Raw genomic sequence first — 72,089 nt, forward strand, 5'->3', positions numbered from 1 at the left:
CATAAGTTGAAGAAGGCAACTTGTGCGATGTGTGTTTGTTATTTAAAGGCTGTTGCAAGGCGATGCCTTTCATAGTACTGTCCAGCAGAGAAGAAGATAGTTTTGGATAGCTGTGTTTCTCCAGAGCTATGTTGTAGACTAAAGCAATTGCTCTTTCTCTTGAAGGGTGTAGGTACTGTAAGATCCACAAGGTCCCCCTATTCTGTCTCCTCTAGCTAAGCCTACAGCAGAGGCAGTCGTGACAGATAACAAGGAACTAAATGTTCTCTCTCGGGCAGCACACACATTATCAGTGATTTATGTCTGCATTCTGTGACTTATATGGATGCTCCAGCAGCCACATGATGATTTTACCGCAGCAACAGACAGCATTGCTCTTTCCATTTGAGACACTTTCAGAGAGAGAACCTGAGTTTGCCACAGCGAGCCAGGGTTTTTGTCCTTTTAAAACAAGGTTGTATTAATATGGTCCTCCAAATATGCCCCAAACGCAAGGTAACCATGAAAATACCAGCCCATTTAGTGGTAGATGTTTCCATATATAATGTAGCATATATATAACATACATAACTTTCTGACTGAATTTCATTCCAATTGACTTTAAATGTGGTGCAGTGGGAGATGATGTCTTCTCTGTGTGATCAACAAAGGTGTGTCATTCAGACACTCCTCAGTTTAAGTGAAGGAGATCTCAGCTGTGAAAGAGAGATCAGGCTTTTTATCAGTGTACTGTCGTCCCCTTGTCACCACAATCCTTGTCGTCAGTCAGTGAGCATCACACCACCGGGCATTTACGTGAATGCAAGGAACGCTGAAAAAGAATCATAGGTTAATGAACCCTACTACTGACAAATACTACAGAGCAAATTTGGCTACAGTGACCCCATGGCATCCCTGACTGTGCCCCAAAGCCCCTGCACAGAAGCCAGAAGATGAAGAAACCTGCACAGCGCATTAGGCTCCTCCTATTCACCTTGTACCGGTGTAAGTGACTATATCGTATGTATAGGGCAAGCGTGTTCCCTCTAAATAAACTGCCAGAGAGACTTGCTTAGTCATCTGTTGGGATGAGAGCTTTCTAAACTGCCATTAAAAAAATATAAACTTTGCCTTTGTAACACAGATTTATTACTAAGAAAAAAAAGATTTAAAATGATTTCATGATTTTTTGCATGTTGTATGTGTTAAAAGAAAGTAAGTATGCACAGAGCAGTAAGAATTATTCAGAGAATGTTTTTCACTTTAAAAGAGAAGAAATGGTTATTCTATAAACAACCTCCCCCCCCCCCAAAAAAAAAACACAACACACCACTCCTAGAGAAAAAAGGCACACAAATACTTTACTCCTTTCATAAATAATGTATTTTATTGCATATGGCTATTAAGGAGAGCATCCATGATCAATACAGACTAAATACAATACACTACTCTAGTTCCATTTATTCTGGTCTCCAGCAGCATCACATTTATCCTTATATACAGCGTGTACATTGGAAGACACAGCAAGATAAGTTAAGTCTCTTGTCATATCACAATAGCAAGAAATATATTTAACATCTTGATATCCAGAAACAATACGTACCCAAAAAGAAAACACTGCTTAATAACTGTTAAGGTTATATAGCAAAAAATATTTTAAATTTAAGGTAAGTCAGGCAAAATGTACAAAGACCCAATATACATTGTGAATTTTTAGCAAACATAACATTTATACATTTTGGTTCCATTCTGTAAACTAAATTAAGAATGTAAGTATTGCATATGCCTTTGCGAAATATACAGGATAGAGAAGAATTGACTATATTGTCAAGTTTTTGTTTTGAAGTTGCTGTATGCATTTTAGCCATTTATTTTAGTGGCATGATTTCCTAATCAGTACAGAGGGCTCCTTCAAAATAGAAGTTCAAAATATTGTATTCAGCAGGTACCACGCTCAGTGCTATGGGGAGGTTCAGACAGAAAATGTCAACAACGGTATTTGCTTTTTCGGTTCCAGAATTGAACAAGCAGCATTTTAGAATGTTTTCGAACCATTTATAGTATTATTATTATTGAAAAAAAACCTCAGATAGATTAGATATTTAAATTGATTTTAGATCTAATATTGTATTAACCTATGCATTGCTGTGATTTAAGACCCCCAAAATTACACTGAAAAATAAAGTGTTTCAAGGGGTAGGGAAGGAATTAGTTTACATTCATCTTTGTCTTGTAATACAATCCTCAGTTCTAAAAATTCAGCATGTAAGCAGGAAGACCACATTGTCATTCATTTGTAAGACATTGACTCTCGTCTTCCTCAGAAAAAAAATCCAAAATGATAATGCGTTGTTAATAGTGATGTACAGGTCCCACCTAGCACAATGATTTTCAAAAAAATAAGTCTCACATAACTCAAATAACTTAGTAATACTTACATGTCTATCAGAGCAGGCACTGGGGAGGTACCATTAAAACGTATATGAACTCTTCAACAAGTTTATCAAAGGAGAAACAAGGTGGCATGACATTCTGCTAGTCTGGAGCATCAGCTGTATATGACGTGTGACCATAGCCGCCACATCACTTGTATTTTCAGACTACTTGAAACGTGATGCACAAGTAGTCTTGAAAATAACTCTGGATAAGCGACTGCAATGTTTCTTCTTTCCCTGTAATAATGCCTGTAGCTGCAATGATGCTTTTCTGGTAGAAGGCAAATATTAGGACTTCCTAGATGGCAAAATAATACTGTGTTAATATTAGCGCTTGAACCTGTCCGATACCCACTATCATCCCTGCATTCCTAGCATGCCTACGTAGATTTTTGGTTACAAGAAACGCAGCTAAGAACAGGGTTAAACTGACAAAAGTGAGCTTGTAGATAGGAGAAAAGGCTTTTGCAATCTGAAGTACCTACATCAACACCTACATAGAGAGGATTAAACAAGTGTGTCGAAGGTAAAGAGAGATACCCCCAACAGTTTGATGTTTTTAACTTATGTCACTTCAGTTACACATTTTTATTTTTCAACTACTCTAAATCCTCCGTCCAAGTCCGATGCACAGAGTTTCATCCCGTCTTAGACTTTCCAGTGCCCTCACCAGGCTCCGTCTGAGAAGCAAGCTCTGCAGCTGGCGATGGAGAAGCAGGCAGCAGCTGTATGCGTTACAAGTTCAGTAAGGCTGGCGACCGCTCTTGAGAGAGACTCAGCATAGAGATAAAGGAGGTCCTGTCGTACACCAAACACCGCAAATCCGGCTTTACTTTGAACTGAGGTAGGTAGTACTGTGATAGGCTTGAAATTATGCCAGTAAATACCAGATCTGACTGCTTCAGCAGGTGCCACAGAATCCCCTAATATGCCAAAGGATAAACACAGTTTGTCTTTGCAGAAAAAGGAAATGAAGGCATTGGCCGTTAGTTAAAGAGGCCGGCAGAAAAGTTCCTACTGTCTAAAGAACATCTCCAACTCCTGCCAAAACAGCAGCAAAATGATAGTGTAGATGCCATTGACAGGACGTGAGTTGGGCGGGTTGCTTTCCCTTCCTCGCTGATTCGCTGTACGGTTTAGTCCACAACAGTTTGAAAGTTAAGTAACCGTCCGGACCAACAATGACAACAACAAAAAGTAAACCTTAAGCAGCTTCAGTTAAAAAACAAACAACAACAACAAAACAAAACAAAACAAAAAACCATGTATGCTGAGCAGCTTCTTTGAATGTTGTACTCTGTTGTTTGAGGTCATGGTGATAAAACTAACTCCTTCACTCTGAAAAGAAAAACAAAGAGAGTCAATAACAGCTGCAACAAAAATCATATTGATGATTAATACAACACAAAAAATACCATATAGAGATTATTCAGAAGAGTGTTTCATGGAAAAAAAGGTACGTAATAACTGCTATTCTATCTGCATACGTCATAAAGCATTATGGAGGCAACAAAAGGAGCTCTTTCCAACCCCACGCCATGTTCCTTGTGTAGGACTTCCCTGCTGCAGCTCCTCAAACCAGCAAAACACAGGAGGCAGAACCAGCTAGAAAACATGTCACGAAATCCCCCCAGCTCAATTTGTGACCCTCGCTGTTTTGTATCAATAGTAAGAAAAGGTATTGCATGAAGTAGGTACAAATTCAAGTGTTGTTTTAATTGTCTGGCTGTTATCAAAAGCTGTCCAGTTCCAGACATTAAAAACAAGAGTTTCTTGAGACTGTTTTAACTCTAGGGAAAGAGACTTCCAAAAACGTAAGCAAAGACAGGCCCTTGTTCTAATTTAGTTATTTGATTTAATATTATTCCACAATTAAAACAATGAGTTATGTTGGCAAATGGATGGAATCCTCTTCAGATTACTGTCTACAGAACTGCTTTAAACATCGAAGGTGAATTACGCAGTAACATAGAAACTGATTATGAAGTGACCCATCCTATTTTAAAGAACCCAGCTGACTCCTCTCTTTTTTTACTGCAAAGAATGAATGGAGAAGATATGCCACCGCCATAAATAGATATATTGATTAACTCACAACATTAAAGGTCATTTGTTAACATGGTCATTAAAAATCAAATTTCCTCAATTTGCTGTTTATTGATAGTTTTCCAATTTGCTATGATTTTTTATAAAACAGCAATGTAAAAACAGTAGTAATCAAAACACCAAGACTGTAAATTTTACATGAAAGAACACTGACACCTTATTTTGAAAGGTGCTAAGTGGTATAGCCCAATACAATTCCAGGCTGCAACACTACATTCCTCTTAAGTACTATTAATATTATCTAGTTTATCTAGTTGTTTAAAGCAATTTTGTTGTTGTATGTTGCTGTACCCAAGTTTACAAGTTAGAAGAAAACTCTAGTTTGAAGACGTATGTCAAAAGTTTTCTTAGAAGCTGAAGCTTCTAGGATTTTCACTCTGGGAACTAACACTGTTACCTAGAAAAGCCACAGCCCTTTAATTTCAACTGTATGTATACAGTCAGTATTTGCTTTGGGACCACTATGAATTATATATGACCCCTGGATGTCAAAGTGCTTATCTGTGCAAGTTTCACTACACACGAGCTTCTAATAAACCAATACAAAGGCTTTTCTTCAAGTCTATACAAAAAACACAGGTTGACATATCTTGGCACATATGTGAGAATTACTAAATTGCTATTGAATCGCTCAGAGCTAAGGTTTACTTAAGGAATAAGTACTGTCGAAGTCAATTGGAACAGCTGTATGATCAGTTACTTAGGATGTTACTTAGGATTTAGTTTACTGACACAGCCTGAGATGAATTAATAGCTTGCCAAGACCAAAAAGAAAGTATCTCATTGCCCGCAACCACTGCCATTTATTTGGTACCACTTTTCTGATCTGACGCTAAGTCAATTCTAGCCATTCAAACTTCAGAAGAAGAGCTTTTTTTTCCCCATCCCCAAGCTAATAACCTGAATTGGCTTACGATACAATTAAGGAAGCCCCAAAACTGCCAGTAAGACAGAATTAGAAGTAGCACTCAGATACATTGGATGAAATAGGAGCTGAGAGAGTAGAAGGGAAGCTGAGATGGAAAGAGGACATGGAAAGCCTGGAAGAACAGCAAGGTTTGTCATTTTTGCTGGTTGTGAGCTGTAAATCCAGCTGCTACGGATACCGAAGATCCCATAAAATGAAACCATACCCTAGAGGGTTTTGTAAACTTTGAATCTGGAGTTGGGAACCAAAAGAAAGCAACTGGCCTGGCAGTCATCATCTATTCCAGCAAGGCTATGAAGGAGAACAAGGGCAGTATGGGTGGCTCTCAGGAGGGAGCAGAGATCCCTTGTTTGAGGAAGAGTTGCCTAGCAATCCTCTTTGTTCTGACTTTTATTCGGGGAAGCAGGATGCATGCACACCACAGAATCATTTAGGCTGGAAAAAACCTCTAAGATTTCTGGTCAAACCTTTAAATGTAGGCATACATGTAAGTGCTTAAAGATATGCACTGATTCTGTGCAATTGCTTTCCTTCAAATGTAAACTAACACAACAGCTAAGTTTAAGTTACCATTGCATCAGAGTGATAGCTAAAGTCCAATTTTTTTTTTAATAGATAAATTTAAAAATAATTTATTCAGATAGGGAAATCAGAGAAGGAAACTTTTGTACGTGCAAAGACAACAGGCAAAAATGTTTCGAGAAGTATGCCTGCCTAGGGTGGCCACCAGGAAGGACTGATCGTTAGCTACTGAGTAAATCTGCGATTGCTCTCGATTGCTCTTGCAATACAACAGGTGCTTTCCAGCCAGAATTCAACTGGAGCAGGTGGGGTGGTCTGTGTTAGAGCACTCCCAAACTTGGTTCACAGAGCTTTACACGGATATTTACATCAATATCACTACTATTATTGCTATTATTTATTTGTTTTACTTCAGCCATTAATATCTTATACTTATTTCAAGTCCCAGGTCAACACTGCTCTTAGATTAATCTATCACTGCAAGTCAAACCAGTGAACATCACCTTTACTCTGGGACTAAACAGAATTCCCAAAGGACATGAATATATTATTTGATAACCTTATTCCCCCTGGGTACACACAAATCACAATACAAAGAGCAGCACTGTATCGATGCTTAAGTTCCCTCTTGGTTTTGAGTCTTGTTACAAAAAACCTCCATGCTAGCTGCTGGGTTTCCACAACTACCTCATGTCAGCTGATTCCACCAGTGCTTCCTGGGGAATAAATCAGATAATAAAATACACAAAAATTGCTCAGAAATGACCAAATGCTCAAAGATTTTCTAAATATACTGTCAAGAGAATACAGTGGTTAATTGATTAAAGAAGATCTCATCTTTTTATTAATTTTCAAAGTCAGTAACTAATTAGCAAAAATTTTCATAATCCCTAAAAATAATTCTCTTCTGCTAACAAGCACAAAAGACAGAAACTGCCACTCGTGTGGCTCATGGCACAACACGGTGCTGGTTATTCATCACCAGTCAATTTGTTCAAGTGGCAGTGCGACCGTCAGAGCGGATAAAGCGCGGGTCAGAGAGCCCCCAGCGCTGCTGCGGGCTTGTGCCCTGACTCCAGGCGAATGGCTCCCTGGTTTTGTCCCTTTGTCTCCCCTCCCCACATTGCCTGCCAAATCAATTAAGGCTCTGATCCCGCTAACTAACTTTTCCTGGAAGAGCAATCCTATTGATATGACCGAATCCCAAGGTTAACAACGGGGACGTTTGCAGGCTGCAGGCCAAGCCATTAGACAGCACGGCCCAAGGACCTGGATCCCACCTGCAAAATACAGGGCAGGAGCCAAATCCTGACCTAGCTCTGACTCTCATTAAGCAATTTAAGGAGCAATATACTTAATAAAAAGCACAGAGGTAACCCTGCTAAAGATAACAGAACAGCTTTTGTGTTTAGCTGTGGGTCTCCACCAGTAATTCCAGGGAATTCAGCGAGAATGCTCCTACCAAATAAAGCAGAGCTTGGCCATTGTCACAAGAAAACGTTTCCATCGGAGCTTAAACATTTGCCTTAACAGCACTTCACAGGAAAACATAAAGTAGTATGCTCTAGCAATTTACAAAGTCCAAGAATAATAGCAATCCAAAGTGAAATGTCTCCAGATTTGATGTGAAAAACAAGTTAAATCATGAAATTAAAAAGCCACATTTTAAGTATTTTTTTTTAAACAAGTCATGGTTGATAACATCTGGAGACATGCTGCCCCAAGTAACTACCCCCTTTTGGTACGTAAGTCCGCTAAGGAACAGTACACGATGTTACTTGGATACATTTTTGTTGTATGAGTTTAGAAAAGTGAGCATTGGGTCAATACAGATTATTCATGACCGATTATGAAAACTACTGAATTTCTTTCAGGTAGTAAAGCAAGGACGGTGTGGCCACAGTCACCTCTATTGACATGAGCTTTGTAGTACTCTTCTCTCTTTAGTCAAATAGTTAAAAATCGTAACACTTTGAGTTGCATTATGATAAACATGGAGAAAGATACTATCTTCTAAAGCAGGAAACAAAGCGCTAGGTTGTCTGGAAAAAGATACTACATGTCAGCAGTTGTGAGTACTGTTTCTTTCCCCTAGCATACACACAGAAGGCTGATGTGTTCATCTGATCTATGGACAAATCCCCACAATTTATTCTGAGTGTCAACTTTTATCCAAAGGTACTAATAAAATCAAAGGCATCTGTATTTGATACCACCTATTTACATGGATAACAAACATTTTACCTGCAATTTTTCACTAGCAGCTGAGTCTACACTTGAAGTGCAGATGACAATGGGGGCTACGCTTAGTTGATTTCAGAATTTGATATAATTTGTGTTTCATATCATTTTGTCAAGGTTTTTATAGATTTTGTAATATGAATAACTAAAACATTAAAATGTAATTATGTGGAAAATAAAGGATTAAACTCACAAATGCCATTATAATGAATTTATAGCTAAAGTGCTGGTCCAGAAACACATTTCCCATATAAATTATAATAAAATAGACACTTCAAATTTAAAATTAAGAAACTAGACATGCTCATTTTTCCAGGATTAATTTAATACATTTGCAATCATATCTCTTAATTTCAGAGCTACAGCCATTGTATACTATTAAACAAGTTTGTATAGATGTGATTTAATCCCATGATTAGGGGTAAAAAAAATTAGACAAAAAACTCAACATAGTACTATCTGAACTTTGTTCAATTATCCTCTCTCTTGCAAGTTGGCTATACAACTGTTTAAAAATGTTAAATAAAATTAAGCAAAAAATCAAGCTTCTTTCTCTGAGCAGGCGAAAAAGAAAAAAAGATGTCTAGTCCTTTTGGCCTTCCACTGGGAGTTTGTAAGAGGGACAAAAACACACACAAAGAAGCAGATGTGGCAGCTATATAGGAAATGTACTACTGAAAAGATTAGTCTGTGGCGGGCAGCCAAAGAGCCACTCTGCAGTTCACAAGTATAGGATTTAGCCATCATGGAAAAAGGATTCATCTTCTTGGTTGATGCCCATTACCATGCAACTGTAATTGCCTCCCACCTTACAAACCATCAAACTATTCCTTTATCAATGTGGATGCAAAACCAGAACACTGGAAATGTAGCCTCAATTAGCCTGTTGGCTTGATTTTTTTTATAGCTCCTTTGGTCATGTCAATGAGAGAGTGCAGCTCTTCCCCGGGAAAGACTGATGGCAATGAGCAAATTCTAGCGACACCTCTTTGCATATATTGCGAGACAGGAAGTTTCTTATTAGAGACAATCTTTGCAAAACAACGCGCTCGCTTTACAAGTGTTGAAGGGCGAGGGAGGAAGGGATTGGTGACTAATACAGCGAACTACCTGCCATCCCCATCTTCAGAGACACAACAAAACCACGTATATTTGCATGTCTACCCCTTAGAGCGTACATTAGGTAATATTCATCTCAGCACAATTCTGGTATCCCTTGCGTGTACCTCTACATCTCTGACCCACTCACCTTATGAGGAGCTAGAATGACTAAACTCTGTATAGTCAAGGGGAAGAAACAGGCACTTCTAAGCAACAACTCATCTGCCCTATTTCACACAAGGCTCAGATGAATAACAGAAACAAAAAATCTCCAAGTCTGTGAGGTGTACAACTTCGTATTCCTCTCAGGAGCACAGACCAAATCATCTTACACACCTTTACAGCTGCTGAAAGTTTGCTCAGCTTGCAATTCGAAGGTATATTTGTCCCCCCTCTAATCCTTAGCAGTAGCCATTAGCAAGGGCAACAATGACAAGAAAGAAGACCTCTTGTAACTAGAGCGTGATATTCTCACACAACGAAGACTGAAATGCCATCAGTATATTGGTAGACTTAGTAGTTGTCTACCAATGTCTATTGGCCATTGGACACCAATGGCCAATACCAAAGACTGATGGCTTCTTCTAAGCCACTGGGTTACCTCCGTACATGTGACTAAACAATACAATAGTAGAGTGCACTCAAAGAGTTGAAAAGCATGCCTTTTCTCTCTCGCTTGGGAGAAAAAGCAATCTTTTCCAGTGATTAAATTGACGAATTATTCATATTAAATATTTAAATATTCATGGGAACAGGAATAAGGACTCATGTAAGTTGTGGGAAGTCATGTTCACTCTCTCTTTCCACTAGAACAGATATCTAATTATTCCATGAAAACAGCTTCAGTAAGAAAGAATGAGAGCACTCTACCAAAGAATATATGGCTAAGATGTGCTAGGGACTAGGGCACTGGGGAAAAGAATTGACTTTTTTTTCAGCTAGAAAGGTACTGGATGCAGGTCAGTACTGGGTGAGTGCTCTAGCCACTTAAGCATTGTGGCTAGGGGAAGAGAAATACCTCTTCCAGGCACTCTTTGAAAGATTGATCCCTTCCTTCATCATTGACAAAAGGGCTTAGGCACCTAGAATGAAGAGATTTCAGATTTACAAAGTCTGTATGGAGACTTGAGCATTCATTCCTCCACCCTAGAGGAAGACATTTATCTTCCAGAGAGTGCCATGTTTTAAAAGACAAAGCTCTATTCATCTTTCACAATCAACTGCCTGCCTTGCAAATAGACAGAACCTCCCCAAAAACAGGAACTGAAATGAGCAATACAACACAACTCCTGCGCCTAGCCTCCCTTCATGGAAACTTTCAGTACCTGTAGTCTGGAGTTTCACACGTCAACTACAGGGTGTGAGAAGAATGATATCCTTTCGTTTGTTCACAACCTGCCACATGTGAATTTAATGGCTCCAATAAAGCTGGAGTTTTAGTTCCCATGTACAATCAAGAGTCCCATATACCATCCCACGGTGTCTTTACTTCATATATTGAGACATGAAACAGGTAGAACTGCAATTCCCCCATATGGGCGTTTCCTGCACTCAACCTGAGAGCACAATGGAGAGGCTCAAAAACAGTGCCCCGGAATTTCTATACAGTCCTGCAAAACTGGGATGAAAAGTTCTACATGGCTGACAAACACTTTCTTCAGGATTTTTAGGAGAAGAAAAGCTGTGCTGCACGTTACCTGAAAAAGTTTCTAACGCTTTGATTGAAAATAAATTACACAGCATACACAGACTGGGGGAGAGGAAGGGAAGGGAGATTCCCTATGAGAAGAGAAAAAAGTATCCACAGATGTCCAGTGCTGAGCTCACTACTTTATTTTGCCCATCTACTATCTGCTCTTTAGGACAAAAAAAAAAAAAAAAAAAAGTGGAGCAGAAGTAGTATTCCCTTTTTACATGATTTCCTAATGGGTTCTCAATATTTGATACACAGAGAGCTCCTATAACTTATTGTGTGTTCAACCATGCTTCTCCTCGTAGGTTTACACAAAGGTATTTTTTCCTTTTTTTTTTTTTGTAATTTCTTTTGTCTATGAGTTTAAAGAGGTTTTTTAGTTAGTTTGTTTGTTTTTCCCATGAAACCAGTGTAGAATCCTTCCTTCACACTAAAAGAAGAATGAGCCACTGTTTTACGGAATGCTGCTTTGAAAAAAAGTAGGAAGTTTGCTTTCTCAGTTTCTTATCTTCTGAAATATCATTACTGAGAACCATTAAATAGCCACATAATTCAATTCAGCTATTAATGTATATAATATTACTCCTTTTAAGAATATGTCTCTAGTAGCCCAGAGTTGTTAATACAGTAGCACAAACCAGGTTAAGCACTTAACCTTTTTCCTTTATTAGTTCTACCTAAACAATAATTCAAGCATCTATATACAAAAGTTCAGATAAAAAAAGTAACATATTTCCATTATCCAAAGTCTCCTTATTTTAAAGGCTTTTTTTATTCTGCAAACTTTGTGGGGTTTGTATTTATGTTGTGCTTAGAAACCTCTATTAATGGAGCCTATAGTGCTAGGCACTGCATATGCATGAAGGCACGATATATTTCTCTACTAATCACAGGAAATTATCTGAATAGATGTGTGATTATGGCTTTTTATTGAATGTATTGCTCCTGTTAGTAATGAAATATTTGTGCTATCAACATATAAAAGAGGAACTGAAAAGAAAACTCTCAAAAAAAGTACTTGGAGTACTGTGAAAAGGATTCTAACGACTAAATTTGTGAGAAAAAGACACAAACGAAATGTAGTGAAAAGGTAAACTGCACTTGCAACAGATCTCAGTACTTTGCTTGTGGCAGCCAGCCACCAGTGATGGCCAGATTCAATATGCTATCAGGGACACGACAACACGGACGTGAGGAAAATACATATTCCTGTGAATGAGCCTTTACATTTTTCAAGCCTCTGAAATATTTCTGCAGGAAAATGATTTCTGGCTGTCTGAAGCACAAGCTTAGTTTATTGCTGGTCAATAACTTTTTTAGATCTATTTCTGTGCATTACGATATTACGGTTGCTATTTTATAATCTGTGCATCTTACTGTGTTCAGCTACACTCCTTACCACTGCGGCACCTGTTAAGCATAGTCTACACAACACAAAATTAAAATTTATAAACTCAGTCTCAGATTTACGTTGACAAAAAGCAGCCACAATTTAAGATACTCAGAAATGTCTGTGCCTACACCTGAAACAAGGCAGGGGAGATCCCCTGACAGCCCTCAAGTCCTGAGCTGCGAGAAAGATGACTACCAACCAGGGAACCCACTGCACTGCTCAGGGACTCCCTCTCTGCCCCCATAGCTGGGTTTTCCCCCAGATGGGTATCAAGAGGCAGGATGGGGGTTGGCAGATGATGCAAACCATTTTTTTTTGGTTGTAGTTGTTGTTGTTGTTGACAAGGGACATGGGATTTGGGAGACAGATCCTGCCCAGAACTAGAACAATCCAATTTAAGCAAATACTTCATAATACCCCCACAGAGAATGATCAAAGCATCTCACCCTTTTCTCAAGTACACACAGGGGCTATGATCATATTTCAGGAGAACGTTTATAGAAGGTAGGTAGTCCGAGCTACTTCGTTAATGGCAACAAGCCGAGCTCTCATTAACATGTTTGGACTGTAGGCTTGCAACCAACACCCACCCATGGCAGAGTGGTTACTATCTTAAAGTCACAGATTTCATGGGTTGCCAGTCCCCATTGGTTTCAATACCTTCATCCTCTAGATTTCTTTACAAACTAGACTGTATTCTCCCTCAGAAAACCACATTTCTGAGAAATGTTAGAAAAAATAAGTCACTTTCATGTTCACTTATAAAACAAACATTTAAAACAAACAGGGGAACCTGTAACTTCCTTTACAATGCGTTGTTCTGAAGTTAATCTCTAGATGAATTAGCATTTATTTCTGAGGCTGATATGGATCGTATTGCATACGGAAGTGAGTATTACGTTACAAGGTGAAGGGAGAGGATGTATGTTTGTCACATGAGCCTCATAAATACCATCCACATATCGCACCTGGAGGCTAACTGCTACTCTGTTCAAAAGCAGAGGCAAAGAGCTCAGCAAACTGTTTAGAGAAGCGATTCTTGTTTAAAATTTATCTTCCGAGAACACCAGTTTAAAAACTGGAAGTTAGTCATAAAATAACTCACGATAGCAGCAAGTATATAGAATAATATCCTCCTCTTACTCATATTTTACGTTCTCACCCCCAAAACACAGATTATACTGAATAAATGAGATTGTTCCCAGCTCTACTGCATGCGCCTTGAATCTTTCCTAGGAGTTTCCTGCAGATATAAAGTGAAGCAAGTGCACATTCATTAGCTCAGCAAGACCAAACAGATGCAGAAGCTTCACTTTGGAGAAGGGTAGCTAAAGAAGGTGAATGCAAAATGCCAAGTTTCATCTGCCCTAAGGAACAAGTAGGAATGAGACAGGTGATGAATCTCAGCTTAGAAAACAGCATGTATTTGGCTGTTTTTCTGCAGTGAGACCTGCAGTACAAAACGTTACTTCCCTCAAGAAAAGAACATTTGTTTAAACACAAGAAATACTATGCCCTCAAAGCACAGTGTGCTTTCAGAGCACTCTTCTCCAAACTTCAGACTTAAAATGAAGACAAAAAATTGGTATAAATCATGTCCAATATTGCTAACTCCAGAGCACGATGCACTCTCTTGTGATTACAAAAGCTCTCAGTACACATTTGTACAAACAAAGCTGTACTTGACTGTTTCAAGAGTTCTGTTTTTTTCCTCATCTCACAGGTGCTCTCACACACGCATCTTTGCCTTCTTTTGTTTAATGGCTCACCTGATTTGTTGCTGTGTAAATATGTTTATAAGCAACCGTTGATGCTTAATTTCCTTAAAAATGTTCAACAGTACCTCAGATAGCATTTTAAAAAATACATTCTACTTAGAACAATATATCTGATATAACCGAGACTGGAATCTTTTTGAAATTGCTAGGACTCTTTCAATAAAGCAATCAGATTAAAAAAAAAAAAAATCTTTCTCACTTCAGACGCGACACCTGAGAGTTTGGCTCTAGTCCCACCAGTGTCTAGCAGAGAATTCCCCTAGACTTCAGTGGGAATTTCCAGTACAGAAAGAGCTGCAGGTATTTACTGCCACCATCCCAACTTTCTGAAGCTGTTTAGGACATCTCAGGCAGGTGTTGTGAACACTTCAGGATGTCACATTCAGGAACTACAGCTAGGATGCTGTGCAGTAGATGAGACCTCATAAAAACTAAGATGCTGTAGAAATACTCTATGAAAAACAGAAAAGGAATTGCAGAAGAAATACTTTGCAAAATGCAAGTATTTTCCCTGGCACGTCTGTAGCTTTAAAGAACAAGTTTGCTTCCAAGTTTTAAGGAGGTGATATCATTGCATATTTCATGTATTGTAACTGAGATCAGGAAATACACTGAAAAGTGTTCAGTGAACATTGCAGCAGCTGCACAGTTAGAGAATATGCAGATGCCTTTCAATTTCACATTTACTGACCATGCACAATACACCATAAACTATCACGGAGAGAACAGGCCAGGCCAGGCAGGAATGCTTCACTATACCAGCTGATACATATATGAATACCAGTCTTGTTTTCTAGTCATTCTGTTTAAAATAGCCTTTAACACAGCACATTTGACCTCACCAAACCGCAGCTTTCTAATAGATGTCCCATCTCTATGCTAAGTGTGTAGGCTCCCTCTATAGTTAGGGAAAACAAAAGGCTTGTATCAGCCATGAAGACTGGCTTTGACCTGCCTCTTCAATACTCTGCAGGCACCTATATCTTTCCAGTGACTACCTATGCAAGTTAGATCCTCATATTTAGAGGACTGTTTCATTAGGATCCTGTTAAGGTGCAAACAAGGTGTCTACAGATTGGGCCAAAACCTCTTAGATCTACATACAGAGAAAAAACACTGGCTAGATGAAAGAAAGCACCATATATAGAGAAACCTACAAGAGGAATACTGACACATAGGACCTACTGAAGACACTCACACTAAACTTACAACACTGGTGGAACTGAGCAGCTTCATTCAGAACACCTGTACTAAGGTCCCCTAAGATTTTACCACAGAATTAGAGTCAAAGAATGATTTCAATCACAGAATGGTTTGGGTCAGAAGGCACCTTAAAGACCATCTAATTCCAACCCCCCCGCCATGGGCAGGGACACCTCCCACCAGACCAGGCTGCCCAAAGCCCCATCCAGCCTGGCCTTGAACACCTCCAGGGATGGGGCAGCCACAGCTTCTCTGGGAAACCTGTGCCAACGCCTCCAGTTCCTACCACCGTTGTGAAGGATATGAAGTCCTATGGTCATCCTGTGGCCTCAGAAAAAGATATTTCTGCCTATTAATTACACTCTTTTGTCCATCTGACCAAAACAAGAGCCCAGCACAGCTAAATCCCACAAAACTTGTTAGGAAAACATGGCTTAATTGCCTCCTCTGGAATATGCTCCCTCGCCCTGCAAATATCTTACCCAGCCAATGCTAAACAATCAATCAAACTCGTCCACAGCAGTCACAAGATGTCTGTTCACAAGCAGGAAAAACAAACCAACCAAAGTGAGGCACTAATAAAAGGCACAACTCTGCCAGTGTTTTCCAGTTCGGTGCCTCAGCCTTCCCAACAGTCATCAAAATGTCTCTAAGTAAAAAAGCCACATTCAATTGATACTTGAGATGGGAGACCACAGGAACACACTTTCCCAAACAGCAGATACAAGACTTGGACAAAAACACTTAGGTGAGAAAAACATCTCCGTAAAACACATATAAAACAAACCCAACATGAACAGCCTGTAAATGAGGGGTTCCTCGACACCGGAGCTTTAGAAATTGCAGTCCATGGACTACTTCAGAGCTGGTAGCTTATACTGTATTGAAGGTCCTTATTTCCAGCAGCTATTTTGAATTAAAGTACATTGAAAAGATTTAACTGATGTAGTTAATTATTGTGATTCCAGAAAGATATTACGTGGCTACAAATGGGATAAAAAGGGATCTAAGACAATTCAGGAGAAAGAAGAGAGATGGTTGCAAGCTTTTCCATTAATATCTGATAGCTGCTACAGATGATCTTGGAAACCTATGTCAAAATAAGATCAAAAGTTACCACATTATAGAAGCAGAGGATATGGTTAAAAATAGGTGCCACCGTATACTTCAGGACCAATACACATGCTCCAAATACACAAGAAAAACTCCAATAACATCTGATCGAATGAAGAAACAGGGATTCAGACTTAGAAGACACATGGCAATGCCGTTCATTCTGAGTTACAGTCATAACCCACAGTGCTATATCCTGTACTGTTCTGGGTACTGTGTATTTCCAGTGCTTTTCCTCAACTAAATCACAGGATTTGGACATGTGTTTCCTGCTCCTGGATTAACTGACAATTACCGAATGTAGTTCTTTTTAGCACTGTGCTGTTTCTTTGTGAGAAACCTATGAGACAACAGTTTTCCATGTATCAAATATACTGTATTTCCTGCTTCCTGGTAAGAATTAGCTTTGCTTGTATATGATGCAAATAACGAGTAAATATCTTTTTGACACATACCAAAATGTGAGCTGTTTCTTAGACTACAGAAGCAAAATGAAGACCTTGCTCAAGTACACACACCCACAGCTACACTAATTTGAGTAAGATAAAGCCACTTCATCATAAAACCACTTGAACATTCAGTGAAGCTATGGTTTCACGTGGTTAAAAAAATAAAGGATTGCAAAGAAGAATTTAACAGTTTTCATAAAGGATTTATTTGCCTACTGCTCTACCACCCTCAGCAGAGCTCCCTAGGAGTTTGCCTACGAAGTGGAAAGAAGAAGTTGTCTGCTCAGGTAGCCCTCTACAAAGTGCTTGGGAAAAACACCTCAGAAAAACAAGCCAAAAATCAGTGCTTGATAAAGGGGATGGGATACAAAATAGACTAGCATGAAATCCTGAACAAGGAAACGTTTCTTAATGCTCGCATCTTGAGTTAAGATACCTCACGACAATACGTATATACTTCGTTCCACTTGGGATGGAGAGTCTAAACCTGTCTCCTACACACCAATCCTCAAAAGAGCTTACTATTTTCCTTTCTAAACTCAGCAAGTAGAGAACAGTTGAAGGACCAGCCTTTCTCCATCTACTCATGCTCAGTCCCATGCCTCCCATCTGCTGGGAGCCCGAGTCCTACATACAGCTCTTAAAGTCCCACCTATGCTTAATTTAAGGAAACAGAGCAAGCTACACTATAATTGTAAGGAAATTATTAGTAAAAAAACAGTGTAAGTATATCCATTGGCAAAGTAAAAATAAGCAGAATACAAGGCTGAGTCTAAAGACAAAAAGTGTCATGTAAATAACTCTGGAAGTGTTTTTAAAGTATTATGGTTGAAGTGTTATCACCTTGTAAACCTACACAAGCCTATTTATGAGTACAACAAAAAAGAAAGACATTTACCCAGGAGTGCGCAGAGTATGATGTTACAGTATTTTCTTTTAATATAGGGAGCATCCACGTGGCCAGTAAGGCAAGTCAAAACTCACCATGTTCTTGACAGATGCAGCAGACTTGGGGAATAATTTCACTTGCAGACCACTCTCTAAGTGACTTTCTGAAACCACTGCATCAAACAGCAGCATTCTACCTAAACAACTTACACAGCTCATTCACAGCACGGGGCAGCTCCTTCTGCATTAAAGCACACCAGTTTAACCAGGCTCATTCAAGCTGCAAGATCTAAGGCTGTTGTTTACGCTCCCTAGCATAGGCGAGTATACAGCTATTAAAAATAACAGTCCATCAATTTATTTCTTCAGGGCCAAATTCTAGTTCTACTAAAGATCAGGAACAAAAACAAAACACACAGCTATTTCACTACCACCACGTTCTGCCATTTATTTGTTTAAAAAACAACAACAAAAAGTTTGTTTTCTAATGTTATCAGTTCTCACACAGCTTTTAGTTTACTGTCACTTAAAACGTTTGTACTAATGTGAAAAAAATTAAAAAGGACCTGGTCTAAAAATCACTTACAGTACTGACATACATAGGTGCATTTATATTTGGAAATAATCCTTTTGGCTAACATTTAACAATTGATTACTACCAATTTATTTATTTAGAACCCACGCAATCTACTATTTATTTAGAATACACCAGCTAGTGTTAAAAGTTTACCTTGGTAGGACTTTCATTTAACATTTAAAGATTTAAACAGAGCAGTGCAATGATATATTTTTGTAGATCTCCAAAAGAAAGCAGCAGCACCTTTGTACACACAAGAATCTGTCTGATACCTGTTTGAGAGGAACTGCTGCACTATGGGGATTATAAAGTGATAAGTACTCCCATTTTAAGTTTATAGCCAACTCCCTGAATTATTATGTGCCTCAGGATCATGTATGTTTATTCCTAATACCCCTCTCTGCATACCCACTTCTCTGTAACTATTGTTAAACTCATGAGCGCTAATTCTGTGACCAGCATTGAATGAACTACGTTCCCTTGTGTTGTTTAACATGTTTGATTCTAAGTCTAAATATGTTTACAGTTTCATAGTAAAGACTCATTAGCTGTAAATAATATTATAAAGTGACTCCTCAAAATTCACAAACTTAAGTATTTATCAAATTTTATCAATACTTTTTGTACAAGATTGCTACAATAGGAGCATAACTTTTCTTCTTATGTTAAACAGACAACATTATTATACTATAATAGTTAATACTCCATTAATTTTGGCAGAAATAATTGCTCAGGACTGAAACCTGTTGCGAAAGATGCAAGTCCAGCCTCCTACAAATATTTCCAAATGTTTGTGTTGTAAAAGCCAATGATACTACAACACAATTGAGCACAACTACTTTACAGTTGAATTTTACCTCTACCTTCCAGATCCAAATCTCATAACCCCCTTGCAAAGAAGTATTTTTCTGATATCAGGGAAAATTTTGGTTAGACGCTTCATCTGAGATTTGGTCTGCCTTTTAAAGTAAACCAAAAACAATCACAGGAGTTTTGGAAAGAAAGTCAGTATCAGAGAAACTGGTAAAAAGAAAACCGAAGAAAATCTCATTGCAACCTCTCAGTAATTCAAGCACTGGAGAGAGCACAGTAGTTGAAGCAGTCAGCTTGGTGATGTAAAGGAGTTTGGTACTAACTAAACAGAAAATAGATTTGCATCCCCATGTCAACCTCTTCTTCTTTACAATAATGCTAAAACATAGCACTATCAGTCACTGAGAAAAACTTCCCATAGTGCCAGTTACTTCCATCCCTGAAGGCAGACAAAGCCACCTTTATTACTGTTTTCTTGTCCTTGAGCTACTCTTCAAGTCGCCTTCTGCAGCCTGCATCCCATGGAAGAGCTAAGCCTACCTCTCCCCTCAAAAAATGTTCATAGGAACATCTTGTTCAATCATCTTTGCTGTGAGCAAAAGCCTAGATCCAAAAGAAAAGTCTGTCAAACTAATGTACAGAATGAGAATTCGGAAATGTTACCCAATTTAATGAAGGGTTAAACTGGACATAAAGGACCATCATAAACACTTGTTTTTAAAATAATATACTGACAGGGAGGACACAGGGCAACAGGCAAAACTAAAACTGTCTAGCTCTAATTTCATTGACATGATTTTCCAACTGCTACTGCAAAGATGTATTGATTTGTCTTTGACTTCAGAGAAGCAAAGTCCCCTGCCTCAAGTCTCACAGCATTATTCTTCATCTACTTCAAGTTGTCTGAGAAACAGCTTTGAAATCAAGACCAAACTGAACAGTGAGTTTCGTACCTTGCACTCATCAGCACAGCAGCTTTTTTTAGAGCATCACTTGGAAAAGCTTCGAAGAGTTGCTGCTGTGTCCTGCTGGTTCTGAGAAACTTCTGCCGTTTCTGGTACCAGCAAGTTCACCGGTTTGGCATTACACTAAAGCCCCAGTGCCTCCATTTCTGACCCCTTCAAACAAAAACAAGCTGCTCAACAATGTCTAATCCGTGCGTCATGTAATCCCGCTTAATACTCTACAAACTCTGGGCAATATTTGGGTAGTTTTTAAATTTAGCAGAGAACATCCTGGCCTACTTCAAAGACACCCTCGCCTTGGGTAGCATCCGCTAGAAACGTCACCCACACGCATTTCAAACAAGAGAAGCAGACGAGCAGGAACGCAGAAGAAAAAATTACGAAAGACAAAGTAAGACCCCCCCCCCGCCGGCCTAGTGATGTAATAGAAACCTGGAATACTACAAATCAGACGCCTGGAGAATGAACGCGTTACGCAACCACCAAGCACTCCAACCACGTGCAGATAAAGAGATGTCCCTTTTAACGCAGCCTCGGACCCACCGGGCAGCGTGGGACTGAGCCCCTCGCCAGTACTTCAGACTCCCCTGGGGATGGCTGACAGGGAAATCATGCACGTGCTCCTGCCATCCGCACAGAGCTATGAGGTAGGAAATTGGATGTCGCTCCGGCAGGGAAAGGGAAAATCCCTTCTTCGAGGCACCCTTCACTTTCTGCAACGTAATTATCTCAGAAGCGCCTCTCACCCACCGCAAGCGCTTCCGAAGAAGCCCAAATTAAATTCCACGGTAATTCTCGCGCATACCGTCCTGACCGTCCTTCCTCAGATCTTCCAGACCCTGGCTGAAGGACAAACGCGATCCTGTTTTGTTGAGGCTGTCAGGCAGACAGCCTCCCATCATTAGCCTTTTGTCAGCAGCGATGCCGGGGTAGATTACTAGCGCAGCGCCTGTCGTGGCAGGTGCATGGCCCTGGGGCTGCCATCTGCCAGGAAGGAAGTGTTCTCCTCTAGGATGCTGAAGAGATTGACAAAATGTAAACAAAACACTGAATCATTCCTAATCTATGGAATCAAGCTATTACGTCGCTCTTCCGCAACGTGGACGGTACGATCAGAGCCAGGGGGCTTCAGTCTGGGGCTTGTTTTTATTTCCTGTTAACTATTTTTGCGATTGGCTTACTAAGCTAATAATGCACTCTGAAATATTTTTTACGTTAACTGAGACAAGCAAATCTGGATTTGACAGCAAACAAACCACCCTAGTACCAGAGACACATATTTCAGAAATTACTTCTCTGCTTTCAGCTTCTGATGGGCTTCTTTACATCCTGCATTGCCCTTCACTGTGTGCAAAAAACACCTTTTTTTTTTTTTTAATATTTTTGATAACACCTATAAACAATTTTGGGCTGCCATCACTGATAAAAAATAAAAAGAATTTGTTTTGAAAAAAATGCAAAATTTGAAAATAAGAAAAACTGGATAGGTAACAACTTAGAGCATTGTCGTTGGTCTTTATTAATAATTTTCCAACTCTCACGATTAGACCAAGCTATTTATTCTAAATTCTCCTAGTTTTGCTCTGACTGGTGCCGGTGGTCCATTTTCCATCGCAGCGGCCAGGCAGCAGCACTTCTCCATGCAGAGGCACTTACCGGAGCAGTCACGGTAATGACTTCAGGAGCATTACTGCTTCGTGTCCAACACGGGGGAGAAGGCACACCACTGCTCTCCCCAAGTGGGCCTCACAGGTTAATCTGTTAGCACCCTACACTCAAAGTGTATTTTTTAAGTTATCCTCCGTAAAGGTGCGAGTAATCCTTACGTTGCTTTTTCTAAGTTTTCAGTCATGCTAACAATGCCTAAACCTCAAACACAAACACATCCTTGCAACTAAGGGACTCATCCTGTGTAAATGAGCGTGTAAACTGCACGTATCGCCTAAACCAGTCACCCAGGTTTCTTCCAGAGCTGACAGGGATGCAGTCAAGCTGAGGGGAAAATTCATGCTGCTTTCTAGTAGGAATTTAAAGTAGGTGGGAGGAGCCTTGGTGGCTCTGTTTACTCCTGCTGATTGTAGCGAGTGCCTAGAGCACTACTGGGAGATGCACACGGTCAGGCAGCAGAGACAAATACCAGTGCGAAAGCAAAAAAAAAAAACAACAAAAGTTGCCCTTTGGACAGGCTCCAGGAGGAAAACCAGTCTTTTCAGCAGTTGGCAGCAAGGAACTACTCAGCTGAACTTGGCTTTTCAAGGCTGCCACTCTTGACCCCCTACATACATACACACAAAAACTTTAAAAATAACTGCGTACCAGACAATGCGCACACAAGCAAAACACGACTGAACTCTGGGGTCAACGCACCATCTTTTAAAAGTGAATGGATGCTACTGATTTCCATGCGCACACAGCTCACTTCTAAGCAAACACTATAAGAAACAACAAAAAAACAGAGTTGTGAAACCCACAGATTTGCACACCCCAATTCATCAAATAAGCTGCTCACGCTATACTGTTATTGCACACACTTTGACACCTAGACACAAAGAGAACAAGTGGACAACCACTGTAGCCCATACAACATCTCAACAAATTAGGGGAAAAAAAAAAGATACAGCCATTTATTTACATGTTCAGTACTTCAAAAAGAAGCGTATTATTGATGCTTTCTCAGTGCTTTAGAGAAAATTTGATATAACCAGAAAATACCTGAATGTATCTATGCTGCCACTGAATAGGGAGGAAAGTTACATTACGTACACCGAGGACAGCACAATTTTTCTGTGGATGCTTGCTGTGTTTAAACTTTTAAACCACTTCAGCATCCCGGCATAATTATCGCTATTTAAAACTAATAGTAAAGTGAGTGTAAAGAAACCCATGTTATTCTCCCCTTATTACAAAAACAAAACAAAAAAGAAACAAACACCACCATATAAAACATGTCCTAATGCTCCCTCTGTTCAAACATTCCTTCATCCATTTTACTCACAAGTGAACGTTAGTCTCTGTAGCTATCTTGAAAGAAATCAAGTAATCAGAAGCAATCATCAACCTAAGCATTTCCTCTGCCTTGAGCAATGACTGTACCGGTTCATTTTAGAACAAACCCACCATTCAACTCTGTCTATAACAATTTATCTTAAATGACTCAAAGCAACCATGACATTCTTTATATGAACAGTATAGCTAAACATAATTTAGAGTATAAAGCAAAATAGAAGTCTAAAACGTGTTACAAGTTTTAATATTCTGTCTGCTTGTAAAAAGCTGACGTCCGTATAATCAACATCATTTAAAATATCAAAGGCTTCATTTCATCTTAGATAAACTCAGTTTACATTTTGTTCAATGAATGGCTCTGCTCGGTTCAGACCTAGCCATTTTGGTGTGGTCACCTGTAAAATGCAATTTTAGAGACAAGAAGTGCATTCATAGAGGCAGTAAAAGACAACCTCAGATTTTTAATTCTTAGTTCAAGAGGTGAAATCCAACTACGTAAGCTATTAAGAGTAGTTCAGTTCTTTCGGGTGTTAATTACAATGTTCTCAAGGAAGTTGTCAGTAAGAGAAAATACTACGCTTACAACTACTTTATTCAAAGAAGATCTTAAAACGTACAGATTTCTAACACAGCATATAGTTCTTTCAATTCTTTTAAGGAGTCATTTAGACATGAATGCAAGTTTTGGAAACGAGACAATTAAACATTCTCATGTCGCTCTGAGAACCAAAACTTTATGGCATTTGGCACAGTAGAAGGGAAAAGATCTTAATAATTCATTGTGCAAAGTAATCTAAAAGAAAAAGGAAACAAGGGTTATGTATTAAATAATCTGAAATGCCATTAGAAAGACACAGGAAGAGATTTCTTAAGATAGGCTTTTTATTGTTTAGGCGCAATCATAAAACCCTCACAAAAGTAAGAGCTAATTGACAAGGGGGAGGTTCATTATTATCAAAAATCACCTTATTACGATCTTAAGTAGATGCATTACAGATGATGACTATTTTAAATAAATCAAGACAAAGGAAACTAACACAGGAGGAAACCACCCTCAGTTTTTTTGCATCATTATACATAATATCTGTTCAGTTTTGGAAAATTAGACGAACTACTAGAAGCATTTAAAAGTTACAGAGCATTTTGTTAATAGAAAACAGAATTAAAGATAACACACCCAAGTATGGTGTTTTCAGTCAAGCAAAATTCCCTATTACACACCCACTAAATTTAATGGGAATTTTACTTAGGAATTCCAGGATTACACACAAAGGGTAAAATCTTAACCCCACCAAAATCGAGACAAAGCTCCCACTTGACTTCAATGGAGCTAAGATCCTCCATAAAAACTCAGCTCATTGTTGGGTGTGACCTGTCATAAATACAGTGGAATAAATAACTTACACTATATGAGAAAATAACCGTAAACGTCTCCATAAATAATGAAAACCATACACAGTTCATACTTTTTTAAAGCAAAAAAGCGATCATCATTTAAGAACAAAGGCTAGCTAATTATCAGCATGTAACAAGAGTTTTAACTGACCAGTAACAGTATTATTTTATTTACATGTTGGACAAAGGCAAGCGTTTCTCGGATTCTTAAGCATTTGCACACTTTCAGAGTACAGTAAAACTAAATGAGCTGATAATTTCGAGCAACCTTTTGATTTTTCTGTTTTGACTGCAATTGTGGTGGCAGGAGCTTGCTCTTGTCGCGACAGGAGAGAATCCCAGAAGCACAGCACTGCTACAGCAGAGGTCAGGTACTGGCAGAGGAGACAAGCTACACGTGAAAATCAACCACCTCCAAATGGTACAGATAATTTCCATTCAAATATTTATCCACATGAAAACATGTTGATTGCTACAGACCTCTAGGAAGCATTCAAATTGATTTTTTTTCATTTTTTTAAATGTATTTTACACTGAATTACAACGAGATTGTTCGTATATCCTGTATCTGAGATGCTCCCCTGTTCCAACTACTAAACATATATGGATCCTCCGTTGTTTTAAAAAAAAACAACTTCCTAGAAAGCTCCCTCTAGTTTTGAAGAAGTAAAGCTTCCCACTTTGATAATATATTCAAAAACAACATCTGAAAAAAGTGCAAAGAGCTAAGTAAACAATGCTGACTATATGCAATATAAGCAATCTCTTGTACAAACCATTAATTTACTAAATTAGTTTCTCTCAAATCTATCAGAATTACTTCTGTGTTAAAGTAAGTTTACTCTTCCTTATGCTCAAATACGGTTTTCTTTAAATTGTCTATGTATTTCTCTGCAGAATACGAAAGTCTTAGTAATTTCCCAAGCCACAACTTTTGATATTTAAATACACTGGCACAACACTAAATCACCTTTTTAACAGTGGCAGAAGCAGCTCTGTAAACAAACTTCAGTTTGTAGTCCTAACAAAAACCAAAAGAGAAACTCAGAAATTTGCAGAAGTCGATCCTACGTACGCTCCTCAGATTCTTTGTGATATATTCCTACTTTCCCATGCTATGACTCTCCCAGTCAGTCTGCCACAAACGCAACTGGCATGAAACCCTGCATTTGACATATAACCCAGACCGCTGCTGAGGGATGCTTGTGCAAGTTTTTTCTTACCGCCCTGGCCTGATATTGGCTACAGCAACCCCCTAGCAGAGCGAGACTGCACCGATGCGCAGCAGGCGGACACATTTTTCAGGGAAACAGAAGGATGGGAAGGAGAGCTTTGCCTCCTACGTGGAGATTAAACCTCGACGAGTTTACCCAGAACGCTTCTGGATGCGGTCGACATTTATAAGCTTAAAGGAAACGGGGGAAATAAATACACATGCAGATTACATATTAATGCAAGTCTATAACCACCCGTGGATAAATACACAATTAATCCCTCTCCACTGTACACCGTGTACCAAATTAACGTGGCTGCGTTTATTGCATTACCCTTTTGTTTACTTTGTCAGAAGGACAGCAGTCAATTCCCCCAGCTTATCTGACTGATCGGCTGCTCTGCTCCTGCTTTCCGCCTGGGTGATGGAAACGCCGCCATCCACGCCAGGTTTTCTCTGTCACTGGCTCCCGCTCCCCTCCCCCTGCTCCCCCTCTGCCTTGGGGTCAGCAGTTTGGAGACTGTTGTGGAAATCTCTCCTTCCCAGCACCCCCCGGCTTGCAGTTGGGGCCGTAGGTGGCTTAAGACAAACCCCTTGTATCTGTGAAAAATCAGGTTTTTTGCAAATAAACACGCACAGTTGTTTGCCAGCGTCCTGGGCTGCGGTCCCAAAGCTGGCCTTTTAGATGGCAACGCCACCAGCAGCATCCACACCGCTTCAGGTCAAGACACACGAATCCCGAAAATGACTCCAGCAAAAATAAAAGCAACTGACAAGGAACACTCTGCCCCCAACCCCCCGAGTCATTCAGAGTAAGCGTTCATCCTTTAAAACTTTGCCATTTCATTCAACAATCCTCTCGTCTTAATTAGGTTCAAAGCTCGCTCTGCCAGCGGCGGATCTCTCATCTTTTCCATCTTCCTGTACTTCCTATCAAAAGAGAAAATATTTTCTTCTTCAAAATCAGCTAGCTAGTTAGAAAACAGAAGGAAAAAAACGTGAGTGTAGCTCTACAAGCTGTCACTTTCTGAGTATGATTGACGACCTCTGTCAGCACTATGAATGCAGAAGCAATACCTATTTACCTCCAAGCAACTGCTTCTGCACGGTATGTCATTTCACCCCGCTGGACCCATAAACATCTATTACAGCTATATATGCATACAGGTTTAAAGTACCATGTCTTGCATAAATGCAACAGCAAAGAGGATCCCTACGGTGCCTCATCATTAACTTTTAATCCTTGACAGATTGGCTGCTCTGGGCCCTCCCCAACTCACGCTCACTTGTGTGCGAATTCTCGCTTGTTAAGAGGAGGCGGGTTGCTATTTGGGGGGGGGGGGGGGGTGCTCTTTGTTCTTTCCTAAAGAAAAAAAAAAAAAAGCAAAAAGCAGGAAAACCAGCACCTCAACAAAGGAACAGCTACATAATTAAAACAGAAATTCTCCCTCGGCCCCCAGTTTCGGGTTTCTTAGGCTTGCTTTTGTCTTCGAGCAGCCAGCGTTTTTTCGACCCACTCCCAAGCCCGCCACCCAGCCGGTGATTCCCAGCGGAGCCCGGCTGCACGCCACCACCGTAGGGTCGGCCTCGGAGCAAAATGTGCAACGCGACATGGAACAGCTCAGGCGTACGGCGTCTTCTGGAAAGGTTTTTTTTTTTTTTTAAGGAAAAAAAAAAAAAACATTTCACATTCCACGCTCACCATGATTTACTGTTAAACTTTTGCAAGAGATAAGAGATTTCAAAATCAAGATATTAAAATAACCCTCCTCGTTTTGTTGCGATTGACCTTCCCAGCTAGAGTGCCAAGGATTTTTTTTTCTTTTTTTTTTTTTTTGTAATCTGATGGTCTCACTGCAACAATTCTGGTTTTTAACTCAATCGTTTTACATTTTTAAACGGTATGTAGAAGCTGCATTAACATAAACTATTTTGGTCACAGATTCCAAACACTTTCTGAAAACCTTACATAAGAAAACTCTGAAGTATAACCCAACCATGGTAACAGTGTAAACATCAGCTTCTATTGAGGTACCCAGGAGTACACACTCGTAACAGCACAGCAGAACTTAAACGTGAAGGAATATCCCCCAATTAAACTTCTTCCTCATACAAAAAGAAAGCCAGTTCCTCCAGGACCATCGATTTCAGGATGGGTTTGGGAAGAGAGATTTTGAAGGCAGGAGGCCCCGGGGGAACGCCCTCCGTGACAAAACAGGGTCCACCCGTGAGGAACAAACACATTTAAGCAAAGCCACACACGTGGCAGGCACCGTCAGACGTCGCTACTCACCTTTCACAGCACTTGCTTCTTTCAGGTTGTGAGACAGAAAGTCTATGCTGGCATAGGCGCTCGTCTCCACTCCGTTGATACCTCCTTTCAGGACGTGCCTGGCTTTCGACCTGGCTTTGTCACAGTTTGCCAGGGTCCCGTCCACCACGTCGATGGCGATGTAGTTGAGGCCGTTCTGGAAGCCAGCCGAGGTCTCCCGGCACATGGGGCTGCTGCCCTGCTCCTCCTCCAGGCCTTCGCTTTTCCTGAGGGACACGTTCTCCACCGAGGCCGAGTTGTGCCTTTTGGGGTTGTGTGCAAAGGAGGGGGACACGGGGGTCACAGTGGTGGTGGAGGAGAAAGTTTCCGAACTGTGCCTCCTGCGCCCCTGGGGGTCGGCCCGGATGACCTTGGCCCCGCGGTTGGGGTCCGGGGGCGGGCTGGCAAGAATGAAAGCCTCCACCCCAGAGAGGGTGAGCCTCTTCACCCCAGCCGTGGGGCTGGTGACCCGGGCACTTTCTGGCTTCTGAACGATGGGTTGGGGCGGGGTGGTGGCCATGCCAAAGGTCATCTCGGTGTAATCCCCGCCGTCGGACGGGCTGGACAAACAAGTCACCCCCACAGCCGCTTTCAGGTAGCGCCCGTCGGGCTGGCTGGTGCTGGAGGAAGAGCCCGGTGAGAGCGCTTCCAAGGAGCCCACCGAGACCGTGCCCGACTGCGAGGGCGACTGCGAACCGAAGTCAATGTTCATGTAGTCAGAGAGGGGGGAGCGCCTCTGCCCCGTGCCCGAGCCCAGGGAGGAGGCTGGGCTGTCGGCGGGCAGCGAGGGGGGCGAATAGACGGCGGCATCCCCGAAGTCGATGTTTATGTATTCCCCGGGGCTCTTGGGCTCGGGAGGCAGGGGGTGCTCGTTCATGCTGGGCAGCATCGTCCGCAAGGTCTCCAGAGAGAGGCGGCTGGGCCGGACCGCCCGCTGGCACCGCTGGCTCAGGAAGCTCTCGGTCCGGCTGTGCCGCAGGGGCGAAGGCACCGTGTGGCTGGAGGGGGCGAAGGTGCCGGCCGGGGAGGGACCCGTGCCGCACACCGCCTCCTCCGGGATCATCCTCCCCGGGGAGTTCATGAAGACGTACTGGTCGCTGTCCTTAGCCAGGCCCTGACTCTTGTAGGAGCGGGGTAAGGAGCTGTACGAATAGCAGCCGGGTTTGGGGGGCTCGCCGGCCCCGTGCCCCGCAGGGGCGAAGAAGAAGTCTGGGGGGGTGAGGGAGGGAGCCTGGGGCCCATGGTGTGGGTCCCGAGGGGACATATTGATGTAGTCACCGTTGCTCAGCCTCCCGTCCGAGCTCTCCACGGACAGCTTGGAGCCACACCACATCCTCATGTAGCCGCTGTCGTCAGGGGAGCTCTCCCCGGGCGAGCTGGTCTTGTAGCTGCTCCCGTTCCCGGGGGACCCGCCGCCCACCCCGGGCCGGGGCTGCAGGATCTGCTTGGGGGCGGACACGCTGGTGGGGCTCATGGGCATGTAGTCATCGCCTCCCCGGCCCCCCCGCCCGAGGGCCGCGGCCACGCCGGGGGTCATGGGCATGTAGCCATCATCGTCTCCCCCACCGCCGCCTCCTCCTCCTCCTCCTCCTCCCCCCCCTGCCGGCGGCCCCAGGTTGGTGCTGCTGCTGCCGGAGCTGCGGTGCGAGCCGATCTCGATGTCCCCGTAGTCCTCGGGGTAGGGGGTGTAGGTCACTTTGGGGGACGCCGCGGCAGGGAAGGAGGGGAAGAGGCGGCCGGCGCTGCCGGCGAAGGTGGCGCGCATCAGCGTGTACTCGTCGAGGGAGGCGGAGGAGAGCTGCGGCGGGGGGGGCCTCTGCCGGCACGGGGTGGTCAACGAGTAGGTCCGCTTGCGGTGGCCCCGGTCGGCCGCCGGGTCGGGGCAGGGCCGGTAGCAGAGGCGGCCGCTCGGGGGCCGCTCCATCGCCATGTAGCCGTAGAGGTCGGTGCCGCCGCCGGGGTCCCGCGCCGGGGGGGTCTCGGCCACCGACTCGGGCGTGTTGCTGCGGTTGCTGGCGGTGGAGGAGGAGGAGAAGGGCCGCGGGTCGCCGCCGGGGCTGGAGCCGTACTCGTCGAAGGACATGAAGCCCGCGTCGCTGGGCGAGCCGGAGACGGAGGCGCTGCCGCTGGACGGGCGCTGCGGGTGGTGCGGGTGCGGCGGCTCGGAGCCCAGCCCGCTGCTGGAGGACAGGCTGACGGGGCTGGTGGCGGAGGGGGGCGAGTGCGAGGCGGGCATGGACATGGAGCGGCTGCCCTGCAGCCCGCCCCCGGCCAGCACCGGCAGCAGCTTCCCCGCCGGCCGGGCTCCGCCGCCGCCGCTCAGCGTGTGCGAGCGGCTGAGCGGGGTCCGCACGGGGCCGGGGCTCATGGGGCTGCCGGCGGCGGAGCCCACCCGGCAGCCGTCGCCCTCGCTGGCCGTCCGCACCCGGCACGGCGCGCACTTGGGGCCGGCGGCCAGGCTGTCGGTGCGGGAGCGGCGCAGCAGCCCCGTCTGGCTGGGGGGCAGGTTGACCAGGTGGTGGTGCCGGCGGCCGGGCACCGTGATGGGGTGGGTGGCCGAGGAGCCGCCGGCCCCGCCGCCGCCGCCGCCCGCGCCGCCGGAGGAGGAGGAGGACGAGGACTGGCTCTTGCTGCGGGGCCGGAACTCGGACAGCTCCTTGAGCGCCTTCATGGCCTCCAGGATGGTCTCGTGGATGTTCTGCGCCACCACCGAGTCGTCCGCCTGCATCCACAGCTCGCCGGGCCCGGTGGCGGCCGAGCGCCCCACCTCGATGAAGAAGAAGCTGTCCGAGTGGCCGCAGCGGCGGATGTTCATCAGCTGCAGCGTGACCGACGGCAGCTCGCAGTTGAGGCGCACGAAGCCGATGGTGCGGGCCGAGAGGCACAGCCGGTGCACGCCGGTGAGGTTCTTGCTCTGCCCCAAGCCCTTGGGCTTCAGCGTCACCTGCCAGACCTCCCGGTAGGCGGCGGCGGCCGGCGTGACCAGCCCGTAGTTGAGCTCCTCGCCGGCGGCCGCCAGGGAGGAGGCGGCGGCGGCGCTGCAGGAGGCGGCGAAGGGCGACGGGAGGTGGCGGCGCGGCGAGCCCTGCCCGGCCGCCTTGCCCTCGTTGAGCAGGTCGGTGAGCGCCCGGTACCAGCCCTCCTGCTCCTGCTCGTTCTCGGCCGCCACGGCGAAGTACTCGTCCTTGGTGTAGAGGGCGATGAGGTACTTGTGCTTGGCGTCGGCGCGCTTGTTGATGTTGAGGCACGAGTCCAGGGCGATCACCCGCTTGGGCGCCCCGGACTTGTTCCTCCATTTCTTCTCGCTCTCGTAGTACTCCAGCCGGGCGCCCCCCGCCTCCTCCCCGCCGCCCGGGCCCCGCAGCACGAAGAAGCGCTTGTGGCCGTGCTTCTGCTTGCGCAGGTAGCCGCACTTCCTCACGCCCTGGTTGTTGTTGTTGTTGTTGTTCAGGTTGGGGCCGGGCGGGGAGCCCGGCGGACCCAGCACGGCGGGGCTCGCCATCCCCGGCCCCGAGGCGGCTCGCTGCCTGCGCCGGGCCGGGATGGGCGCCCGCAGCGGGGACACCGCGCTAGGAGGCGGCAGCGGCGGCTGGTGCTGCCCCGGCTTCCCCGGCTGGGCTGCCGGCGGCGGCGCTCCTCCTGCTCCTGCTGCTGCTGCTGCCGCTGCGAGCGCTTCCCACCGCGCCGGGCTGCTGCCGGTGCTGCTCGCGCTGCCGCTGCTGCCTGCGCCGGCGGGAGCGTGGCAGTGAGTAACGCATCGCGCACCGAGTGCCCCAACTAAAGAGCAAAACAACACGTGACCGCCGAGTTACCGAGGCGCTCACACACCGAGACGGGGCGGGACCCCGCCGCCGCCGCCGCCGCCCCGCATTGGCCGCCGCGCCGCGCGAGCGGCGGCCGCCGCGGCCAATCGCGCGGCGGGGCGGGCGCTAAGCGGAGAGGCGGCGCGCTGCCATTGGCCGCCCGGCGCCTCGCCTCCCCCCGCCCCCGGCGGCGGGCCCCTTCCCGCCCACGGCCCCCGGCTCCCCTCAGGCGCCGCCCGCGGCGGCGGGACCCGGCCGCGCCCCGCCCCCGGAGCGTGCCCGCCTCAGGGACCGTTGCGACCGTTGGCGGGCCGCAGGGAGCGCGGCGGAGGAGCCGGCGGCGGCGGCGGGGCGAGGGGCACGGTGGCCGTGGGCTCGCCAGCCGCCCCTCCGCACCCCTTCGCCGTCCCGGGGGGCTGCCGTCAGGTGGCGGCGCCCCGCCCGCCGCGGGCCCCCGGAGCCGAGCTTCCGGGCGTGTGCGTGTGCCCACCGCCCCTCCTCCTGGCTCCGCACGCGCTCACACACTCACACGCGTGTGTGTGCGTCAGCCTTCCCCACGCACGCACGCAGAGCGGCGCCCACCTCACGCCCCCCCCCCCCCCCCCGTTTCTCCTTCCCTCCTCCGCCGTTATCTGCGTGCGGCGGGGAAACGCCGCCTGGAGCGGGGACTGTTTAATGCGATAAATCCGTTTTTACGCCGCGGGGCTCACGCCGAGCACCCCCGTTCCCCGGGTGGGGGTGCCCCTGCCTCTTGTACGCACCCCAGGGGGGAGAAAAGTGAGGCTGCGGTTGCGCAAATATAAAAAAAAAAAAAGAATAAAGGGGATGGAGGGGGAGAGAAAGCGATGCGGGGCCGCCCGCAGCCTCCTTTGGAAATGAGCAGCTGAGGGAAGGAGGGGGAGAGGCTGGGGAAGACCACCGTGGTGGTTCGTCATGCTGGGAGGCTGCCATGAAGCGGCTGCTGAAGGAGGGCCTCCCCCGCCGCCTCACCGGGAGACGCTGGGTCTTGGCTGGGAGGTGGCGGGGTTTGGGTTGTTTCTTGGGGAAGGGGAAGCAGGGGGAGAAAGGCAGGCGGTGGAGGTGTGAGGCCCTGACCTCTCTCCCCAGGGCGCCCGCCGTGCGCTGCTGATTCACCGGGTCACCCTGGGCAAGGTCCTCGCCGCCTCCCCGCGCCCCAGCCGAAAGCAAGCCGTCCTGACCCTGTTTGCTGTCCTGGCAACGGGCGCCGGCTCCTGTGTCTGGAAAATGCATGGAAGAGGTAGGGAATTGTAAATTTAGATGACGCGTCGTGATGGCACAGCAGACCTCAACGCGGAAGGTTTCGTATGGAAAAGCAGGCGTAGTGGCTGTGCTACCGACAGGCTGTCAGCTGCAGGCTTCAGGGGAGTTAGGTGAACCATTTCTTGCCGCTCCGAGCAGTCTGGGCCCGTAAACACTGTCAGGAGTCATTTGTCTGGAAACCCCTTGCAAATTTGGAAAGATTTTTCCAGACGTTTATGAAATACACGCGGTGACCTTACGCACGCATTCTTACATCTGACATGCTAAAGAAGATGAATATTCATTTCTCTAAATGGTATTTACATATATGTAAGTCATTACAACGCGTTCAATAAACGTTTTGATGTAATGACTAGCTGCAGAACTAAGCAAACAATTTGTATGACAGGCATTGAGATAGACTAGCATTCAGGATTGATTTCTATATTGACATTGATATAAAGAGTATCTGTATCATTTAATTTTAGCAGTGGCTGATGCATAACAAGCTTTTTTTCCCCTATTTTGTTTGGTTGGTTTTCTTTTGTTTTTCGTGTATAACTGGTACAAAGCACAGGAAGTGGTTCTCAGGTGTGCATAAACTTCAGGTAAACAACAACAACAACAAAAACACAACTATTGTTGCATGACCGACCCTCTTGAATGAATGACTCTACTTTACATAGGTGGTCTTCCTCATTCAGAATTTGAACTCCTCTGAATTGTTTTTCAAAACTATATCCCCTTCTGGAAAATTTTCCCAGTCATTTCAGTGTAATTACAGGGGCATTTAATTGAAACAAACGGACTAGCACCACTGCTCCATCCCACCTCTCGGCCACAGTTCACTGTTCCTACAGGCTGGCATGTCTTATACTTCAGCTATTTCCATGTGTCGTGTAGCATACTAGCTTTCATTTCTGCGGGCTTTCAATGAGGCAGGCTATGAATCTGGGTGGCTGAAGCATAGCACTTGTTCTCTTTTTCCACCGAGCCATCTCAGGAAGAACACAGGGGTGGGCAAATAGGGACAGCAGCATCTTCAGTAACTGCAGTAGATTTGCCAGAGGATGTTTGCTTAAATCATCTCCAAAGAATAATTCCATCATGATGAAAGAAAAAACAATTTTCTTTTACCTCTCCCATTCCTTTTCTTCTGTCATATCACCCTGCCCCATCTCTGTTTCAACACATTTATCTTCTAGCTTGAAGTCTCTTCTGGGAATGCTTTGCCAATATATGAAGTAGACCAACAAAACAGTGCTCATATTAACAACTTTCATGCCTGCTAAACTGTGCTTTTGCCAGCATACCGTGTTCCAGCCATCTCTTTTTTTTTCCTCCAAGAAAAATAAGCTGTGTTAGGTAATGGTCAGACTTATCAAAATGGACTATCTGTGTTAGGGGCATTTGCTCACAGTTATGTCAGTCATAACATGTTACTCCTTCCACCCTCAACTGGCAGGGACATGCCAAGAAAGGACTACACCAACCTTACTTATGAAGCTGTCTTTAGATATACCAAATACAGTTTTGCCAGCACGCGGCCCTACTGATGTCATGCTTCCACTCCTTGAGTATCTGGGGTCCTTATATGTCAAAAGAAGACAGGTGATCATTTAATTTATTTATAAATGTGTTTAGACTGTGTTTTGGTTACTAAACTATATGGACAGATGATAAACAGTGGCCAGCAACACTGTGATTTGCAGGCAATGAACTTCGCAAGCTGTGAGTGAATTTTGCTTGGGCAGGCTGTTTGCTGGAACAGTAGTTAAATGTTGCCTGCACCTGGTCAGATAAAAGTATTACCTCTAGGGACGTGCAGCTGTTTTTAGGTACGTGGGGAAGCTTGATTCTACAAGCCCAGCACATGCAGGATCCATTTTTTGTGAGCACGGGGCGCTATGAATATGTAGGTATATTTAAATATTGCTCCAGATCGCAGCCAGGTTACTCAAAACCTTCTGAGAGGCAGGATGCAGGAGTCGGTTGAATTCCAGAATTTGTCCTGTGCTTCATTTTTGTTTGTTCTTAGTCTAAATCTCATTTTGAAATATCTTTCCGTTTGAGGATAAGGAGCAAGAGTTGAAAGGGATGTGCTCGATGTTTGGCTTGGCTCTTGCCTCCTACCTGTTGCCAGGATCACAAAGCTGATGGTAGTCAAGCCATGGGAAAAGTGTAGAGAAAGATTATGTGCGTCAGCAACACTTTCTTGTGCTATCTGGAGTACAGTTATCTGTTCCAACAAAATAGAGTGATTTATATTTTGATGTCCTTGAACTTCTACATAAACAGGTGAAGTCAGTTTATTCCCTTGTACATTTGTTTGCATACTTCTGATACAGTGTCATTCTGGTTATACATTTCATAACCTTACTGTGAGAGGACATGAACTCCCATCAACGTCTTTCTCTCTAACCTTTCTCAGCTCCTTTGAGGGCTAATGTACCATGACCGAGCTACTACCCAGTTGTGAAGCCTGTGTTACTTGGCCAGGAGGAGAGGCCATCTCTCCGGGCAGCTTTATAAATCTGTTTGTTGATGCTACGCATTCACTAGCAGCAGCTACCGGCGTGTGTTACGCCTCTGTAGCAAGAGCAGCTCTGAGGGATCCACCCCCTGAGATTGGGGCTGCCAATTTTTTTTTTCTTGTTTCTTTTTCCTATGAAAACGGTTACGGGTGGCTTTGCACATGAGGCGGAGAGAGTCAGCAACCGTACGGTCTGAAAACGGTTCTTTCTTGAGCATGGATTACTCGTCTGAGTGAATATTGTGCCAGCAGATTTCCAGACAATTCCAGGTTAAATAAATCGGGCTTACGGTTACACAACTTTGTGCATATTCAGTAATACCGAGACTTGTGTTAATTGTATTAAATACACACTGAAACAACGTAAATGTTTGCTCGTCCATTCTAGCATGGGAGGGGAAAAAAAGAAAACGGAGGGGAATCCGGAGCACGCCTTATTTCCAGCTTATTACTTTTCGGCAAGTGCAGCGTTGGGTGTTCTCCCGCGCGTAGATCTCTCCCATCTCAACGCTCGTGTTGCCAGCGGAAAGTCCGGAGCAGCCGTGTTTCCGAGCAAGCAGCGAGCGAGGTCCCGGTGCTGCGAGCACGGAGACCGTTCTTCTTCCCGCGACAGGTGCACCCAAAAAAGGCCTCTCAGGGAGCACCCACCGCTTCACCGGCGGGTCCCGGGGGGGCTCCCGGCGGTGTCCCGGGACCGGGGGGGGGGGGCCGGGGCCCGCCGTGGGTGCGTGCTGCCCCCCGCTGGCTGCGGCGGGGCTGCGGGGCGGGCACCCCGCCGGTGGAGGAGATGCTCCGGGGGGGGGAATGCTGCCTGCCTGCCTTCTGGAGCTACCTGGAGTCTAAACAATGCTGTTTTGTTATTATTATTATTATTATTTAAGAAAAAAGCTTGATAGAATATCACCGATCATGTTTTAGGAAGAACATTCGTGAAGCAATAGAAGCAAATATTTGCAAACAGTAGTTGAAGCCTATACCACTCTTGCACAGAAGAACATACACATATCTAAGATTCATTGGAAACAATGCCCTTTTTTTTTCTTTTCCTTTTTTTTTTTTTTTTTTTTTTTTCCCCAAGAGATTTTCTGTGTACTCTCCTGAGCTGCAGGAATAGCCAGGATCTAGGGTCTTTCAAGGTATTTCTGTTCGAGAAGAGCCTGATCATAGAATTCAATATTTCCTTCATGCACTATTTACAGAAAATTCACTCAAACACAATGGGACTCCAGCAGAATAGTTTTTGTTTGGTTCGGTTTGGTTTGGTTTCTGGTCTGCTTTTTCAAACTCTTTCTTTCTAGATAGCTTCTGTTTGAAAATCCGTTCACTTGCTTCCTTCCCAAGGCAGGTTACTCCGGCCTCTGTCTGTTTGTTTCCTACAGCTTCGGGAGGCTGTTCCCCAGCAAAACAATCCCAGGCATTCAGCTTTCCCCTCTGCCCTACAATTCAGTTGGCTGTTTGTCTTTGTTTCAGATGGCCTTTGCATCTGCTTTAGGTAGTAACTCTTTTTTCCTCTTTTTTTTTTTTTTTGTTGATTTGCTTTTAACTTCAGAAGGGAGCCTAACTTCCTCAGTCATTTATCTTAACACGAGGATAATTTTCCTAGCAGCAGGGGTAGTGCAGTCCTGGGGTAGATTGTCAAGGGATTTTTATAGAGTCCCCATCACTGGAGCATTTTAAGCTACGCAAATATTTATCGGGAGTGACACAAGTACAGTTGTCCTGACTCAGGGCAGTGTGATAGTCTAGATGATCTCATGTTTACTCCCAGTCCTGTTTTATTGGATTTCTATGATATATACACCTTATAAATAGCCCCAGGTTTATTACTGCTAAAAGGGAAAAAACAGCCTTCTCTTTTTTGTATGTTTTTTCTTTTTCTGCCTACTTATTTGATGGTGCAAAATAAAGAGCATAAAACTATGAGTTATTGTGATTATGAATTGTCCCCTTACCCTTACTGTTTGGAATATGCTATCGATGCAATTCTTACTCATGCAGAGCATTTGCTGGCTTAATTTGTGCACACACGAGCGCCAGGGAGATAAAGAGACATTTGCAGAGACATTTTGTCACTACAAAATCTTGCCTGCTTCTTTCAGTGTACCCCTTCAGTGGAAGTTTTATGTGAATAAAATGAGGAAGGCTTGCCCTCGGAATGGACTGGCTGCTTTCAAGGAGTGTTATCATCTATCTGCATTATTTAGACAGCTCTGGGAAACTCACTGGAGCCCCAGGCTCCCATTGTGTTAGACATTGTGTAGATGAGTAATTAATGGTGGGCCTCCTTCTGTTTTGTTTAATGTATATATTGTATGTATACAATGAATTGAGGAAGATTGCCGACATGGGGAGTCAAATGGGAAAGGCGATTCTGCAGCCCCATAAACGGTATGGCTGACAAGGAGAAGCTTCAGCCTGCCAGTTGCCTAACTGATGGACGCTGCAGGCATGCTCAGGGTTTAAAGAAGAACTGAAAAGCGCCAACCTTACAAATTTTGGTGTGCTCAGATGCATGAAGAAAGCACAAAAGGCAGCACGTGTGCTGAAGGAAGAGGTGGAATATCTTTTTCAATCACTTTTTTCCCATATTTTCTCAGCTTTGCAGTTTAGAGGCAGATATTAATTTCAGAAAGATTAAGCACCCAAACAAAACAAGTACGAAACTATTGACACTAGAAATGTATGCAGTTTCCTGTGCCTACACTAGAGGTTGAATAAAACCTTCTCCCAGTCAGTGGGCTTGATGGCTTGAATACCCCAGCCGCTGTTACAGACTCTGTCATGGATGGCTGGATGGTGGGGCAGGACAAAGAGGAGTGGGTATCTCCAAGATCCTTGTAGTAGCAAGCACTGCCATGCTTGGGTGCAATTTATATGTCTAAATAATAATAAGTTGCTACAGTAATTGGTGTCAAGTAATTTCCAAAAAAAAAAAAAAGATGTCATGCGTGGTCTGTTGAGTGCTCATGGACACAGAACAAAATGGTCACTTTATGATAATAAAATATTCATGTGAACATTATATTTTCATTAGTGAAGTGGGAGACCGCAAAATCAAATACAAGTAAAGAATGTGCTTTCAGTTAAACTGCTGATTTTGCAAAGGAACGTTAGACAGCATTAATAACAGGAGAGTATGAGGTAATCACAGCAAATGAACATGTTTTTAATTTCATCTCTTGTATTTAATCATACAATAAGAGAATATTTCTGGGTGCCCCACTGCATTCCTACATGCTTCCGTTTTTTTCTGTTTTTGTCTTTCAGTTCTATTCCTCGCTGTGTTATTTTCTTCCAAGTGTCTTACATCAGTAAAGGAGGTTTGGAATATTTTCCCCCAAACCCACAGGGAATGGGAAATGTCCATTTGATTACTCTTCCGTCTATTCAGATCATCTAATAAGGAGAGGTAAGCTGCATATAGGAAGTTCAAGATACATCTGAGTTTAGAAATTCACTTATTTCTGTGACACGATGGGAACTGTAATCATTTTTTGGCTAAGGAATTGCTGACTTTGTGAAATCTTTCAAGGCTACGGAAGTAGATTTTTTAAAGGTGAATAACTCCAAAGCCAGATGTTGCAGTCTCTAAAAAGCAGCTGTCATGGACGTGGATCATTCAGCCAAGACCCGGTGCACCACCTCCTAGCGACCCCAGCAAAGAAAACTCTTCCTACAGCTGGAGCTGTATAAGGACCTGGCAGGAGCCTCGGAAACGCAGCCTCCCAGGTATCTTTTTCTCACCCCTTCCAGCGAGCTGAAAGGGCCTTTCATTTCTGGTACAAAGCGTTCTGGGTTTGTTTGCTAACAAAAACTTCTTTTGTCCCAACTGACTCGGACCTGACGGAAGGTCCTTGGATGGTGCTGCAGCTTGGCCTTTGTTTTACCTTTCCCAGCTGATGTATCTGCCCCGTAGTTTCCTCTGTAACGCTGCCCTGGGGTGGTGTCCCTCTTGGTAACGACGGGACCTTTTTTCTTTGTTTAGAAACGCGTCAGAACAGCAAATGTGCTAAACATCTAACTGCATCGCAGTGGTATAAATTACACAGACGCGAGGTATCGATTGTGAAAAGATCAGATAGTTTTAAAGTCAGTGGATGGCTGTCAAGTTGTTAATTGAACATTTGCTGAAAAATGCCTGTGGGTAAGTGATCTAGATACTCTTGCAGGATTATCAAGTTTAAAAACAACAGTTGTCTGCCACTCTCCTGCCTTGGCTACATTTAAAGAAATACCAGCAAGTTGAAAATCGCAATCCCCAAAACATTCACGCTCAGACATCCTTACATTACTAATCCTTTAGACGGATAATACTGAAATAATTTTGCAACCCAATTTAATGACTTGTTGATTTTAGTTACTTTTTTACTTTCAGTTAGGAAAAAGCAGATTGTCGAGTTTCTCACTTCTGAAGGCTGTCTTTAATAATAATAATAATTAATTTTGATTTGCTCTTTCCATGTGCAGGTTCAACTTTGTAACTACGCTGCACACACACATCAAATTTACATATTACTTTAAAGAAATATCTTGCCTCCAGTTGGACTCAGTAATTTTAAAAAATCTTAAAGCATTCCCTTTTAATTGTTTCAGTAGGACTCAGGAACACACAATTGATGAGGTTCCCTTCTTTTTGAAAACAAGCCAACAGGACTGACAATATTTTGTCTCAAGTTAATTAGCTCCAGTAAATTAATTTCTGTCTCTTTTTATGAATAGGCTCAGGAGCTCACACTTTTTAGTGCTGTACAGTCTGGAGGTACTTTACATAAATGAAGCAGCTCTGCTCTGCATGTCCACAAGTGATGTTACAGCTGTTGAAAACCATCACAGTCCACACGACCTCTTTTCTTTCAACAAGCACATTGGTTTTCTTGAACAAATTTTATACTTTCTCCTTAGGTCTCACGAGTCAGTTATAAATAGATATTCATAATTCAAGTTGTATCTGTTATAGCAACATGGGTTTTAAAGCAAACTGTTGGGGGTTCGGTGATCTGATGTCCTCCATGGCACAAACAACTTGTCATTGAACTACAGCATAATATTTAAGTCTTCCTATGCAGACCTTAAGTGGCCATTATGTTATATCCATAAGTGAAGAGATGCTATAAGCTCAGCTGGACTGAATCCTCCTGAATGTCTGGTGAGGTCAAATTCATCTCAGCTATCTAAAAGTTGGATAGCTAATTCATTTTAACCTCTAGACTTCCTCAAAAAGTGATGGAGAGTCATTCATCCATTCTACTGGTAGATCTGAAGCCTTACAGTGAGTATATTCACAGTATAGCGAGTCTGGATTTATATTCCTGTTAATATTGGAGGATATAATATGTAGCTATGTAATGTAGGTATTGGTTGTACAATTGCAACTACTAATTTATCTTATTTTGCAAAGAGTTATGACACTGACTTTGTACCAGGAAGTTTATGCCTAATCAGATACCATCCACTCTCAGCACTCATCTCTATGCCAGGCTGGGCATCTTCAGTGATTCTATAAGTAGCTTGACACCCTCGTGCCATTGTGGACTCAATACTCTGCTCTGCTCATTTAACAAACGCATTCAACGTATGTTAAAAGAAACGTTCAAGATATGCTTTATATTGCTTGTGTCCATTTGTGTACGGCTCTGGTATTAATGATCACAAACTGACAGCCTGAAATGGGCATGACATATTTCCATCAGAAAATAAATGTCTCTCTCTGCTGGCTGTAAAGGGACTCTGGAGAACTAACTTACACATGCCCCCTACCCTTTGGATGGCTAAGAGAAATACATACATTTGTTTGCTTGCCTGCATGGATGGATACAAGGTGACTGGTTCAGAATTTATCAGAAACAAAACTGAAAACTTCAGGAAACATTTTAGGCATTACGAGGCCAAACCCTAACAATTTTGCTGAAAATCAGAAAACTGGAAGACATCTGTACTTTAAAGTTGTTCATTGCTCTCTGAGTGCTGTGCAACAGCTGTGGGACAGATGCTTAGCCAGCAAGGGAAGCCAGAGAGGAGCAAAATGAAGACATTTCGTTTTTTCCCTCTCCCTTCTCACAAACTGTTTGTTGATGATAGAGAAAGAAGGAAGGCACCAACTGTTGGGTCATTGTTTTAGAAAGGGCAGAATTACAGGGTGTTTAGAGGGGGGGATTAAAAACAGAAGCCAGAAGTGTCTTTAGTACAGTGGTAAGATGCTGAGGGGCAGGCATGGTATTCCAGCCATAGGTTCATTGGTGCTTTATTCAGAGGTAACCTGTCCATTTGTGTCCATTTTTGTCTATACTGATCTTCATTCCTATGGAATCATAGGAATGTTGGTGATTATTAGATTAGGTGATTTTTGACTACTGCTGCCTCCCAGCCCTGATATTAGTCCTGTCCCATACTTGCCTCTCTGTTCCCAGTCTGTCTCACGCATTAACCATGGGATTTCTACATTTGCTCTTGCCTGACCCCTGTCTCCATTTGGCCCACATCTCACACAGATTTGCTGCACACTCCTCTGCTCCATGAACTGATGTGCTAGACGCAACTGATTGAAAACCCCCATATTTTACTGATCAGATACAGGATCACGTGTCAGGTCAGAGAGGAAAGGCTGCAGAAACATAATGCAGTGAGTGACTTTGCACCCTCAGGCATATGGGGTATATGTTCCTGTTGCAGAGCAGCATGAGGGCTCTTAACATCACCCAATGCACCATTCTGATTCCCCATCACATTACCAGACATCGCTACTATTTTATCCACTGGCACTGAGGAATACCGACAGATATGCATCTCCCCACTTATTTCTCCTCAGCTTCACTTCTGCTTCCCTACAGTAGCCTACCTAATACTACCAGATTGGCAAATCCCAGGGACCTTCAGCATCCCAAGCTGTGACTTCAGGTTTGGCTCCACATAGAAATGAGACCTAAATATTGAGCGGCCCCTTTTCCTGCTCTCTGGTTTCCATCTGAAACCCTGTGGAGACTGGACAATATTGAGAGATGAGGGTCCTCGACCATCTGCATGCATTCTGGCAAATGTGTGACATATCTTCACAAGTTAGCATCAAACTGCTTTTTTATGTGCTTTCTCCTTTCCAATCCAAAAAGTGGGGTGAGACTTAGAGTGATTCTTTAACATCTTTCCCTTTCAAAGTGTTCCAGGAAGGCAGAAAGCAGAGAAAGCATTTCTCTGATGCTCCTGGAAAAGGGAGACAGGGTGGACAGGTGGCTCTGTCTTCTCATGACAACAATGACTGCCCCGGAAGGGACCAGGGGACTGTTCCACCTCCATGCAGCAAAACTCTGGGGACCAGGAGACAGGAAAATGAACAGGAAATTGTCATGTCTCCCATTAAATATCTCAAAACTTTCAGCACTGTCTAGAGCTTATTGATTCCCTCTGAGACTTGCTTTATGCTTACTAAATATCAAAAAGCTTTAAAACAGACAAGCAAGCAAAAAAAAAAAAAGCCACCATAAAAGGCAGCAACGCTGTGCAATCTTATTTACAAATAATGTAGCCAAAGTCTCCTTTCCCCAAACACAGCAAAGAAATACTCCCTCCTGTTCGGTGACTTGCTAATGCAGATGTACGTAAGCCCTGTTAACCGTTTCTTCTTCCACTGTGTTTGCAGTGTATCCCAAATAAACTGCTCCGTTCACATATTTCAAAGCAGAGTAAAATGTGGCTGGTGAGTGGTAGCTTTCATTGTTTCTGCCTTCTCTACGGAGAGCTTAATTTGGTCTGACCATCGTCCCATTAGAAGAACATCTCTGACCCCTTCCGGAGTAATCATATTAGCCAACTCCATGTCATTTTACACTAAAAAGTTGACTATCAACCATTGCCCTCCCATTTTTTTCAAAGACATTACACTCCTCAGATCTGCAAGTGCAATCTGTATGTCCTCCTCCCAAAATATATGGCCTTTAATTGGCAATATTAGTATCCGTATTGTTTCTGCTTAGCTGGAAAGTCATCTCATATTACTTCCTGCTTGTAATCTCTCCTCATCATTTCTCTTTTGATCACTGCACTGGTGATACTTGGTAGGTTTTAGTTAACAATTACATGTTGAATGTCCAAGTTATACAGTTTAAACTCATTTAATAAATATCTTCTTGATTTTGCTCAGATGTTAATATTTTCATCAGGATGTTATTCAATATCAATGCTTCACATGAGTCTGAAAGCCATTATTTTGTCAACATATTTACCTTTATTAAACAAATCAAATAATCAAAATTCTGACCTCATAAAAATACTATTCCATTTGTTTAACTTAACCTGTTTTGCATAAAGTCATGCTGACTGGCAGTGATTATGTTACCATGTCTTGTTTCCTTATGGATAGAGTCCCATATCAGCTGTTCCATTCTTCCACACGGAACCAAGGTCAAGTTAACTCATCTACATTTACCCTGTTTACACTTTTGAAATATCTGCATAGCATTAGATATTCTAGGCCCCTTGGACTTCTCCAGTATGCCAAGACTTTTTGCCAGAAAGCACCAATACAAGATTCCTTTTAAAAGCTTTAAATCAAGTTATCCAGGCCTGCCAATTCAAAAAGTTAATAGATGCTCTTTACCATCCACTTAAAGGAATGTCAGAATAGATGTCATTTCAGCCATACAGACTCTATTTTCATTTCTAAGTACAAATCAGAAATATTCACTGAATGTGTCTTTCTTTTTCACAGCTAGCAATGGAACTGTGTCATCACTAGGATTTCTTTTGTCCTGAATAGTCCTACATGAAGCACAGACGTTCTTATCTTTATCCCTACATTTGCGTAGATATAGTTCGCATAATGCTATACTGCATTTATTAATGTATGACATTTATTAATTTATGGGTCTGCTGGCTTTCAGTTGCTTTCTTAACTACAGTTGTTACCTATAATTGCCTTTCAACCATTCTATTGTAAATACATATATGTACATGCATATATATATACACACACTACTGTGCTGTTCTGTGCAGTAATTATCGTACATATATGAATCAACACTGAATTCTGTGTGCACATCTTTAATCAGATCACTGCCATGTACTTCTTGGCAAGTGCTAGTTTCAAGTTTAGTGTCCAATTGCTTTTGTAAGTCAGAATGAAGGATAATGCAGTATTACAACATGTTTTTCTTTGTGACAAAAATTTCAAGTTACAAGTTTTACAATATCTAGGGCACTGTAGGGAATGTGGAACAAGAGCTTTAGCACATATTATTATATTAGAAACCTTTTTGTAGAGGCAACATTTCTTTCTTTATAGATATTTGTTCTTGATTACACCAGTTACATGGGGTGGAAATCATCTCACCTTACTTGATAACTAAATAACCACACCTAAACTAGTCATTCCCTAGGGTGACCACATCTCTGTCCATAGAGAAAAACAGACATTTTAGAGCTCAATTAATCTGACCTATTTTGGATGCTTACATTAGAATGGAATGAATCATGCCTTAAAGTGCCTTCTCCCCCTGCCCCCCCCCCAAAAAAATAAAAAAAATAAAGGGGGACCAGGATGATTAGTTCTGATTTCGTTCTTTGAACTGCACACATATACATTTGATCATCCATACTGCAGTTTTGGTTTTTTTTTCCTCACTGAAAAAAAAAATATTGTTATATAATCACGAGGAAAATTGGAACAAGCAACTGCACCTGTGCATATTCAAGCTACCAAAAATTACTTAAAACCATTGTTTTTCTTTACAAAAATTACAAAGTGGACTAGGATTGTGAGTTTTTTATTATTTTAGTTAAATTTTATGAAAGAACTTAAAGTTCTTAACTAAACAGCTTTGCACTTAAGTAATGATTATAAATACATACTACTGATCTTTAAAGTTACTGTATTTAAAAAAAAACTGAACAAATTAAGAAAGCATTCTCTATTTCAAATAACAATTAAATTCATTCAATTTTTATTTGTTTTACTTAAATATTACTTTTACTACGCTTTGATTTTTTACAGTTTTTTAGGTTCTAAAATGTGTTTAAAATTTAAAGTAAAAAGTGGATTTCTTTTCTTCTACAAAGAAACCATAGTGACGTGAATAATCTGTAAGAGAGCTATCTGAAGGGATGGGAGGTGTTGAAGCTGATTTCAAACAACTCTTGTCTAGCCTATCAATCCATTTGGCAAAAGATTTCAGCATTCTGAGAGTGTGCAATTGTGAGTTGGGCACACAGATCACTTCAAAAGGCTTTGGCTAGTGGGCGAAGAATTTCTTTTGCATTTGACAATTCTGCTCTAGTGATGAAAGAGACAGGAAATCCTTGAAAGAAACTGGCTTTTGTATCTCAAGTTTTTTAAATTCACTCTTGGGTTCTCCAAGATACTTTTGATAATCATCAATATAGTTATTAACCCTGTAATTTGAACAAAGTTATTGGGTCATCAGGTAGGAGACCTCTAGAAATACAAATACATTACAAATAAACTCTATGTAAGTGAAAATCCAATGTTAGAAAATATCTTTCCTGTTGTTGATGTTAAGTACTTGTCTTCTCTAAGGGACTGAGAAACCATCAAACAAAATAGTTTATGTGTGAGGCATTTGCAGTGTTGACCAGTTCCTCTCTATTTATGCAAGCTACACCAACAAAACCTGTCAACCAGCCCAAACTTTTTTCTTCACTACATGTCACTGTGGATAGGAAATCCTGGCATGCAGGCCTTCAGGCATATGCCCCAAAGACTTCATCATGCACATCAGAGGTTCTTGATGTGAGTGTCTCTCTGATAACCAAGGACTTGAAGGAAACAAGCCATGAGACACATATCATTTGCTACAAATTATGCAACCATGTCAAATGCTTGAATTCCTCTGAAGCACATGGCATAATGCCAAGGGCTCCTCACCTATCGAAGTAGTGTAGACTAATAGAGTTTGTTGGTGCAATTATAAAGTACAGAATTCTTCCATTTATGTAGCTAGCAGCTGATTCCTGATTCTCAGTATCGGCTGTACTTACGTTGCAGCCTTCATGTGCTCACCTGGTTATGGTCACGCTGCCTCTTTTGCTGAGAACGGCTTGCTTGATGTCCTACCTTTTGTAGGTAGGATCATTCAAACAGCTGCTATGTGCATAATGGTGTCTGGTCGTTTCTGGTTTTTTGACCCAAATGACATATTCCTAACTAAATTGACTGTGGGTAGCTTTCACCACAAATTAAAAGCAGCACTTTTATTTGTGTCTCCTGATGGACGGCTAGACGCCCATCCATCTCTGACTTTGTAGTGTATACAGCCTCCATAGTAATGTCATCCTCCTTGAATGGCCAGTTTCTAACATCACTATTGAACACGAGCTGGCAGTGTGCCCAGGTGGCCAAGAAGGCCAACGGCATCCTGGCTTGTATCAGAAATAGTGTAGCCAGCAGGACCAGGGAGGTGAGCATCCCCTTGGTCCCACTTCTTGTAAATGTAAAACAACCCTCAGATGAAATCTGCCGAACAGCTCTTCATCATTGTTGTTTTATATCCCATTCCACTGTTTACTTCAGATTCATACATATCCAATGTGGCAACTCTTGCATGGCCTAATGAGTAGAATGTAAGTTTGTTCTAACAGCAGGTATATGACAGAAAAAAATGACGGAATAAATTTCCTGTCTCGTTTTCATTATGCTTCAGCTTTGGACTGAGTTATCATAAAGTAAACCACCCAACTCTTGACTACACAAACATTTTAATAACTACAGAGATTTTAAGTAATTTTTACCTTTGGTGAATACAGAATCCTGTTTATTTAGCAGATGACTATACTGACCTACAGGTATTAGAAAAGAAATCTTCCGGCAAAGATAATACTCTATTTTGGAATGGATATTGAGCAATTAAGGAACGAGCAATATTTTATTATTCTTGGCACAGAGGATATTTCTTGGGCAATGACAACCTGTTCCTTTTCATCTTTCCCACCCATGCATTGCAGCAACTGTGGCCACAGATGCCCGCACTGGATGAACACCTGTCCAATCTATGCAAGAAGGAAAGGAAATCAAGGGATGGCATGTTCACTGATTTTATGTATACAACTCAACAGTGATAAAAAGATGGAGAAGTGGAAGAAAGTTAAATTTAGCATGGTTAAGAGGAGAGAGGAGAAGAAAAGTGGCTGTGGACTTCAGAAACAGTCTTTGCAAGAGACAGAGCACTGTCTAAATGCACTTTTTTTTCAAAGGCTAACCACCACTTTCTGTGTCGGTCAGCCTTTCTCTAACAATGCACCTACTGCAGTGAGCTGAAGGAACCTCACAAAGTTCAACAAGGGGAAGGGCAGAGTCCTGCACCTGGGGAGGAACAACCCCAGGCACCAGGACATGCTGGAGGCCACCCAGCTGGAAAGCAGCTCTGCTGAAAAGGATCAACTTGGGATCCTTTTGGATAACATCAGCTAGCTATGTGCCCTCATCGCAAAAAAAAGTCAACAGCTTCCCGGGCTGCAATAGCCAAAGTGTTGCCTTCAAGTCAAAAGAGGTGATCCTCCCCCTCTACTCAGTGTTGGCGAGGCCGCACCTGCAGTACTAGGTCCAGTTCTGGGCTCCCCAGTAAAAGCAATGCATGGACATACTGGAAAGAGTCCAGTGAAGGTCCAACAATATGATAAAGGCACTAGAGCACCTCTCCTGTGAGGAAAGGCCAAGATAGGTAGGACTGTTCGGCCTGGAGAAGAAGAGGCTCAGGTAGAATCCCATCAATATCTGTAAATACCTGAAGGAAGGGTACAGAGGAGACAGAGCCAGGCTTTTTCAAAAGGTGCGCAGTGCCAGGACAAGAGGCAAGGGGCACAACCTGGTACACTGGAGGCTCCCTCTGAACACCAGGCAGCACTTCTGATGGAGCACTGGAACAGGTTGCCCAGAGAGGCTGTGGGGTCTCCCTCCTTGAAGATCTTCGAAAGCTGCCTGGGCACGGTCCTGGGCAACCTGTAGATATCTGAGATGGCAGCTTTTTACACCAGTTTGCAGGTACAAGTTTGTCCTTTCACATTCCACATTGCAAAGCAACAAATAAATTGTGCATAGTGTGAGATACCATAAGATCACTTATCTACTCACAGAGATAGGTTCTTTCTATAGTTCCATGGAATATTTCTCCCTTTTCTCTTGCCCTAACTACCTTACAACTTCTGAAATGATTTTCATACCACAGCTCTACGACATAAAAAGCTTTGCAGAACTCAATAAAATTCCTATGTGATATATTAAAACCCTTTCTATATACAAATGTCCTGACTTCTGCCCCAAGAGGGTATGCATTTTATTCAAAACTCTGCTTTCATTTCATATTTGAATTGTAGGGCATCTCTGGCTGTTGCCTTCCTGACCAGATGGAGAAGTGCACTGTCACTACTTTTTCTACTATTCAGAATGTCTCGGTGTTTTCCTGTTCACTTTGCTCTAAAAAAAAATCTGCATAACATAAAGGAAATAGTTCTTATGTGAAGCAAACATGGCCAATCCAAGATCAAGTTTTTCAGTGTTGTTAATGCACAGTCTACAGTAGGTTTCAAATAATTGAGCCTTTCTTTAGTTCAGCATCCAGCGAAAGGCTTCATAAACGGGGGAAAGATGGGACTATGGGTATGCTAAGTCTATCAGATAGACAAGAATAATCACAGCACTTCCAATTTCTATATTTGCCCTTAAAGGGGAAAAAAAAAAAAAAAAGAAAAAAAAAAGGCATTAAGTAGCCCAGTGCTTCTAAAAATGTAGGTTTCTTGGACATATCCATCACATCGTTCTAATATTAGCAAGTCTCCTGCGGTGATCATCTGTCTTAGCGACATTATAGAAAAATCCTGCCTTCTGTTAGGTATGATCTGAAGTGAGAATAGCCATAGTGGTCATATTAATGTCCTAAACATAATTAGCTAATTCCAAATGTTGACATTCATCAATAAATGCTTGTGCATTGCCAACTCATATAAGCCAGATAATTTCTTAGTTGTTGCACATAACTCCTTCACAGTAATCCTGACCATTTTTTTTCCTGTGGATTTATCTCCACAGAAATGATTACCAAATGAGAATGGTGAGACTTCAGATGAAAATGGATGATTATATTTCACTGTGCCAAGAGAAATTCTTATGACATGTTCCACTCTTAGAGTTGTAGGGCAATTTCTCCATTTAAGGCTCTTGAAAGTTAATATCCTCAAACCCTGTTGAAATAGCTGGCTGTCCCTGCTCTGCATCACTATTGAGCCTCACCATTTCATGCATTAGTTTAGTCAGATGTCTCTGCTCAGTTTCAGCTATGCACGTGTCCCTGTCCCTAAAGATATACAAATAGCACCAGGAACATCCTAGTGGTCTTCAGCGCTTCTTGCCCGGTGCCCAACAAATGCAAGCAAAATGCAAATGCAGCTCACTTCTAGCATTGCGATGAAATGAGAGAAATCGTGGGAAATACTCCATTGCCTTCTGGTGGGATCTTTCACAATGAGCAGCATGGAAAAAAACAGAAGGGCAAAGCAATAAACTGTGGAATCTTCCAAGAATGCAAAGCAGCAGTGTTGTAACAGCAGTGGAGACACAGCTATTCCAGAGCACTGTGTAGACATGACTATTCCAAACGCAAATTGCATCACCGAGGATAACGAAACCCTCTGGACACACTGCTCCCTGTTTCAGAGGACTTATCGTAGATACAGATGTCCAAAGAGAATTTCAATTGCATGTAGAATTTAGGTCCTTTTGATAAACCTTGTGCTCTGCATTATGTGGAGGATGAGCTACAGAATTGCTTCTGAGGGAATGGAAAAGCAGATTTTAAAGACTAAGTCTTTGCTAATAAAAAGATATGATATTTTTGCATTTAAATCACTGATAGATACGCTAAACTGGAAATACAGCCAAGTGCTGGATACTTTAATTTTGCCACAAGGTTCATTCAGCAAGGTCAGCCCTGTCCTCTTGCCTGGGATTGACCTTGGAAAATTGACCTCGGTACAAAATTAAAGCACCTTATCTTGACTGTGGTTTTACCACAGGAGAGCTGACGCACGTTGGTTTCTCTGAGGTTGAAAAAAATAAATGAGTTTATCTTTTTAGTGGTGGAGAAAAGTCCAAATCAATAGGCCCCTCTCCATTAGGGTATCTCTGCAAAACCATGGGTTACCTATTTTCTTCTGTGTGCTAACTGTGCACTAGAATATGATCAGTAGCCACCCTATGGACACAGCATTACAGTCGTGTGGCTGGTGGTAGCTGTATGTAGGACTAGTCTTGATAGTGACAGTATAAAATGAGCTGTAATATTTTAAACAGACAGAGGCTGGCGTAACAAGTAACCTTGGCAGTCATACAGATGACCAGTGAGGTGCTTTCTCTTGCATCCTTCTTACACCAATGGAAGCCTAAGGGGAAACCCACTTATTACGGCACGAAAGTGGGACAGACTATTTTGTACTTTTGCCCGTGTATGTTACATAGGGAAAGCATTTTACTTGCTTATACAGACTATCCCTGTCTTAAGAGAGCTCACTGGGAAGGCTATTCTGGCAAATCCTTCCTGGTGTGGATTTGGCTCTGATTTTTAACCCGTGGAAACTTTCATGTATATGCTCCTATGACACTGTAAGAATGATTTTTCTGATTTATCTTGAATATATTACTGACAGGTTAAAAATGATAAACACCCTCCTATACCAGAAAGGTACAAAACACAGACAGGCACTACAGTGACTACGGTGGCTTCAAAGCTAATTAAATTTACCTCAGAGCAGCTTTCCCCCACAGACAAACCCAGAAGTGCCAACCCCATCAAGCATTGCCTCACTCACCTCCCTGACCTATCCTTAAAACTAGAAAAAAGCTGATCAGCTCCTCTCCATTTCAATTTTGTGCTCCCCAGACTGAAGATCTTTTTAAGTCCTAGCTCCTGGCACAATGCCTTCTAGTCACTGGTCAGATTCAGCAGTGCCAGCTGCTAGCAGAAAATCCTACTATTCAAGGGATGACCTTATGTGCTCCAAACGTTGCTTTCTCATTCTGCTTAAATCATTTCTTCATGTTCAGCGCTTGCACTGACACTGTGATGTAGGCAGATAGGTTGCAAGCTTTCTGGTGCAAAAGTTATTATGCAAAAGATAAGAGAATTTGTATTTTCGGTTCAATGTGATAGTCTTTTTACTAAAAGAAATTAACAAAAGTTCACAGAGAGCACACAAATTTTATTTTGAAATCAGTGCCACAGTATCTATCCCTGATTCACTTATGAAAGATCCACTGTAAAGCCCTGTAATGCCTTGTGAATAATTTTAGTGATTCACTCCCATGCAAATCTCTTATTTTCCAATGCAAATATTGCATAAGGGTAGCACAGTACTCTTAAACATGAACAAGACATAAACCAATTTCATTCAGATTATGTTTGTGTCATAAATAAGGCTCTGTATCCACTCAGTTCAAATCGGCCTCCTTAAGCAGGCTTGCACTCGTTAAATCCTGTCTATGACCTCAGGCAGCCTGCTCTAAATGCATGACTCTTGCATGTGAAGAGAGGAGCTTGGAAAATAACACTGAACTGAGCTAAGGCTAAATCTATTTGGATTCATTACATCTATGGCTGGACCGTCTTTGTACATAACACTTGTTTACACACATTTCAAGAACTCTCGGTTTTGCATATGGAAAACAGAATCATGAGAATATGAAAAACTCACTCAAGTTTAGGTGACCTCAAGTCACCAAAAAATGCCTGATTACCCCTTCATACTTTACAGAAAATAGACAGTCAGTGCATGCCTACTAAAATCACTACATTCCTTCTGTCCGTTTTTTTTTTTTTCACACCACTCGTTTTCGGTTTTCTACTCATCCTACTAGTTCAAGCAGATTTTATACATGCAATTCTCTTTCTCTCTGTGTGTGTATGTCTGAAATGAATGCTATCATAGTGACAAGCCAGCATCCAGGCATATTTGGATGCATTTTTTTAAAGAACTTTAAGAATGTTCCAGCAGCATGAAGCATGGGAAAGTTTTTAAAAAAAAGTTACATATAGGAAGGTGACTGTTTTTAAACATATATCTTCAGATATTTTTCCTCAGTAAGTTGCTGTACGAAGTTTGCAGTTTTTCAAGATGTTAAAGTGGTTTGACTCCAGTTTAAAAAAGTTCAATGCTGTCAACTGTTTAATTTTTAAATACAGATATTTTTCCCCCTGTATTAGGCTTTGCTTAGCAGCCTTAGTAAGGTGCTATAGCTAGAAATCTTCTGTGGTTGTGCTGCAACAATTAAGGGATTTGACTCATGCTCACACAGGACTCTGACTCAGGAGCAGGAATGGCTTAAGCTGGCATGGCTGTAATGCTTCCTGCTCACAGTCATCTATTTTGGTCTAGCTTTCTCCTCTTTTTCAAGTTTACTATCTCCACTGCAAAAAGGGCTAGACCTTTTGGGAAGCAGCCATGCAAACAAAGGTTTTTGACCTGTCAAAATAACCCAGCACTGATACCTGGTCTTTAATTCATAGCCATTAGCAACATCATTCAGAATTTAGCAATCCCCGCAGTAAAGGTGGGAAAGGAGAACTGTAGCTGGGAATTGTTCCATCTTGCCCAAGGTTGGTCACCCTTGCTCCCCAGTTAAAGACCTTAGTTTGTGAACGTCTCCTCTTCCAAGTCTGTCTGTGGTGTCAGAAATTAATATCATCCATAGCCATGCATTGGCAGGATATGTTAACCAAGCCAGTTTTACCTAAGAAAGATTAAAGGAGAATGGGTGAAAACAGAGAGGTGCCTCTCCTGAAAGGATACTGAGGATCTAGGAGATTAAAACATTATCAGTGTGCTGCTGTTTGCAAAACAAAGTCCATTAAAAGCAGTGTCATGACCTGTGCTACAACTGCTCAGACAGAAAACCACCTCCCAGACAAGAGTTAAGTGGATCAAATACAACTCCACATGTTACCATGTCAAGTCCCAAACCTGACAGTTTATTTTAAGCTCACCTGTATCAAAAACTGACACTAAGATACTTGACTCTGCTGCAAAGCGTCTGGGTGTTCTGTACTGCCATTCTCCTGAGCAGGTTATCATCTTGGTCAGAGAGAAAATGAAAGGTGAAGGACCAAATAGCTACAGGTGATAACTTTTTGTAATATTACAGTTCACTTGTCATCCCTCTAAATATTTAGTGGCAAGAACAGGACCAAATGGACATGACATGACTGTGCAGAGGTCCTAAATCCCATTACACAGCTGGTGTGCAAGATCCACTCTCCACCTTTGCTTTAGGGTTTCAGGTTGTACCTACACTGGTGCAGATAAACCAGTTTGAATAATCTTGGCCTAAGTGTTGACACCCATTGAAACAAAGAGGGAATATTTTGCCAAGCTTAACAGGTATACTATTTGGCTCTAACTGTAACTTTAGACAAGCCAAAATGGATTCGTAGTCTAAAATTATGAGTAAATTGGCAACTCAGGGAGAACATCCTAATGGGAAAGGTAATATATGAACAGGATGGATTAAATTGCCAATGAAGAGGAACTAGATGAAAGCCTTCAGAAAATGTCAGTTTTAATTTTGTTCTGCCTCTTATTTTTCAGCAATTTACCAAGAAATAGACCTTTTACAACACTGGTCTTATGAAAACCTGCCAACCTTCTCAGAAGAAGGATTCATTAGAGCTATTTTCCTAGTAAGGCCCAGAAAAAGAAAGACAGAGTGGGTAAGAAAATACATGTGATCTCTGGAGGCATGAGTCGCCTACCATGTGAAGGCAATTTGATTGTCCAGGTCACCACACATACCATTTGTTTGCCACATGAAATGCTGGAGACCAAGCCACAGGCTCTTTAATGCTAACTTAAATCTCTGGAAGAGAGTTGAGCAAAAGGTTGTTTTACTTGTGAGCAACAGCAAGCCAACTTCCTAAGCATGCCTTGAAGTAGGGTACCACCAGGAAACGTGGTGATTCATGCTGGCGTGATTTCAGAAGGTAGTGCCCCCAGCCCTCTGCTGCAGCTCTCTGGGGAGGTTACCATGCCTACAGCACAACCAGGGTGCTTGCTGCTCAGCCGCACCAGCCCACGGCCCAGCACATTACATTTAACTGGAACTGATGGACATTTACGGCAGTACACCAAGTGTGAGACTGTGGCAGCTGAAGGGCAGGCATAGTTCCTGTTCTGTCAGGTGACAAAGGAGTGAAAATTTCTTTCCGAGAAGCAGAGCAGCCAACAGGAGCAATATACTTTTCTAAGTTGCCCTAACTGTGTTCGTTTTAAAGCATTCTTTTATTTGCTGGCATTTTGCACTGTTGGTTGATGTCACTTACCTTTTCCAAGCAGTGCTATGCAAACACAGCTACCAACGTGGTGCTTTGCGTGGCCATACGAGGCCAGAAGGTGGGTCTGGTACTCTACCATCATCGTAAATATAGCGATGTGGAGCTGTGCAGTCTGAAACACAGACACAGGCTATGTCTTCACTAACAGCTCACATTAATACCTTCCTCCCAAGAAATCAGTCAATACAATGTTAAGTACAGTGTGCCTTCTTTCCATTACACAACATGTTTTGACTGGGAAACACTAGGGAAATGAGCACTGCTGTGAAAACAAACAAACAAACAAAAAAAACCCAAACATTTGTGTAGACCTCCATGGTTACTCTGTTGTCTAGACAGAGGCCACTTCTGAGCTGAACTATTTAACATTTGAGTTTCAGGTGGTTTCTCTCTTTTTTACTATTCAGACATAATGTTGCCCCTTAGTTCCCTGGACAGGAACATCACATGTTACTTCTCTCCACACTTAAGAGAGGGGGAATTTTTTCGGTAGGGGTCTTTACCAAGTGTTGCTTCAGAGAAATCACTGGCAACATTCCTTAAAAAGCAGGCAGACAAAAAAAATAATAATAAAGAAACAAAGAAAAAAACTTCTTAAACCTATCAGCTTAGTATTAATCAATTAATTTCTTTCAATTCAGTGCAGTGGATTGGCAGTCTATGAAGGAGAATAACAGACCCTGCTGGCAGAAGTCCTATTACTTTCAGGAGAAGGGCTCACTGATGCATCAAAGCTCAGTTTGAATCTCACACAATCAGGGAAAGGTGCTGCCACCACATCAGAGTCACAGTATCATAGTCAGTTTAAGCCAATTTGAAAAGTCACTGCCACTGATGGGTCAAGTTCTTCTTTCTCACCCTTGGCCACATGTGCCTGCCATCCCTCCCATGCTGGCACACAGGTGATCAGTTTGTTGATCTCAGTAAATACTGGTCTTACCAAAAATAAAAGGTTGTTTTTCAGCTGGATCAGAGGAGAAGTGAATGCATTGTCAGGACAAAATCACCACTTTTGTGAACAGTGCAGTCTCAAATCACCACCCCAACATAACGATTGATCAGTGACTTGGTATTCAAGAAATCTGGTATGCCTATGCTTAAAAGTTCCTTTGAACATTCTTTTTTAAAAGACTGTATGTATCCAAGTTGCTGTTTGTAAGCCCCACAGTTTCTAGTACAACAGTTCTAGAAATTCAGATTTTTTCCAAAAATTTCTGGAATTCTAAATATTCTAAATCTTGGAATATTTATGAGGTTGCGCAATCATAAATCATATAGCTTCTTGTTATTATATCACCCAGTGAAAGCAATGTTAGTTGAATCAGTCATGGGTCCAGGATCGTAACTGTTGAGTAACTCAGAAAAGAAAAAAAAAGGTGTTCAGGCTGACTTTTATGATTTTATGCTGACTATATGTTAATTGTACAATTCAAAATACTGTCTCACATATCTGGTGCCATAAAAGTAAATCTTTAAAACTGATAGATCAGAATTTCATGACAGGAATAGCCAGTTAAGGAGTTAGGCTTATCCTTTTGGCCCTGAATAGGGTTGGTCAAAAATATGTTAAATCTAAAAAAAAATAAAAATAAAAATAAAAAAATTTGCTCAAAGGTACCTGTTAGTTCACAAGGAAGAAGTTTAAATAGGTTATAATTACTATTTAACTGTCTGAATAGCATTCACATTCTCATCTATTAATCACTGTGTACTCAATACTGTGGCTTGGAAACTTTTATAACATGCAGTCTACTTGAGTATATATGTTTGAGTTAATTTTCCCAACTATAGAAACTGGCAGTATAGACATATGGAAACAGACAACCTGCCTCCATCTTCTTGTCAGGATCCTCTGCCACCACTAAAACCTCATCACAATACTCAGGTAACACCGTCACCAGTGTTACATTGGCATTCTTACTTATAAAAGAGTTTAAGTTATGAATCCCTCTTATATATATTAAAATATTGTTCCAGAGCCTTATTTTTCCTGTTAAGCGTTTGATTTCATGAAATGGTGAAACATTTCACTGGGAAGACATTAGAGTATCTGTATTTTCATAGTTATGAACACTATGACTTCTAGTCACCAGAGAATTTCAGGTGAAGTTTAGTTATGAAAGAACCGTGGTAATAGCAGGACCTAAATTTGCTTAAGTCAAAAGATAACGCATATGGCAACAGATTTATTTATTTTTTTACTGTTAAAGCTCTGTAATAACGCTAAACAACTTGTGAATTGTTCAAAACAATGCACTGCATCCAGCTTGCGTCATGTTATCTCTGCTGAAAACCTATGCAAATAAGGTGTAGCAACTAATGACATTCCTTCTCTTTCTTAATACAAGGCTGAATTTTTCATTGGTAAATCATAGTATGCCTAGATCACTGATGGCATAATGGGCAATTACATTTCAAATCAACTTTAAAATTAGTTACTTCCTTTATACTTCCAATCATTTAATATCTAAGCACTTAAATCTTCAAGTGATCATTTGTATTTCATTGTCCTTCCTTTTCAGTACCAGGTAGGAAATAATTAGAAGGCTATCTTCTTTGTGGCTCTTTTCATTTTAAAATAATACCTATTATTATGTGTGTAATCAGAAGTAGAGTGGGATCATTTTAAATATATAAAATTAAATTGAATTATATTTGATAGCTCCAATAAATTAATAAAAGGAATTCTGACTATTTTTGCACGATTCCTTAAAGTCACTCCAGAATATTGCCTTTAAAAAAAAAAAAACCAAACCCTTATATTCACCTGTCTTGTACTTTATTCTGTATCTTGTGTTAGAAATATAAACATATGTATGTTTTAAGTGTTTCTTGTCTTATTAACAAAAACACTGCTATAAACTACAGAAAATAAATGATAAATTTAACGTGTATCTCAAATATATTTGAAAGTATAATATTTAAAATCTTTTTGAGTGACAAAGCTGGGAGTAGTTGCATTTTCACGTTTATGAAACGGAAATATTTTGTTGAAAATATGTTCTAGTTTCAAAATGAATGCAAAATATTTTTTTCTGCAATTAGCATACATACTTGCAAAGGTTCAGATAAAATTAGAATTCAGTCAAGATGAAAAACTACTTAACATGCATGAAAAGGGACCCACAATTAGAGACTGGAAGGGGGTTAGACACAATAGTGGGAATACATAATTCAAAATGTCACTCAGAAATCTACTTTGGAATAACATTAGTTGTATGCTGATTCTCCTGTTTGGCAACTCAGAATGTACTTTGATTCAAAACAGGAAAAGAAAGTGTATTTCACATAATTCTGTTTGGAAGCATGGCAAAAACAGGAACATTTTCTTATTGTTTCAGGATAAATCCATATCTAATTAAATAAGGCTGCTGTCTTTCACCCTGTTTTCACTCAAAAACCATAATTCATCTAGGCACAAAATTCAGTCCAGATTTCCTAAATTCCTCAACATATCCTCCCCAAGGTTTAACTCACTGAGAAAAAAAAAAAAAGTAATGCAGAAAAAAGAAGAGGGAAAGAAAGAGCAGAAAAGAGAAAGAAGCAAGTTGAATGAACACTCTATAAGATCTCTAAGTCTTTTCAGAAATAGAAAAGAAAAGAAAAGAAAAGAAAAGAAAAGAAGAGAAGAGAAGAGAAGAGAAGAGAAGAGAAGAGAAGAGAAGAGAAGAGAAGAGAAGAGAAGAGAAGAGAAGAGAAGAGAAGAGAAGAGAAGAGAAGAGAAGAGAAGAGAAGAAGAGAAGAGAAGAGAAGAGAAGAGAAGAGAAGAGAAAAGAAAAGAAAAGAAAAGAAAAGAAAAGAAAAGAAAAGAAAAGAAAAGAAAAGAAAAGAAAAGAAAAGAAAAGAAAAGAAAAGAAAAGAAAAGAAAAGAAAAGAAAAGAAAAGAAAAGAAAAGAAAAGAAAAGAAAAGAAAAGAAAAGAAAAGAAAGAAAAAAAGAAAGGGTGGAGTTCACTTATCCTTAGCTGGGGTCTTATTCAGATGTCTCCTCAAGGCATTCAAGGAGGAGAGTTGAGGAGAAAGAAGGACACTTTGTGGAGTAGCTGGAAAATAAAGCAGCAAGGACAGCGTATGGGGCATAAACAGTTATGGAAAACTGGCAGATAGTAACAGAAGAGTCAATTGACAGGAGCAAAGGTCAACATAAAAGAAATCAGTATTAAGGCCCTGAAGCATGGAGAAAAATGTCTACACACTAAACAAAATTGTTTACTGAGTTTTGATTTATAGCCACTGCATCGATAATTTCAGTTACAGTTCACCGCATAAGACAACATTTTTCCCCAGTCCAGACCTTGCCAGTAAATGAAAATATCTGATTTTCAAAACAAGTTTTCAGAAAGGGAGTATTAGGTAACTTAGGACTGATGAGTAATCATAATGTATTAAAATTTATCTGTATAATCTATTTCCTAAGTCTATGAGTTAACCAGTTGGTTAATTGTTCCACTTTCAAAAGCTGAAATAAAAAATGAGATGACCAAAAACACATTTAAGAAAGGCAAGTTAAAAATCAACAACAACAAACCCACATTATAAAACTCTAAGCTTTGCCTCATGTTCACTAGTAGCTATCCAGCTACTTGCTTACTGATGGCGAGTGAGGTGATTGACCATTAACTGTTCTGGAAGCTATCAGATATTGATAGCTTCTTGAATCCAAATTAATATTGTCAGTTACCAACATTTATGATAATGCCTTATTTTCTTGCAGCCTTTCTGCGTTAAACTGTTCTGCAGCCACAGGCAGCTGTTCTGGCACAAGGTGATCCATCCTCAGATCATGTATGGAACATAGGGGCTGCTGTTACATATTTTGGACATTGCGCAGGACATCACCTCAGAGACACACAGAAAGATATAAAACGAATTCCAGCACTTAGAAAGTGTTTCTTTAGCACATCGTTTGATGTGTTTGGAGGCACTTGAACATGGACAGGCATTCACTGCAGAACACATGGACTTAACATTTTTTTTCACTTCCTAGCTGCTTAACATCACGTCTCTATGAGGCATCACTTCTATGGCAGAGCAAACTGTCTATTTTTCATCCACTGCAGCATAAAGACATTCAAGCTAGCTTAAATCAGTTTTTCACTGGAGCAGATGAGGTGTATTCATGTGATCAGTTCTAGTATCTCCGAACACTAACCTCCAAAAAAAGCTTTTTGACAACTTAAAGTTGACAACTTTTTAAAATCAGTCCATTGAAATTCACTACTGGTTATCCTGTCTATAAATGATCACTTCCTGCAGCTCACTGCAGAAGTGTAAGATCAGCAAAGTTTTAGCTATAGCTAAAAGTATGGAACTTAATGTACACCCTTGCCAGTTCCACCTCTGCTCTGAGGGACACCAGATGTGACAATTGGAACCCACCTTGCCTTTTATTAAGGGGGCCTCTAAAGCCACGGTGAATGCTGAGCACCAAGGATTTATCTTTGATAACATCTCTTTTGGTCAGCTGTCTCATTTATTAGTTCCCAACACTGTTAAAGGATTCAACAGACCTACTTAGTCTAAGCGGGTGGCAAAGCATTTGCCGGATCAGGGACACGAGAAACCTAAGCGTTCAGTGAATGAAGAAAACAATTGCAAGGAACTGCATAAAACTGCTATCTTGAGCTGCTGTTAGAAAATAGAATGCAGAATTTCACCTACCATGAAAATTTTATAGAATGAATATTAATGTTATGAAGAGAAGTAGGGTGGATTTGCATTATGTATTTGACTTGTCCCTAGAGCACAGAGACTGACATAGACTTGTGACTGCATTAAGTATAACTAAATTTTAATTGAAGATGATTGATTGTTGAGCATTCTGTTAATTAACCTCTTTATTCTACATTTTCCTACAGAATCTGAACTGTCCTTTGAAAGCAAGTTTTCCAGCTTAACCATCAAAAAATATGAACACGAGCTTCATTCACAAGGATACTCTGGTAATAAAAACACAGGAAAAAGAAAAGAATGAATGGCAAATATAATAGAACTGGATTTGAACTCCGAAATGGTCCAGGCTAGTTACTTGCCATTTCAAAGCTAGAAGCCCAGTCCTCAGAAGCTGATAAGGAATTGGTCCTCATAATAGAGAAGTAAGCTCTCACAGCTCTATTTTAATTAAAAACAAAAACAAAACAAAACAAACAAACAAAAAATATATTAAAAAGAAATCCATCCCTGAAAGAATCTTTTTTTCTCCTATCTAAATGCAACCAACTTTGTTTCCTATGAGCTTTTATTTCTCTGCTTCATCTTGGATTTAAAATAAAATATAAGATTAATCACAAAATAAAATTTCTTCATGAGTTCTGCATTATTTGCTGACAGACTTGTGCAATACGTCTGATTTCTCATCCTAACATAATACAAAGGTCAGATTTGTAATAAGAATGATTCAAATAATTTGCCCAGGATAAAAAAGGGTACTTTTCTCCTAATGCAAAATAGGATCTTTCTAAATCATGTACTTTTCTCAAACGATTGCAAGTGCTATGTTAAAAAAGGAACCTTGTACACACAGCGAGATAGGGAGAGGGAAGGATCCTTCTCCGATCAGTCAATACCAGTCACCACAAGCAGCTGTTCCACATCTAATCAGGCATCACTCCATCACTCTCCAGCTGCCACACACATGGCATCTTTGAAGCATCTTGTCAGTGACTGTCTAATGCAAATTTCAGCACCTTTACTTAGCAGTGCAAAACAGATCATGATTCACAGAAAACTAGAAGGAAAACAAGGCAGTTAAAATGATCTACTTGCTTTGGGATGGCACACTCTACCATCCAGACTGAGATTTAGGGCAGGATTAATCTAAACACTGAAGTTATCTCAACACTAGAGGCCGAAGCCAAATTGTTTCTCCGCACTCCCTCAGTGTGTGTCCAGGAAAAGAGATGGACACCACGAGACAGTGATCACCCCATCCTAACACGAATGTCAGAAGTGGTGTGATGAACGGCTTCCTAAGGTACCCATTGCTTTTCACTGACTGCAGAGGAAGCACAGACTAGACATCTTATTTTATAGGCTAAAATTAGGTGAGATTAAGGCTATCCAGCTGCTCCAAAGTCAGACAGCATTCATTTTCCTTTTACATACTTCATAGGAGGTGCAGATAGTAGAATGGGGAAAGGATGAAGAGAGCTCAGTGTGGGTAGTTGTTCAATATTTCTTTTTAGACTCATCTTTCAATGTGCGTCCCATCCATTATTTACTGCACACCATCTGAATGCTGCACTGAATAGAAAATCACTCATTTTCTCATGGGCTTTTCAATGATGCTCTCATTGTAGTACTCTATTTCTACACAGATATTAATGAATTTATCTTCCCAACACCCTGGTGGTATTATTATCCTCCTCTTATGTGTTGTGAGTGGAGACACTGGAAAGTGAAAACTGTCCTCTAATTTTGTTTCCCTCACATAACATGCTTTCCAGCTGGCTTTTTCAGAGTACTTAGCAATGTTTAGGCCTTCATAAGGTCAAAGTACTGTTCCTGTTCACTTCTGCTGTGATTATTGTTGCTTAGCATTCAGCTGAGTAGGCTCTCGGGTCTTTTAAGGTGGATACCCGGAAAATGAAGAAAACATAAGGACCCAAAGGCCTCTATTTGATGTTCTCTGCCATATTCATGACACACTTCACAACATTTGCCGCCAAACTGATATGGGCTGTTTTCACTATCCAGCTTTGACTCATTCCCTGCATGAATGCAATTCCTGTGCCTCCTTTCCTGGCTTGAAGAGCCTTGGCTTCTGGGGCTGCTTGCTGCTAGATGCTTCATGTATCTCAAACACCAACAGGTACAACCTGAGCCATTCCCCAGGTACCCTGCCAACATGAACAAGCTCTGATAGACCGTGCCTAGACTGAGTGGTACATTTATACTTCTCTACTCAGCACGGGCCCACCTCCAGGCTAAATAAAAGAGGCCCATAAGCCAAACCTGAGCTCCAGACATCTCATCCCTGACACTGCTGGCTCGCCCTTCCCTGGCCAGCTCCAGCTGGATCTCTGCATAAGTAATGCCTCGGGCACAGTCCAGGGGATGGCAACACTCTTAAAATGCAAAATGGAGGAGGCTGCTTCAGTCTAGTGGATGGCAACACAACTTTTGCACTACTTTATACTTTTAAAACCAAAAGAAATTCCCACTTGAACAGGGTAATTATGTCCTCAGACCTCAGCGGCCTTCACAGGGCAACATTTCACGGCGTGGGTACCTATCCTGCTGAAGGATGCCCCTTGGTTCCAGCAGCAGGAGTTGGTCCTCGGTCCTCTTCTTCAGCAGAAGCACTCCTCCTGGGCTGTGTGGTCAGAGCAGGTCCCCATGCGGGACAGGATGACCTGCCAATATTTGTCTGAAGGGTGTGACCCTCCTCTTTCCGCAGATCTGCCTGCCTAGCGTCAGGCGTGAAACAAACGCGTTGAACAGTACGTGCTCTTCCACTACTTTGTTATGAAAACAGTGGTAGTAATGTTGTAGCTGGGATGGGCTAAGAACACGTGAGCAGTAGGGTCTGTAGGGAGAAAATTTTTTTTGTTAAGCGTAAAATAATAACAAATAATTTTAAAATCACCTTGCCCCATAAACCACCTCGCCCCACAAGCACGTATTCTAAAAAATAAGACTATTTTTTCTGTGTTAAACAACCCCACCCACCCAAAAAATAACAAAAGAAAGCTTTTTTTTTTTTTTTTCTGAAAGGATTGCTGCCAGAAAAATGTTTTTGCCAATGCTGAGATCTGTCCAGGCTGTGTGGCAGGGGTACACTAACTGGATAGGTTAGCTGAATAAGCCTTTTTATTTCAGTGAATTTCAATTACTCTATTAAAATAAAACAGACTGCTGCACTTAAGAAAAAAAAAAAAAGAAAAAAGTTATAGGAAAATTTAGAATAAAAGTCATCAATACCATGGTTTGGTTTTAACGTAATCAACATTGAATTAAGATAAGCATAAACGGTAAATTAAGATAAGCACAAACAGCGTTTATAAAATTAGTGTAAGGTTTGGCTTGTAATTTGATATTAAAATAAAAAGTGAATAGGATATTCAATATTGCCAAGTGAGTGGATTTCCAAAGTTAAATATGGGATTAATCAGAGTCTATTAATCTTCATTCTCTGTCTGACTAAATATAAAGAAATTTTATTTTATCAGCCTCATCGATCATTTTTTACCATTTACATTTTTTACCTTGAACAAACCACTCATTTGCTGCTACATTCCTGCTTTTAATGGGAATATTTTGCATAGGAAATTGTGCAAAAAATAGATTTGACATTGCTCTGCTTCTATCTTCACAAGTCCTTCTTTATCTCTGCATCCATTAGCTGACTGTTTGCAATATGGATTTATTTCAGTCTGCTTCTTGCACCATCAATGTCTTTAAATGAAGTTCTGCCCCTGTACATGAAAAGACTTCTTAATTCATAGTTTCACATTATACAGAGATTAACAGTAAAAGGTTATTAGCAGTGCAAGGTTATTAAGAGCATGTTTAATATTATTTGAACGATAGCAGAATCCCATGGAATCCCATTTTGGTATAACTTTATTAATGACAGAAGTATTCAGCTGATTCCATGCTATTTCCTAGAATGACCAATAATAAATTACTGCAAATCAGTATGCATTTTAAGCTCCTTTTCAACTAGCAGTCGACAATTTTGCAGTATATTAGAGGCTGTGGCTGCTCAGTGTAAGCACTGATAAATGAATACACTTTACCAATGGTAAAGCCAATAATAGCATTACTATTATTTCACGGATTTTTTTCTGGTTTACATATTATCATTGCAGACACAATTGGAAGTTTCTGAGTTCAAGCCTAGCATTCAGTAGGCTAATTTCCTAAACCCTGATGAGAGTCAGACCCTTCTGTGTTTCACTTCAGTGCAACTGAGGCAGGAAGAGACCAGGAGGCAGCACAGCTTATTTCGTTTGTAAGGTGCCAGAGGTGGTCATTTCTGGATCTAACTGTGGCTTAAAATTAGCCGCTCTGCGCTTTGTTACTAATCCTCAGTGGAAAATTCTTCTCCCTGGAGCTCAGCTGACATCAGGGATAGCCCAGGAGCGTGTTTCCCCCTGCCTTGCCACAGGCCCCCACATAGACAGTAACCTGATCAGTCCAAGATCCCTAAAACACCTGTGTCAGAGGATGGTTCCACCAGCTAACCCCGTGTCAGGTGTAAACATCTTAAACTGCCGTGACTGTTGATAAAGTAATCATAAGTTTAAGCTCTTAATCAGCACCTACACTGACAACACCGTGGGCTTACAGGAGTCGGCTAATATTTTAAAGCACCCACCTACACATACCAAAATTCTTCCTCCTCTAGCTCCGTAAGCCAACATTTTCCCCATTAAGTTCCAAACTCTGTCTCAATTCTTATCCCTTTGTGATTTTCTCACAAGTTTCTTGCAAGGCCAGCCTAGATGCACTAATATGATTCACGCACCTGAAAATCTTCTCTAAAAACACCTGTTTTGGTTTCTCATTAGAAAAAAAAACAGATGATTTGCTGTTGTGGAGCAGACTGATTTTAATTTCATAACCAAAAAATGCTTAACCCTTGGAGCCTTGTCTTCATGGCACTTTGTTTCTTTATTTAAATTCTGGGCTGTTTCACAGCTCCTGCGGCAGCAGGATGTTCATATAGATGAGCCCTTAGCAGCTATAAGTGCTTTTTCAATCTTCATGTTGTCCAGCCCTACTCAGAGAAGGGCCATAGCATAGTTCCAGACTTCATTTTCTCTGGTGGCAAAACTAATTTAATAGATTTCCATCCTTTCTCACCCCAGTTGCTCATCCCCTCCCTTGTAGCGCAATTTATCACCTCCTGAGCAGTGCCTGCATTCAGGGACAATACTTGTTCAGTGCCATGCTCTAAATTAGATTAGTAAAATAATCTAGGTTGAAAAGACATTTTTTTTTTCTGGAGGATTTTTTTAACTTAGAACATTTTGCTGATCCTATTGAGCAAAATCTTATCAATGACTGCACTGGCAGAACTGAAGTGATAAAGATGAACACAGGAATAGAAGCAAGCAGCTAGAGAGGAAAACTTTGTCAGAAGGAAGCTTGTTCATGGACCTTCATCCTTAGATGCTGTATGTTTTAGTTCCTCCTCTGGAGAACTGGAGCTCTACTTTTCTATGATGCAGAAACCCAGAAGTGCAAAGAAACCTTGAGAACAAATTTAGCAATAACTATGAAGCCCACACATATTAGAGTGCTCTAAAAATCCACTGAATACTTGGGTATTTTTATTCGTCAAGAAAATTTGTTATTTGGTTCCTAATTCTACTGCATATTCAGTTTTCTCCATGCCTACTGAATTTGCAGCTTTGTAAGAGCTGACTTTGAACTTTTCACTTGAAAAAACTATTCTTTTGCTTCAGAATAAGGTTTTGCTCACCATTGTGAACAACCTTTTGTTGCCTAGCTTCTTGTCCGTCTGGGAGTGTGAGATAATTGACACAGAACAGACAAAAGCTTGAATATACAATTCACGAAATTTGTGAAATGGTATTTATGTACACATTACACAGTAACAGTCAAAAAGAGATTCTTTGGTCTATGGCTGGGACCCCAATAAGTAATGAAAATCCTGGAAACACCTGGCCTTTAGGTATGGAGAATGGGCATGTAGTGCGTACTTTCCTACTTTGAGTGGTAACATTTTTTGGCTCACATTTAAACGTGGACAGCTTTGGTAGTGGCTCCTTTACAAAGAAATATCTGGGTAATTCAAGATAAACTGGTGAACGTATAGCCCACAGTCCCCGAGGAAGAGCAGAGGTTCTGTAAAATCATTTAAGGAAACGGTAAAAAATAGACTTTTTTAGGTAAAGCATTACGTGAGAAAGAATAAAGCGGAAAGCAAGGCCAAGGACATGCAAAGCCAGGACGCTGGCCTGCAAGTGGTGTTCAGGATCAGGCCCCTTGAGGGAACAGCAGAGCAGGGCCATGGGCAGGGACAGGCCAAGGCCAACGCGGGCCCATGGCTGGGCCCAGCCCTTTGTGTCCCATGGCCGGGCAGGACAGGGTTGTGTGGAGCTGGAGCCCGGCCCTGCTGGGGCCTTGCTGGGGCTGGGGCTGAGAGCCGCAGGGCTGACATTGGGTCCTAGGTTTAGGCAGTATGAGGAAGCCCCAGGGGTGGGCAGGGACAAGGAGGCCCTCAGTGCCCTCAGCGCCATGACAGGCTGAGAATCACATCAAGGAGTGATGAGGTGAGGGAGGATAATGTAAAATAACTCTGCCAGAACTCATTTTGCCATGGGTTAGGTGAAGAACTACAGTGAAAAAAACCTAGAAGATTTAACAGTTTGCTGAACACCATTTGTTACAATATCGATGTAGCAATAAAACATATTCTGCTCCTCTAAGTCAATGAAAAGCAATCACAACGTTACTGCAACCAATAAACATACCACAATGGAAACAGAAATGCAAAGTCAAATTTTAAGGTCTAGTCTTACCGTGCATGTAAGAGGAGGGGAATCTGAGCTATTGTTAAAAAAAGGTCACAGAAAAGATTCTAGAGACAAAAGGTCTTGCAAATATGTTTCTGTTCAAGCTTAGTGATCCTGCCTCCTTCCTGCTCCCACTACATTCCTGGTTAAAAAAAGAACAGGGTTTGATGTGTAACTCTCACTGCTTGCCTTTCTCTCTTATCTTGTGGGTCTCTGTGGGCTATTAGCACCCAAGGGGAAAATAAATCATTTGCTTCCTTCTGCTTTATTTTATGAATAGGTAAAGCTGTTTAAAAAAAATAAACAAGAAAACAAAACACAAATGAAAGAACAAATAAATAAATAGGGAGCTAATCAGCTTGGTTTTATTCCACCTTTAAAAAATAGGATCTCATTTTTACTGGAAGATTTTCTGAAGGATGGAAAACTATTTCCATCACTCGCAGCATAGAGACAGGCGGTGGGCTTCACAAAGGCAGTGGCCGGACATTCAGGCAGGAATGCCTCCCCCCCCCCTCACACACCCCAACCCCTTCCCTACTCATCCCACCCGTGTTTTGGTGTCTCTGTGGTGAAGGAGACTGAGGAACCGGAGAAACCTATTTGCACTGTTACGTCAACTTGTCCATGACGAATGTGTCCATCAACAAACAACTAAACTGCAGGGCTTGGTCTGTAGAAGCACTGAGATCTAGGAAGGATCTGTCATACTCGTTATACAGCTGCCCACTTTATTGTGCTTTCTGTTGAGTTTCTTTCACTCAAATTCTTTAAGAAAAGAAACATAATCTTCCCTTTCTCCATTTTGAATGATGCTGTACTTTGTTTGGAGATGGTTATGAGAAGAAGCACTTGTCAAGCTACAGGGTTTAGCATTTTATTTTGAAACTGAGGTAATGATGGGTCCTCTGCAATTCTCTTACTGCTACTTTTGGAGAACTTATATTTTATATGAGGCTGTATCACATCAAATAACTAAAATATGCTTTTTCCCTAGTGATAGTTTCTAATTATTGCTTGACTATAAAACTGAATGAGGAATTAGATGGGCAGTAGAATGACAGAGAGTTCGACATAAACATTCAAAATGAAAGATAAACTCATTTGGGAGTGGAGAGGAGGGGAGGAAAACAACAACATATGCAACCCATTTTATAATTCAGGACAGTCTTGAGCATTTCAGCTAGTGCTTTAGTTTGACAGAAATAAAGCCAAGAAAAGGCAGATTACCAGAACTCCCCAACTTTAGAGTTTATATGGAGTTAAGGTGATTTATTTTGTTGAAGTTTCTCTACTGAGCTTTATGTTCCAATTTGTTGGTGTATAATTATGCTATAATTCCGTAGCTGTGCTATATTCCATAGGTCTAATATAAAAAGCCTTTCATTTCCAGGTGTCACTTCCAAGCTGTCATTTCACAATATGCTGTCCCTAACCACTTATTTCTGCCTCCCCATATTGTACCACCTCCACAGTTGTGTCAACACAACTGCTTGTGGAACTGCAATCTAAACTGGATCACTGAACTGATTTGGATTAAAAATAACATTTGCTTTGGAGGGGCCAGGGTGTGGGAATGAGCAATGGGGGGCAGAAAAGGGCTGACAGAGATGAGGGGAGGAGAAAGGATGGGAGTTCATTAAACTGGTCTTACCACTGAAGAGAAGCTATTGTAAGAGTGAATTTACTCACCTTTCAGCTAGAACAGCCACGCTTTTCACCTAGTATTAGTCAAATTAAACACATCAAGCTCTCATTCCCTTACATTTAATGCAAACAAGGGGATGAATTCCATGACGAGCTAATGAAATGTCAGTCAAGACTGCATCCGATCCATGTAATGTTCATATTATACCAGGTGAGTCAGCAGCAAAACACTACTGTAAATGTCTAAACCAAACCTCATAGAGGTCAGCGAAGGTACACCATGCTACATAACCAAGAGCCACAGAGTGGGCTCTAGTCCTGGTCTTAACCATTCCCACAGCTGATTTGTTGGTTCACTCCAAGCCTCTGCACTAGAGTGTCACATCTTGCTCTCTTCAGGCAATTCTTATGTAACGAGGACAAATCTGAAACAGTGTGCGCACGGGTCAGCAGTGACATGTGGGGCTTCAAGCCAGGTGCTGATTCCTATCCTACTTTTGTTAAGCAATAGAAAGAGACCTGAGTGCCCTCCCTTAGCTTTCAGCAGGCTTCAGGTCAGGATCCAGAAGCTGCAATGCCAAAACAAAGTGTTCATACTTGAATTTTGCACAAAGAGATGTAAGCGACACAAATACACTTGCACCCCCTCTGTATATTTTACTTAAAATAGATCCGGAACTAAAGGAATTCAGGGACTGAATTAGAATCTGACTCAATAAAAAGTTGATTCCTTCTTGTAAAAAGTCACCATGATTACCCAGTGATCTGGAATAATCATTTAATGACATCAGTATGTCAAGTAAACAATTCCATAACTAAACACCGGAGTGACCCACATGTAATTCCCTTATTTATAGCAAAAGTATCAACAGCACATAAAATTGTAATTAAATACGCTAGCTCATTTGCCATAGATTAATCAAATAGCTGCTAGAGTCATTGTTAATGTCAAGAGCTTGCATAATGCTTTTGTCATACCTTAAAATATTATTTCATACATTTATGTCAGCTTTCTCCTAATGAGCAATTATTTCCCAGAAGCCCTATCAATCCACATAAATAAAAAGCCTAAGTAATTTGCTAACATGTATCAGTGAGAACATAGACTTTTGTTATCAAAACACCCTTGGGATTATGGCTAGAAGCACAGTGACTCAGGTTAATAGAAAAAGATATGATCTTATGTCCTCTTGGGAAGCAAATCAGCACCAACAAATTAGTGTTTTCTAATTTTCTAGTAATTATTCTTTTACAGGCTGTAGCCCCACAAATGGTTGTGATTCTTAATCTATCCTGTTCTGTGCTAAGATGCAATGCTAGAATACAACCAAATGCAATAGCTAAGTTAACATATCAAAGTCATTCTGATGGAGAAAAAGAAGTAAATATTTATGATTTTTCTGAATGACATGACTGTGAACACTGTTGATAGGGCAGTGGGTAGAGTTTGTGGGCAGAAATATTCAAATATTCTTATTTAATTCTGCTTAAGCAAAGGTTATTTTTTGACAAGGTTATGATTGTCACTGTCATAGACCAATTAGTGCCCTGTGTGTTATCTTTAGCCAAGAGTGCTATGTAATTCACCATGTGCTGTGGCTCCCATATGGAACATTTGACACTGAGTGACCCCCTAGAAATATTCAATCAGGCTTGAATTTACCATGGAAGAACAGAATGCCATGATGCGTAAGCTTTTGCCTCCTGTATCACAGAGCAATGCGACTATGTGGATCCTCCTTCTGATCATGGCTGTCTTTATCCTGTTAAGAAAAATCATTAAAAATGGAAAAACAGAGGAGGATGATTTTCGAAATTCTTGAACAGGAAGACCGGCAGTGTCTAGAGTGACAGGTGATTTCTGAGCTATGGTTTCACACTACAAAGAGTCTATCTGCAAGATTTTCAGTGTCATGTTCAACTTCAAGGTGTGGTGCCACAAATAACTTCTCAGCAGAGCTGAGGGTCTGCCCTCAGCCACATGCCACATGCAGCAGGAGGAGAAAAGGAGTAGAATATCTAAAGCCAGTGTTCACGCTGAGATCTGTATACCATGAAACTACATCTTGAACCTACTAATTTTCGGATATATTAGACAAATCAAAAGACCAGAAATCACAAGTTCTTCTAAAAAACAAGGACCATGGAATACCAGTTGGGAATAAACTGTTAAAGACTGACACATCAAAATTCATTAGTCCTCAAAAAAAAAAAAGAGTATATTTAGCTCTAGGTGTTGTTTATGTAATTCCTAAAGGTAAGGTAAGACAGCAAAGATTGGTCTTTATGGATTTTAGTCTGTCTCAGGCAACTTTTCTGATGTACAAAGATCAGTTTCCTCTTGTATACATTATGAAACTCTGTAAGAAAGCGGTATGTTCCATAAATAAAAGAGAAATAATTAATTAAAACCTACAAAACATTACTGGCAAGCATGACCAGATAGTTTCTAGAGTCATTGCAGACAGCAAATGAAGTTACCATGAAATAAATTAATTGTTATGTGGAGATAGCTGGCAGAAAATATATTCCCTTACCCATGGAAAAACAGAATGAGAACTATTTCTAAAATACCTAGAAGCCGTGGATTTAAGCCAGTTTTCCAGCAACCTCAAAACTAATGATTTATAAAAACATAAGATGTCCTGTGTTTCCAAATTTATAACTAGAAAAAAAAATCAGCAAGACTGTCCAAATAAATATATTCTGCTTCAAAATTTAGCTGTAAAGTAATGCTACTTGTTTAGATTCGGATTAAAAGCTAAGTTTAAAAACTTCAGCAAACTGAACAGGGATCACCATAGCTCCTGTTCAGGTATCAGTGAAAAGCTCGACACTGTTCTATTAATGTTTAGGAATAGTATTCTCAGTTTCCCCAGCGCTGAGTCATGATGCTGAGTAGGCAGTTATGTAAGACGGTTTTCAATAAGTATGG

The 72,089-nt window shown here is 41.9% G+C and overlaps 2 protein-coding genes across 4 annotated transcripts; one reads left to right on the plus strand and one right to left on the minus strand.

Annotated features, from left to right (window-relative positions):
• Nucleotides 1-1,344: 1,344 nt before the first annotated feature.
• IRS2 (insulin receptor substrate 2) lies at nucleotides 1,345-31,856 on the minus strand. Of its 3 annotated transcripts, none has more exons than XM_083847792.1 (2): nucleotides 28,092-31,856; nucleotides 1,345-3,752 (listed from the first exon to the last, which is right to left on the minus strand). In XM_083847792.1, exons 1-2 carry the CDS (start codon nucleotides 31,609-31,611, stop codon nucleotides 3,748-3,750), a joined length of 3,525 nt encoding a protein of 1,174 aa, XP_083703918.1. In that variant the 5' UTR covers nucleotides 31,612-31,856; the 3' UTR covers nucleotides 1,345-3,747. The 3 variants fall into 3 exon arrangements, with proteins under 3 accessions (XP_083703918.1, XP_083703917.1, XP_083703916.1); XM_083847791.1 differs by lacking the exon at nucleotides 1,345-3,752 and adding an exon at nucleotides 24,051-26,728; XM_083847790.1 differs by lacking the exon at nucleotides 1,345-3,752 and adding an exon at nucleotides 24,051-27,437.
• Nucleotides 31,652-58,564, plus strand: LOC310903167 (uncharacterized protein; the record flags this gene model as incomplete). Its single annotated transcript, XM_083845907.1, has 5 exons — nucleotides 31,652-31,854; nucleotides 31,893-32,665; nucleotides 33,020-33,170; nucleotides 36,094-36,318; nucleotides 38,973-58,564. The coding sequence occupies 5 exons, from the start codon at nucleotides 31,652-31,654 to the stop codon at nucleotides 39,103-39,105; spliced, it is 1,485 nt and encodes a 494-aa protein (XP_083702033.1). The 3' UTR covers nucleotides 39,106-58,564.
• Nucleotides 58,565-72,089: the final 13,525 nt, after the last annotated feature.

This window comes from Anser anser, assembly GCF_964211835.1.
Source record: "Anser anser genome assembly, chromosome: 1".
NCBI lineage: Eukaryota > Metazoa > Chordata > Aves > Anseriformes > Anatidae > Anser > Anser anser.

Bases quoted from the DNA above. Each gene is read 5' to 3' on its own strand.
- IRS2 (XM_083847790.1), bottom strand. From the start codon at position 31,611: ATGGCGAGCCCCGCCGTGCTGGGTCCGCCGGGCTCCCCGCCCGGCCCC. The intron at 27,438-28,091 runs GTGAGTAGCGAC...AAACCTTTCCAG, and splicing joins AGAAGCAAGTGCTGTGAAAG to AAGACGCCGTACGCCTGAGC.